Source organism: Schistocerca cancellata, chromosome 1 (genome assembly GCF_023864275.1).
Source record: "Schistocerca cancellata isolate TAMUIC-IGC-003103 chromosome 1, iqSchCanc2.1, whole genome shotgun sequence".
Classification (NCBI taxonomy): domain Eukaryota; kingdom Metazoa; phylum Arthropoda; class Insecta; order Orthoptera; family Acrididae; genus Schistocerca; species Schistocerca cancellata.
In genome coordinates this window covers 235,883,996-235,956,084 of record NC_064626.1, presented here as the reverse complement: position 1 = coordinate 235,956,084, position 72,089 = coordinate 235,883,996, and positions in this window count along the sequence as shown.

Genomic DNA, 72,089 nt, shown 5'->3' with positions numbered 1-72,089 from the left:
TAAACTTCCGCTAACACGATTGTGCGCGTTAGGTGTGCACTGCATAACTTTAGCCTTGAATGAACGTTGCTGTAAACTCGATCTGTTACTATGTGCAGGTCTGAAAGAAGATCAGACTCGTTCTCCGTTAAAGGGTTTACACTGAGTGCCTTTTCATCAATGTTCCCTGCACTTCGTAGATCTTTCGGTTGTCAGCTGTTGGTTTTTCTACGGAGAGCACAGCCGTGAAAGTCGAAGTGCAAAAACAGAGCACTATGGATCTTCTTAAATGTAGGACGTTTCCAATAGTGGCTCTTTTGTCTTGTCAAGGCAGAAAGAGGAGGGCAGAAGAGTTTGTGGCACTGTTCTAGCACCTTCAAAAAAGGCACCGCATCGAAAACCATCTTGGAGAAGCCATACGTTGAGTCTTATTACTGGTTCACAGTAGATGACATATGCCAATAAGGGCACTATACTGGTAGAACTGTAAGAGACATTTCAATGGAAACGAGACAGATGGAAAAAATTAACTGTTTATTATTTCAAAAGTAACTGCAATAATTGTTAATACATTTATTCCACTATGAGACAAGACGGTCAGTGCCTTCATAGAAAAATGTTTGCGGTTAGTTACGAAGGAAGTAGGTTACAGTACGCTTGTTCGCCCACTGCTTGAATACTGCTCAGCAGTGTGGAATCCGTACCAGATAGGGTTGATAGAAGATATAGAGAAGATCCAACGGAGAGCAGCGCGGTTCGTTACAGGATCATTTAGTAATCGCGAAAGCGTTACGGAGATGATAGATAAACTCCAGTGGAAGACTCTGCAGGAGAGACGCTCAGTAGCTCGGTACGTGCTTTTGTCAACGTTTCGAGAACATACCTTCACCGAAGAGTCAAGCAGTATATTGCTCCCTCCTACGTATATCTCGCGGAGAGACCATGAGGATAAAATCAGAGAGATTAGAGCCCACACAGAGGCATACCGACAATCCTTCTTTCCACGAACAATACGAGACTGGAGTAGAAGGGAGAACCGATAGAGATACTCAAGGTACCCTCCGCCACACACCGTCAGGTGGCTTGCGGAGTATGGATGTAGATGTAGATGTAGAACGATGATGTGCATAGGCGTGCACCTCTCCGTCCGAAGCAAATCAACGGCCAGGAATGTCTATCTTCAGAATACCAAAAATATGGAAACAGCATGGGGAGAGATTGGGAATTTATGGAGGATGTGTAAGGCCTTCCCAGCGAAAGTTCTGCAACGTAGTTGAAACAACTGCGGCAACATGAGGGCCCGCTCATTTTACTCACTTGTTTCCATCTGTATTGTTCTCATCTGATTGTCCCTTACAGAAGAAAATCTTTCACAAATAGTGAAGCATCCTGCACCATTTCTATGTATCACAAAAGCTATAATTTTTTGTGATTATTACATCATTATACCATAAAATATAATTGCTAGGATTTCTAGTAAATAAAAGTAAAATAAGAACAAGCTTTTATTCATCACTGTTCCTCATAATATCAACTACGTGGCTGTAGATCGGAGGACATATAAATTGAAATAAAACTTCGTCCTCAATCGTGATACTGCTTTTCCCATTAAATCTTTAGTGAAAGAATCCCTCTTCTTTTTTTTGACATATCTTTCATCGTCTTCCACGCAAATGTATTAAGACAATTCAACTTAATTCATTACTTTCTTTAAAAAATGTTCAGGGTGGAAAGGGTTATTGTCCTATTGGTCGAAGTAACTTTAACCTTTTTTTTCTTTACAATGTAGGACCTGCCCCCGTCTCTGTGTGCCTACTACATTCAAACCGAGCGATGTAAGATACAGGACTCACATTCGGGAGGAAGATAGTTCAAATACCTTTCCGGCCTTCCAAATTTAAGTTACCCATGGTTCTCCTAATGCCAAATGTCTGGATGAATCCTCTGAAAAGGATACGGCCGGTTTTCTTCCTTATCATTTTTGTTGTCGAACACATAATCAGCTCAGTTACGAGAAGAGATTAGCAGGAGGAGGAGATTGTGTTTAACGTTCCGTCGACAACGAGGTCATTAGCGACGGAGCACAAGCTCGGAGTAGAGAAGGACTGGAAAGGAAATCGGCCGTGCCATTACAAAGGAACCATCCCGGAATTTGCTTGAAGCGATTTAGGGAAGTCACGGAAAACCTAAATCAGAACAGCCGGACGCGGGTTTGCACCGTTCTCCTCCCGAATGCGAGTCCAGTGGGGTAACCACTGCGCCACCTCTCTCTGTCTCAGTCACGAAGTGGTGCTGCGGCTGTCAGCATTCTTAACGTTGAAGTACCGTGAACTACACATCTTTCAGTATTACAATGTAGCCCATAACATACAGGGTGGTTAACAATGTGTCACATATTCCAACAGAAGGTAGTATTGGTCGAAACTAGAAGAAAAATACCTGTAGGTGTCAGTAAACCAATGCGTTGGAGATATGGGCCGTTGAAGATCCACAGTTCACAACCTAAATTTTATTCACAGATAAGGCAGTATTGACAGGAAATAGGACAGTAAATTTGCGCAGTGCGCACTTCTGGGCAGATGCAAATGCTTGAGAAATCATGCAGGTGAGGCGCCAGGATCGCTTCACTATCAATGTACGGGCAGGCGTTGTTGATGACAGGTTCATAGGGCCATATACTTTACCAACAGGTGCTGTGTAATACCGATTTCTGCATTATGAATTACCAGCGCCATTGGAGGACGCTACCCTTGCAAAAAGAGAAAGACTGTGGTTTGTGCACGATGGGACACAACCTTTACGGAACGTTTCATGGCCGATGGCTTGGTCGAGGAGTCCGGTAGCATGGCCTTCCCGTTCGCCGGACCTGAATCCATTGGACTTCTGGCTTTAGGGACATTTAAAGACGTAGCGTACGACCAACTCATCCACAATATGCAGGCGTCACAGGAGTTTCTGAGCAATGCATGTGACGCAATAAGAACGGAGCCAAGTGTATTTGAAAGAGTTGTGATTGACTACAAAGAAGAGCTGAAAGACGCGTCAGCTGCCTATGGCGTCTGCTTCTATGTAACAGATGGGAATGAGGGAACACATTGGCCCACATCTCAACGGGTATTGGTTTCGCGGCATATAATTACAACAGCTTTTCATCTAGTTTTGACCAATACTACCTCCCGCAAAAAAGTGGCACATTTTTATACACCCTGTAACGTTGAATTTTATTTCTGTAGTTGATTCCACAATGACTAATTTCTATGCGCTACCTTTTTCTGATCTCTTGGCCCCAACACGCCTGCTACTGAACAGTCCTCTATTACTAAAAAATGGTTCAAATGGCTCTGAGCACTATGGGACTTGACATCTGAGGTCATCAGTCCCCTGTGGTGTACGAGAAGGTGTCGTCGTTGAGTGACTGTACGAGGATACCAGATGACTTGGACAGGATTTGTGATTGGTGTATAGAATGGCAGCTAACTCTACATATAGGTGAACGTAAATTAATGCAGATGAATAGGAAAAAGAATCCTGTAATGTTTGAATACTCTATTAGTAGTGTAGCGCTTGACACAGTCACGTCAATTAAATATTTGGGCGTAACATTGCAGAGCGATATGAAGTGGGACAAGCATGTAATGGCAGTTGTGGGGAAGGAGGATAGTCGTCTTCGGTTCATTGGTAGAATTTTTGGAAGATGTGGTTCATCTGTAAACGAGACCGCTTATAAAACACTAACACGACCTATTCTTGAGTACTGCTCGAGCCTTTGGGATCCCTATCAGGTCGGGTTGAGGGAGGGCATATAAGCAAGTCAGAGGCGGGCTGCTAGATTTGTTACCGGTAGGTTTGATCATCACGCGAGTGTTACGGAAATGCTTCAGGAACTCGGATGGGAGTCAACAGAGGAAAGGAGACGTTCTTTTCGTGAATCGCTACTGAGGAAATTTAGAGAACCAGCATTTGAGGCTGGCTGCAGTACAATTTTACTGCCGCCAACCTACATTTCGCGGAAAGACCACAAAGATAAGAGAGATTAGGGCTCGTACAGAGGCATATAGGCAGTCATTTTTCCCTCGTTATGTTTTGGGGGTGGAACAGGGAGAGAAGATGCTAGTTGTGGTACGAGGTACCCTCCGCCACGCACCGTATAGTGGATTGGGGAGTATGTATGTAGATGTAGTTGTAGAAGTAGACTTAGAATTACTTAAACTTAACTAAACTAAGAACATCACACACATCCATGCCCGAGGCAGGATTCGAGTCTGCGACCGTAGCAGCAGCGCGGTTCCGGACTGAAGCGCCTAGAACCGCTGGGCCACAATGGCCGGCTCTGCTACTAATAATCACCGCATTTCATCTGATCTCCTTATCTACCTCTGGAAATAGCGTCTCCCGTCACGAAACAGACAACGGCCGGGAGAGCCGTGTGCTGACCACACGCCTCTCTATATGCGCACCCAGTGACACCTGTCGCCCGTGGATGACACTGTGGTCGGTCGCTATCGTTGGGCCTTCCGACGCCTGTTCGGACGGAGCTAAGGTTTTTTTTTTAAGAACACAAAGAAAAAAATACACAAAATTATGTACAACTGCACTCTTAGATGATGAGCACTCAATGATATTTACACTCCTAGAAATTGAAATAAGAACACCGTGAATTCATTGTCCCAGGAAGGGGAAACTTTATTGACACATTGCTGGGGTCAGATACATCACATGATCACACTGACAGAACCACAGGCACATAGACACAGGCAACAGAGCATGCACAATGTCGGCACTAGTACAGTGTATATCCACCTTTCGCAGCAATGCAGGCTGCTATTCTCCCATGGAGACGATCGTAGAGATGCTGGATGTAGTCCTGTGGAACGCCTTGCCATGCCATTTCCACCTGGCGCCTCAGTTGGACCAGCGTTCGTGCTGGACGTGCAGACCGCGTGAGCCGACGCTTCATCCAGTCCCAAACATGCTCAATGGGGGACAGATCCGGAGATCTTGCTGGCCAGGGTAGTTGACTTACACCTTCTAGAGCACGTTGGGTGGCACGGGATACATGCGGACGTGCATTGTCCTGTTGGAACAGCAAGTTCCCTTGCCGGTCTAGGAATGGTAGAACGATGGGTTCGATGACGGTTTGGATGTACCGTGCACTATTCAGTGTCCCCTCGACGATCACCAGTGGTGTACGGCCAGTGTAGGAGATCGCTCCCCACACCATGATGCCGGGTGTTGGCCCTGTGTGCCTCGGTCGTATGCAGTCCTGATTGTGGCGCTCACCTGCACGGCGCCAAACACGCATACGACCATCATTGGCACCAAGGCAGAAGCGACTCTCATCGCTGAAAACGACACGTCTCCATTCGTCCCTCCATTCACGCCTGTCGCGACACCACTGGAGGCGGGCTGCACGATGTTGGGGCGTGAGCGGAAGACGGCCTAACGGTGTGCGGGACCGTAGCCCAGCTTCATGGAGACGGTTGCGAATGGTCCTCGCCGATACCCCAGGAGCAACAGTGTCCCTAATTTGCTGGGAAATGGCGGTGCGGTCCCCTACGGCACTGCGTAGGATCCTACGGTCTTGGCGTGCATCCGTGCGTCGCTGCGGTCCGGTCCCAGGTCGACGGGCACTTGCACCTTCCGCCGACCACTGGCGACAACATCGATGTACTGTGGAGACCTCACGCCCCACGTGTTGAGCAATTCGGCGGTACGTCCACCCGGCCTCCCGCATGCCCACTATACGCCCTCGCTCAAAGTCCGTCAACTGCACATACGGTTCACGTCCACGCTGTCGCGGCATGCTACCAGTGCTAAAGACTGCGATGGAGCTCCGTATGCCACGGCAAACTGGCTGACACTGACGGCGGCGGTGCACAAATGCTGCGCAGCTAGCGCCATTCGACGGCCAACACCGCGGTTCCTGGTGTGTCCGCTGTGCCGTGCGTGTGATCATTGCTTGTACAGCCCTCTCGCAGTGTCCGGAGCAAGTATGGTGGGTCTGACACACCGGTGTCAATGTGTTCTTTTTTCCATTTCCAGGAGTGTATATGCATTCTAGTCTAACATAACACTTCGTTTAAAGTATTACACTATAATTTACGCGAGATGGGGAGGCAACCGCTATTTTGCCCGTTCAGAGACACACTGATATATCGTTCAACAGGTAGTGATGATTCCTTCAGCCTCACTTCCATCTGTGCCTCAACTTTTTTGTTATTATCAGGTAAGACCTAACCACTACCGTCTCCTATGGATCCCAATAGCCAGTTCCAATTCACTGCTGCCGCGTGCCAACTAGCAGTCGACGGGATGACATTCCGATCACTCGCACCATAAACTGACGTGTCAAGTGCTTGAGAAATGTAATCTTTCTGAGTTCCTTATGAAATTAGTTCTTATAGGTTGTTTAATGTCATCTAGTTTACTTGGCTTTCTTTTGGGTCCTCTGTCCTCACTCTTGTGCTAATCTCTTTATCTCAGAGTGATACTTGCACAAACCTCACGACCTCAATTATTTGTTGAATGTTTTCCAATCTCTTTCTTACCCTATACTACTTCCTCTAGTAGCATGGAACCTATTCCCTGATGTCTTAACACGTGTCCTGTTGTGCCGTGTACGGCGTTTTGCTCTAATTTGGCAACATCCGAACTACCGATACAAAAGAGTTACATGTTTGCCCCTGTTACCGTCCTTCAAAGTAGTCACCAGCGTTGTGTAGAACTCGTTGCCAGCGATGTAGAAGGCGTAGTATACTGTTAGCAAAGCCTGTTCTGTTGATGGAGCGAAAGGAGCGGTTTACTTCCTGTCGAATCTCTGGAACAGTTCTGAAGCGAATGCCACGAAGTGGTTCATTCATCTTCGGAATCAAATCAAAGTCACAAGGACTTAAGTCCGGGGAATATGGTGGATGGGACAGTACTTCCCAGTCCCATCGACCGAACACAGCAGCCACAGCTTGCGCTGTATGCGCCCCCGCAGTATCGTGCAAAATGATGGGTGGGTTGCGCAGAAAGTGTCGCCGCTTCATTCGCAAAGCTGATCGCAGGTAATGCTCCAAAAACGGAACAGTAATACTGTGCATTAACTGTCTGCCATGGAGGAACGTAATGCGTTAGGATAACACCATCACTGTCGTACACGAGAATGACCATAACACTCACCATACTGGGGCTGTGATGCACTTTCGAGTTTCGCGGCATTCGTTGGACTGGCGTTTCAGTTTTGGCTTCGTGGCATTCAACTGTTTCAGAGTTTTGACAGGCAGTAGACCTCTCCATTCGCACCATCAACAGAAAAGGGTCTGCTAACGGTATACTACGTCTTCCACATCCCTGGTCGATCGCTAACGTTGGGCCTTCCGACGCCTGTTCGGACGGAGACTTCTTTGAAGGACAGTAACAGGTGCAAACATGTAACTCTTTCGAATCGGTTGTGAATAAATAGTTGGCACTATTTAAGTTCCAATCCTCGTATGCTGGTATTAGGCTACGACAGTGGCTATAATCATTAAAGTTGGAACAATAACAGTGCTAGTGGGTTCAAGAAGACTGTTTATGTAAATGTCTAATACTGAGCTATTTCTCGTGTAAGAGCCGATATTGTATTGTATTTCTATGGACTGACATAGACTAATGCTGGATTTTAATGGACCTGTTAATGATGAGGCAATGGCCGAGCCGGGTCCAGCCATTTATAAAAAAGGGAAGCCATCTCAGATTATGTATTACTCAGTGAGCATTAACCTCTAGTACTATAGATTCTCTTCTAAAGTGTGAAACTGTTAATTGATTGTTGACTCGTCTTGCCACGCCCGGGTTCCCGGGTTCGACTCCCGGCGGGGTCAGGGATTTTCTCTGCCTCGTGATGGTTGGGTGTTGTGTGCTATCCTTAGGTTAGTTAGGTTTAAGTAGTTCTAAGTTCTAAGGGACTGATGACCATAGATGTTAAGTCCCATAGTGCTCAGAGCCATTTGAACCAACTCGTCTTGGTATCAGTTGCTATGTTTATGTGGACCTCGTAAGTCAGTGTGAGAGAGGCAGTTCTTTTCTGTGTGCGTAAAGTAAACAAAGTTGAAATTTATTTTAGAATAAAGTTTTGGTTGATTTATTAAATTGTGAAGTTTACTCATTTAACTGAGAGTATGTTGATTCCTTTCTAAAATTTGTTTCAGAACTACAGCATTGGTTTTTAAATATTGGTTCTAAAAGTAATTGTTGTTTCATTGTTTTATTGTTTAGTAATGTTATAATAATTGTGGACCAGTCTAAAGACAAATTCTTTGCAGTCATCAGCGGCTGAAGTTTTATCCAGATTTGGTTTTTAGTAAATGTTTTAAAAAATGCAAATGTAATCCAAATTCAATCAGTTGCTCCACCCTTTCCCACTGCAGCCCAGCTGCGTACAGGTATGAGACTATCATCCAATTTCTTTTTATCACTGTTTTCCATATGTTCCTTTCTTCTCCCATTCTGTGGAGAACCTCATTATTCCTTATCTTGTCAGTACACCTACATCCTCCTACAGCACCACACCTCATACTGTTCGATTGTTCCACAGTCCACGACTCACTGTCATACAGAACTGGGCTCCAAACGTACATTCTTATAAATTTCTTCTTCAGATCAAGACTTATATATGATACTAGCAGACTTCTCTTGCCCAGGAATGCTTCTTTGCCTGTGCTGTTCTGCTTTTTATGTCCTTCTTGCTAAGCCCGTCATGTGTCAATTTACTTCTAAGGAAGTAGAATCCTTTAACTTCGTCTACTTGGTGATGACCAGTTTTGATGTTAAGTTTATCCTATTTCTGCTGCCCTCATTACTTCCGTCTCTCTTCGGTTTAATGCCGATCAATATTCGGCACTGCCGGCCGGAGTGGCCGAGCGGTTCTAGGCGCTAAAGTCTGGAATTGCGCGACCGCTACTGTCGCAGGTTCGAATCCTGCCTCGGGCATGGATGTGTGCTATGTCCTTAGGTTAGTTAGGTTTAAGTAGTTCTAAGTTCTAGGGGACTGATGACCTCAGAAGTTAAGTCCCATAGTGCTCAGAGCCATTTGAGACAATATTCGGCACTCATTAGACTGTTCATTCCATTCAGCACATCCTGTAACTCTTCTTCACTTTCATAGAGAATAACAATATCATCAAAGAATCTTATCACTGACATCCTTTCATCCACCATTGAGCCTACCATTCATTTCGTTAGTTGTTTATTTGGTGTGCAGACTGAACAATAGCAGAGAAAGAATGCATTCTTCTCTTACACCCTTTTCAATCCGAGCAATTCATTGCTGGTCTTCTATTTTCATTTTCCACTCCTGATTCTTGAGCACATTGCACATTATGTGTCTTTCCCTATAGCTTATTCGTAACTTTCTTAGAATTTGGTATGTCTTGCGCCATTTTACATTGTGCAACACTTTTACCAGGTCGACAAATCCAATGAGTGTGTCTTGATTAGGTTTTGTTTCCACTATCATTTGCAACGTCAGAACTGCTCCTCTGCTGCCTTTATCTTTTCTGGCCTTCACCTATCAAAAAGTATTTCTCGTTCTTAATTTCTGCCTCCCTCTTGCGTTCTGTATTGAAGGAACGGCCATAGGGCAGAGCCTAGGATAAAGTGACCAGACTTCGAAAATCAAAATATAGGATGCATATTAGAAGTTGAAATGAGTCGATATTTTGTGGCAACTTTTGTTAAAACTATAGGTATATAGTAGATATGTGTTAAACTACTTTGTTTATGCTACAACTATATCGATCATCGTCACATTTTCTTAAAATTCGCTCTAAAAATATGTGGTGTGTTTTGTTCTGTTTTTTAAAGTTGTTGTGGTGGTGTGTAAGTGTTATTGTAAAACGTATAAAAACGTAGAAGCAAGAATAACAGTATTATTTAAAAGAAATAAATAATTTCTGATAATTCTGTGCTGCTGAGTCCGACTATCATGAATTATTTTGTCATACCTTATCACTACAAATAAATATTGAAATGCTGTTTCATTAATTCAGTAAGTGACAGTAAAACGTATGCACCAAATAATTAATATATCACAACACAACCTCTTCCCACAACAACGCTAGTGTCGTAAATATCTTTTTTTTTTTAAGTCACTGATAAATTACTCTGAGAAAAATTAATCTTACGCACCAGCCACAAAAATTATTTCATTTACGTGCAACTAAATCCCTAGTTATTTTTATCATTTAAACACTGACCTACAGAATTTTCCCTGACAAAGACAACTCAAGCGTAACCTATTCATTTATTACCCACAATATACAAACCCAACGCAATCTGACTGCAATGCAGTGACAACATGACTTCCAACATAAAAGAATAGCCCTGAATTGCAAGAAATCCTAGCAACAATAAAAATCAAAAAAATATGAAAATAAAGAATATAAAGTTACCTCCAACTCTGTTACTTGCCTAAACTCATTTCAATCACAAACCCCATACTTTTATAAGTCACTTATCTCACAGAAAATCTTCATAACACGAACTACAGCAATTACAGCAAGCAGCAACTACAGCCAGCTAAATAAATGGATTGTAACTACTATAGATTCTGATTATGAGGAGGCATATTGTCAGCAAAAGAAAGATTTTGTTGAAGAGCAAACAATGTATTTAGAAAATATCAGCTTATTCATGCGACATACAGTTCCAAAAATTATACGCGGTGAATCACTAACTATTGCCACTTGGAATAACTCCGAAAGTATGACAGTAGCTGAAAAGTTTGCGGCACAAATGTTACTTTAGACAATGGGGGCCATAATATGACGTTGGTTTTTTTGTTGCTAGGTTGGGTCGCATCAGAGATATGAAGGTCAACTTTGGTTGGTTTTTATTTTTTTTAATAGGATGCTATAGTTTGGTACTCATTTTCTGACAGCGGCTATCGAGACGGATCCGTAAGGTCTTTGAAAGTCAACGAATGTCAAAAAGGTGGCATGAACGTCCATTTACAGAAGGTGTTCGAATTGATGACCGTTGGTATCAATGCAGTGCTGCAATCTTCTTATCATGGATTGAGTGGTATTCCTTATCACTTTGGCACTTATCGAAGCACATGCTCTGACAGTAAAATTGGATCAGATGTCAATATATGTTATAGTCATATTGATAGAAAAACCTGTTTTGTGGAATTCTGAATTAGATACAGTATATTAAGATTTGGATTTTTTATACAGTAATCCATCTGAGGCGCTGAGGACCATAAACAGCCATCAAAACATGCAATCAATAAATTATAAAATTCAACTATTAGAAGTTGAGCTCTTTGAACAGCACAGTAGTTTGTATTACTGAGCACTAGTGTAGAGACACAGAAATCCAACATGTAATATTATCATTGTATGAAAAGGCAAACTCTTACTGCAGAACTACTTCAAGGGATGGAGGGTCATGCATTTATACCAGAAAAGGAACACAGTTCAAATCAATGACCTCAGTACTGTAAGTGACGAGAAACACTTTGAAATATCAGCTATTGAATTAACAGGGCTTGATATCACCAAGAAATTAATCATTTTGTTTATGTATAGATCTCCCAGTGGTAGTGTGGACACTTTTTTCAATAATGTAACAGAAATTCTAGATAAAGTCTCAAGTACAAAGGTCAACATAATTCTCTGTGGGGACATTAATATCAACACTAACATCATAAATGATTCCAGCAGCACGTCCATAAACATCCTTCAAAGTTTTGGCATGTCCCTTTTGGTCAATGGTGCAACAAGGGTCAACACAACGACTTCATCAGTAACTGACCATGTGGCCACAAATATGGATAGGGAAAAATGTGATGTAGCTGTAAAAGATCTCGAACTATCAGACCATCTCTGTCAAATAACAACAGTAAAGTCAGGCATCTAATCATTCCCTAAACTACGAGCCTACAAACGACATCTATCAGATATCAAAATAAAAGATTTTTCAAAGGAACTAGAAAAACAAAGTTGGGATGAAGTGTATAATGAAACTAATGTGAACATGAAATTCTCTAAATTCTCCAAATTGTTTAAATTGAACTTTGAAAAGGCATTTCCAAAAGTAAGCATGTCTATATCAACATCTCACAAAAACAGATGGATAACAGCAGGTATTAAGAAGTCCTCTCAAACACTTAAATACCTCAGTTCCAAGAAACGGATTCGCAATGATCCAGAATTCTTAAATCTCTATCATAGATACAAAAATATCTATAGGAAGGTGCTGATTGGTGCAAAAAAGTAATTTAATGACAAAATAAAAAATAATGCAGAGAATAAAAGCAAAGCAGTCTGGGATGTTATAGAAAATGAAATGGGGAGAGGCAAACAAACGCAGAATAACATACTGATAAGGGAGGGGGATAAAGTAATAAATGATCCACAGCACTTAGCAAACTATGTAAACGAGCATTTTTCAAGTATTGCAGTGAAGTTACAGCAAAAATTCCCTAAAACAAATATAACACTTGTAAACAATGTTGCACTAAATACAATGATGTTACTTCCAACCCCAGAGAATGAAGTCAGTAAAACAATTCAAAAACTAAAAATTAAAAAGTCATTAGGCTTAGATGAAGTACCAATGTGTGTACTGAAACAATGCGCAGGGATTATACAAATCCCCTTAATAAATATAATAAATGAATCCTTCACATCAGGGACATTTCCAGAGCAGTTAAATCAGGCAAGAGTTGTACCTTTCCTTAAGAAAGGTGATGCAGAAGATATGGAAAATTACCGGCCCATTTTCCTGCTGTCAGCATTCTCCAAAATAATAGAAGCAATTATGAAAGACAGGTTAATGAATTACCTGAATAAATACAATCTTTTAAGAGAATCACAGTTTGGTTTCCGAAGTGGCAAAAATACGGAGTCAGCCATAGTAGAATTCCCAAAAGTTGTACTTGATGCTCTTGATAAAGATGAGTGTGTCACAGACATATTTTTGGATCTTTCTAAGGCCTTTGATACAGTCGACCACAAGATTCTATTAAATAAATTAGAAGCATTAGGAATAAGAGGAGTAGCAAATGACTGGTTTCGATCACGCATAACAGATAGGGTACAAAGAGTACATATAACACATACTTCAAATAGATCTAAACATTTAGTAAAACACTTATCAGAACCAAAGTACTTTAATATAGGTTTTCCGCAAGCTAGCATATTAGGACCAATACTGTTCCTGATATACATCAAGGACTTTCCCAGTAGTGTTACTCATGGTGAAAAATTCCTCTTCGCTGATGACAGCAATATTATAGACACTGAGAAAACAAGAGAACTCCTTGCCGAGAAAGCAAATGAAACTCTCAAGGACGTTTATGATTAGTCAATAAGTAATAAAGTAACATTGAACATAAAGAAAACTAATGCCATGAATTTCAGTTTGAAGAGGAAAAATGACAATATTAAATTAAATGTAGATGGCACCTCTATAGACAAATGCAAAATGTCTAGGTATGAATATTGATTCTCAGTTGAAGTGGTATGAACACACAAAGGTACTTCCAAACAGAATGTCATCAGCATGTTATGCCCTTAGAATCGTATCATCAGTGTGTAACATGCAGTGTCTTTTAGTTACATATTATTAATATGTACACTCAATTCTTAGCTATGGAATTCTTTTCTGGGGAACAAATGCACAAAATATGAACACAATTTTCAACCTCCAGAAAAAAGCCATAAGATTAATAACCTAAAGTGCTAGTCGGGCTCACTTTAAAGATCTGTTCAGAACACCGGAGATTTTAACTGCTCCATTTACCAGTCAGTTGTACACATCAAAAATAACATTGGTAATTACTGCACAAACAGCTCTGTCCATGACCATGCAACAAGAGATAGACTCAACTTACTTTTACCAAGAAAAAATAAACATAAAACTCAAAACAGCATTTTCTACCAAGATATAAAACTGTGCAATAAATTGCCGAAAGAGATTAAAGAAATTGCCAAAATACACTTATTTAAAAAGGCAGCTAAAAAGTGCCTGTTATGCAATACATTTTATACATTGAAGGATTACTTAGCTAAAACAGAGTAGGGGTTTGATAAAAATGTTTTACAAATAAATAATAATTATTATTATTATAAAATATCCAACATTCCACATAACACCTTCACTTTTTTCCTTTCTAGAAATACTCACCCCCAAGCTATGCACAACACAGTACTGACACCTCTTCCTCTTTCTGAGCTCAACATCTCACTCATGTCGCAGGTTCGAATCCTGCCTCGGGCATGAATGTGTGTGATGTCATTAGGTTAGTTAGGTTTAAATAGTTCTAAGTTCTAGGCGACTGATGACCTCAGATGTTAAGTCCCACAGTGCTCAGAGCCATTTGAACCATCTCCCTCATTATGAAGGGATGCAGACTCATTTTTTCAGAATAGCAGATGGGAAGTTGCGGTACAGAAAATGGCCCAGAGATCGCCAGTGTGCATGTGTGTGTGTGTGTGTGTGTGTGTGTTTGTGTGTATGTATAGTGAGTGAAGTGATATGAAACAATGTGTGTTGAAAGGTCTCTGTTGGATTCCTTTCATGTTTAATTTCTTAAATCTATTGTCATTTACGGCATAAATTCCTCTTCTAAATTTACTGTGGCGTTTCTGACTATCTGGGAGGAGACTGAGTAGTGGAACGTGTTACTTTTACACATAAACAAGAACGATCTGTCACACTACTACACTTTAAAACACAGTTTATATGTAATTCATGTCACACAGTCTCATGCGGAACCTACATCCGCTTTCTTTTATACACTGTGTATGATAAGATACTGTCATCCCCCTTCCCTTCTGTGTGAGAGGATGAATGAGCAAATGTATTTGTAGTTGCATGCTTGAGGGTAGCAGACAAGCCTGTCTGCTAGAGAACAGTAGGACCAACGTCGGAACAGGTAGCTACGCTTTCTAAAAGCAAAGAGGTTTCTATCCTTAGTATGGTCCTGACGGTCCGTTGTCATGTTGGCATAGGAAGCTGCCCCTCTGGTCACTTCCGTTTGTATTTGGGAAGCACGCTCGGTAGGAGCGCAGGTGAGTCGGTCCGTGGCGAGCGTCTGAAGTGGTAAGATCTCCGGCTAAGCGCGTGTCTGATAAGTCCGTAGGACAATGGATTTCTTAAGTTCAGCCTAACTGAAAATTTAATCACCTTTATTTCAGGTTTAGCTCTAAAATATCTAATGTTATCTTAAATTGCAGCGCAGTGTAATTCTCGTGTGAAGTTCAGATTATTCTCCGGTAGTTGCTTTGTCACTACTTTGTGAGTAAAGTGGAACCACGTGTTGATCAGTAACTCTAACTAAGATCAATCTTAAATGCGAATGTTTGTGTGATTATAACGTCTCGTCTTGACAATATTTTTCAATATAGCAACTTTTCTTTATGTTCAACCCACGTGGGGTGTACTTTGCGAGACCAGTACCACGTGCTTATATAACTGTTTGACCCGTCAGGTTAACAGTAAGACGTTAGTGACCAGTTCGAGGTTTTTCTTTTGTAAATTGCTTTTCGATCTTATTTATTTTAATCATCAAAATTATTGTGGAGTTACACTCTTTGTGTAAACCAAGTTGACCACGTGAAGCAAGTGGTGTAATCATCAAAGTAGCCCTCAGCTATTCTTTTCGCGAAGATTTCACAGAGTTAATATGAATTTAGTATACCAGTGTGTGGTAATTACATGACGAACAGGATTGTGCTACGAACGTATCTTCTTTGGGTGAAAATTTGAATCTGTTGGTAGTGGTTAACTTTCTCTTGCATACGTTTCAACGTTCTTTGTGTGTTGTTTTATGAATGCAGTGTTGTATGCAGTCTCCCGATCTTGCCTCCATATTTGATGTGTTCCGTAAGATTGCAAACTCACATTTTCACAGTCCTAAATGTTAAAATAAATTTCCAAATATAAACTGTTTTATTTCCTTTTATTTAAATTCACTTTTTTATATATATATCACCGGTTGTTGTAGGACTATTAAAAGATTATAATTAATGTTAGTCTCGTTGGGAATTTGGTAAGCTGGACTGGATACCTGGTGAAACAGTTGCACAGTAATGCAAGGTTAACTTCCCCAGACAGCTCACAGCTTTTAACCCGCTTTTATTGTCCATCAGTACCGCTTTCATCATAGCAAATTAAAGTATCAAACTTACAGTGTATAGTGTGTGCAGTGACTGATAGTGATATATGAGTGAACATTACATTCTTTAATAAGTTATTTGTAAGAAAAAGTATTGTATACCAGGAGTAAATCTAATGATTGTCTCTAACTAGAAGTCTGTAAATATATGTGTCTACAAATTAGCTTATTTTAAACTAATCTAAATTTGTAAATGCTTTGATATGTCCTATATCCTTTATAAAGAGATCTACGGATGAATAAAGCTACTACTACTACTACTACTACTACTACTACTAAAGCACATCATCGTCGATTGTGAGACTGTAGCGTTTATTCATGTTTCTGAGATCTGTTGATCTTACGGTATGTTAGGTTTATCTGTACTGTAGGCCCACATTGTACGTATATATGAACATTCACGAAAAGCTGTCTCACTGGTTTCTATGAGATTCACATAAATTTGGGATCGAAGTCTGTATGCTTTTGGCCTTTATGGCTCTCAGCGACTCATTTGTATTCTAGTCAAGGGACCTTGTTAGTACTACTTTAACTTAACCATTTCCACTAACGGCAATTATCGTTTGCAGTTGGTTGTCTACTGTGCAGGAATCTACTTTCCTGTGAAAAGTTGTTGTCTGGATACAACGAAAGAATGCCTAATTTTCAGCTCGGAAGTTAATTCGTTAAGTACTACTTGTATGAGACATCATGTATATTTGTCCGAAAAAATAAAGAAGTATGAAGATTCACATTTGCACAAAAATGCGACACGGTGAATAGTGAAAGGTTGGAATATACATGAAAAGCCAAAGAAACTGGTACACCTGCCTGCATCCCAGATATGCTTAATAGTGTTCATGTTTGTGGAGTGTAGTGACCAGCGGAAGTGTTTAAACTCAGAAGAGTGTTCCTGGAACCACTCTGTAGCAGTTTTGGACTTATGGGGAGTCGCATTGTCCTCCTGTAATTGCTCATGTCCGTAGGAATGCACAACGGACATGAATGGGTGTAGATGATCAGACAGAATGCTTACGTACGTGTCACCTGTCAGAGTCGTATGTGGATGTATCAGGGGTCCCATATCACTCCAACTGCACACGCCTCACACCATTGCAGAGCCTCCACCAGCTTGAACGGTCCCTGCTGATATTTATTTACTTATTGATTTATTTAACCTGGCAAGATTAGGGCCATCAGGTTCTCTCTTACATCTAATCAGGCATTCTACTTATTTTACATTCATATGTTTTAGCAGGCATGTTAAACTACATCTAGTACAAGTGAAAAAAAACAATTACAAAGGCATACTTGGAAAAATACATACATATTGAGTTTATATTCGTGGATGATAAGTATTGCTATAATTAGACATTATGAAAGAGACAGATTTTGGATAGGAGAGCTAGCAGCAGAGAGTAGGAGGGAGACTGATGGTGAAGGGAGGAAAAGAATAGAGACATGACGAAACATAATTAAGGAAATATAAAGCAAAAGAAGATTGCGTGGCTAATAGAGATAGACGAAGAGAAAGAAGAGAAAGGAGCAAGATAGGAGACAGTAGCTTTGCTATTTCACAGAGGAGAGGATTCTGATAGCCCAGGATTGAAATCTGAAGCAATTTGCGGAAGAGTTGCACTTCAGTCACGTTGAACAATTCTCTTCAGTCGTCGTTGGTCCCGTTCTTTTTCCGGCCGCAGAGATGTCGGAGATTTGATGTTTTACAGGATTCCTGATGTTCTCAGTACACTAGTGAAACGGTCGTGTGGGAAAATCCCCACCTCATCTCTACCTCGGAGGTACTGTGTCCCATCGCCCCTGCGCCTACCATAACACCACGTTCAGACTCACTGAAATCTTGATAACCTGTCATTGTAGCAGCAGTAACCGACGTAACAACTGCGCCAGGCACTTGTCTTGTATAGGCGTTGCCGTCCGCAGCGCCGTATTCTGCCTGTTTACGTATGTATTTGAATAAGCATGGAGGTAAGAATAGAGGGAGACGCCGTGACGTCACAGCTGTGAAGCTATGTGAAGCCGAGGGTAGCCATCTCAATCCGACCAAAACATTGCTGCTGTAAGCTTGTGTGCATAGGCTTGTCGCTCGCTTTTGGAAAGATTTTGCGCTATTATGGTGACTTGTGTGGTGTTCGGATGTACGAATCGTTCTGATTGTGATGCGAAATCGAAGGGAATAACATTTCATGTGTAAGTTGTCTCGTTAAGTGTGATTTTACAACTTCATTGTGAATGAACGTGTGCTACATCGGTACTTGTACTATAGCGTGTTTATCTCCTGTATGATTTTAGATTTCCTAAAAATGAAAGTCGGAAAGCTCTGTGGGAGAATGCCGTGAGGAGGAAGAATTGGCGTGCGTCTAAATGGAGCACTATATGTTCTCAGCATTTCCGAGAAGAGGACATAGACCGAACTTCCCTTTCAACAGTAAGGCTCCGAGAAAATGCTGTACCATCAGTTTTCCCTACACACTCAAAACATTTGCAAAAGGTATGTTAATTCAAAGAATTAAATTCTTAGTTTTCAAGTTCACGTTTCAGTATAATACGTACGTATCGTCGATAATGGAAGTGTTGAGTAACTCACTTTGTCTTCATCATGTACCAAATTAAAAGCTAACACTACATTAACTGGCGTAAAGTATAGGCCTAAACAGGACACAGCGTAGATTTGCCATTCTATGTACCGTATTTCAGTAAATATTGGTGGTAATGAACAGTGTTTCCCAGTAGTGTAACGTAACAGAAATGTCCCAGTACGTATTACAAACAAGATGTATTTATGGGGCTTTGGAGGGAGGGTATAGCTAACTTAGTTTTCAGTTTCTACTATTTAGTTTGTGATACACGTTTATTACTGAATTAACAAAATTGTATCGTTTACATTGAAGGCTAGCTATTCGTAATATTACATTAAAAACTATTTTTAATCGGAAGAAACGCGGAATTTCGCCTTTACGAGATTTTATTTTAAACAAAAACATTGAAACAACCAATCTGATGACGTTACATGCGTATATGGTGCAATTAGCGACTGTAATACACGCAGCGCTATAGCACACTGGCAATGTTTTGGTCAGAGTGTCATGGCAGCGAGCCACGCCCCCATGGCTTCAAAACGTAGTACGGCTGGGATACGTAGCGCCATCTCCCCTTATTCTTACCTCCATGGGCGTTGCCGTCCACAGCGCCGTATTCTGCCTGTTTACGTATCTCTGTATTTGAATAAGCGTGCCTATATCAGTTTCTTTGCCGCTTTAGTGTACATAAACTGTACTTAATTATGTACAATACAACTAAAGTCCACGAAAACAATTCTTTCTTTTTTCAGACAATTTATGCATATTATTATTATTATTATTATTATTATTATTGACGGTGATTGAAGTTTTGTAAATATCTTTATAAGGATAACTGTTGTACATTAGATGCTATTAATTTCATACTCTTACATGCATCCGAATTTAAAAATTTGTGAACAGCCAGAAGGTATAGTTAAGAGCCGCCACTGCCCGAATGTATTTTGTCGGAACAGCGGGACATTTAAGCTAAACAAGGGACGATCCCGCAAAATACGGGACTTCCGGTGAGGTTAGCCCAGCAGGGGCCGCGGCCACTTTGGGAGCGCGCTGCAGTCGGCGCCGTTACTCAGCCGGGCCGGCGAACTGCGCGTCATTAGCAGGGGTCGCTGATCGCTATCCGCCAGCTGCCGCGTAAACACCGACCTGCGTCAGGGCAGCCAGTGAAGCCGCAACGCACCGCACCTGGTCTGTTCTGGACTGGCAGCCGCCGCCGCCGCCGCTGTTTCCATTACCGTCGCAATCTGTCGCGGCTGCTAGCGCTCTGTGCAACCACTGTGCGTGGAACGCAGTGGCGTCGATCGACTAGAAGCTACTCTGAATCAATTAACGCGGCGCTCGTTAGCAACAGCGCTGCTTATGTTGAGGGCGTTCTCAAAGACATGAATTGATAACTTTGTTAGAGCATAGTTCAGGGGAGTCTATGTAATTATTTTTTCCTGCCATTATTTCGTTTTGTTGTTAATATTTAGTAATTAATATCAATGCATTCAAACAACACTTCTTTCTAAACAAAAATATTTCAATGTATCTGTATCTATCTTTACTATAGTAGTGCCTGTATTTTATTACTTAAACTGGACAGTCAAGTGGTAGGGTCGGTGCCGTGAAGACACTGGTGACGTAAAGGCAAGTTTCGTGATCTAGTTTTCGTGCGTGAATACACAAATTAAACATTTAGCTCAATATGTGGACCTAACCAATGTGAATTGCAGAACGACAGTGCTTAATATTGAGTAAATCGTAAACCTTGTAGCTACAAACAGGCCTGACCTTATCGACGACGTCAGAATAGAGACAGGTAATAGTGACCATGAGTCATCTAGAGCCCCAGATACACGATATTTTCGAATCGGGGAAAAAACTTGGTAGTGCCTCCCACCCCACGCCTCTCCCTCGAGCGTTTGACACAGGGCGACAAAAATTTTTAAAAAGCCGATTTTTCAAAAATATGTTCATTTTGTAGCGCACATCTTTCTGAAGAGTTTGATGTATAAAATATATATCTTTGAGGCAACGTAAGACGTGTTATTTGGTCTTAAGTGTCCCAAGTGCAGTGCCACGTCTCTCCACACGACATTCTCCTATCGCACATCACTGTATTTCCTTGTGTGGAATTCAAAAGTGCATATTTTATAATAGATGCCGTCAAATCTATATTCAGGACAGTGGAAATTAAAATTTCCTATGGTGCCTCTCCTGCTCTCTGTCAGCCGGTTTTACATGCTACCAACCACAAAAAAAACTCACAATTAATACTGGGTGGGATTAATTGTAACCGGAAGTATAAGAACTCTTCACAAAATTTGCACTCTTTAGTCCGTCCATAACTATCGCCGCACTGATTGGGATGCCTAGAGGGAATCCACTGCCTCACAAGTCGAAAGCCACCCCCTTACCTTTCACCATCCCGCTGACGTCACCCATGCCTCTTCCTTCCTCCAGAAGACCATCACTGGCGCTGTGAAGGCCCACGTTCCTACCAAATTCATCCACCCTCGCTATTTTACACTTCCTCCACAGGCCATCCTTCTTCTCCATGAATCCCATAGGCTCTACTGCTCCTTCCTCCACACCCGTGATCAGGATACACTCCTCCACCACCAGCAATTACAGTGACACATCTGAAACCTCCTCACAGCAAAGAAATGCAAGGGCTGGCGCCAGACATGAACATGCCTCAACTGTGCCTTCCCTGTCAACTCCTCCAAGTACTGGTCTACCTTCCACCGCCTTAATGGTAGTCATCCTGTCCCACACTACCACACTACCCTTTTCTCCATGACAATAGCCCCTTCTCTGACAAACTCAGTGAGGCTAACCATTTTGCTTTTCACCTCTCCGAGTTCTTCTCCATTCCTGACGATCCCCATTTTGATTACTCCCTCTTCCCCACCATTCTTGAACATACTGGTACCTCTGTCCCGCCACTCACCCCTAGTTTCCACTACTTGGATCAGTTACCCCTTAAACATAAACACTCCCATCACCACACATGACATCAAACTAGTCCTCTGCTCCAAACACAGCGCTGCCCCTGGTCACGACAGTGTCATCTGCTGCCACCTCAAGGAATCCATCCGCCCTCCTTCCTGGCTGCCCTTGCTACCCTGTACAACGTCATCCTCTCTATCGGCTTTTACCCGGACCTGTGGAAGACTTCCTGTGTAATGCTCTTCCCTAAACCCAACAAACCCCCTCTGACACATCTTCCTGTAGTCCCATCTGCCTCACTTCCATGTTCAGTAAGGTCTTCAACTCTATCCTCTCCCACTGTATTCATCACTATCTTAACGAGCACCACCTTCTTCACCTTACCCAGTGTGGCTTCCAACCCTGCTTCTCAGCCGACGACCAGCTCCTTAATCTTACCAGTCCTCTTTCCCTCCAGCTTAACTCCCGTCGCTCCACTGTCTTTGTTTCCCTTGACCTCCAGAACGCCTATGCCTGTGTCTGGCATCCTGGACTCCTCTTTTAACTCCAGCCCTCTGCTCTACCCATTAATTTCGTCAATCTCATTGTTTTCTTCCTTTACCATCGTCCTTCCTATTTCACTATTCACAATACCCATACTTTCTATCCCACGGCTGGCGTGCGCCAAGACTCCCTCCTTTCCCCTCTCCTCTACTATATACTGCCAATTTGCCCAATCCTCCCACACCTGTTCACCTCCTCCAATTTACTGATGACACCGCCTTCCTGGCCCTTTATCCTATCCTTAACCAGTCCCAATGTACCCTTCAAACCCATCTCAACCAGTTCACTGCCTGGTGCAACCAGTGGCTCCTTTGCATCAACCTTCCAAAGACCCAGGGAATCATTATAGGCTGTACCACCCACTCCTTCCAGCACCATTATTTTCAAGACCCAGGCAATCTTTATAGGCTGTACCACCCGCTCCTTCCGGCTCCATAATTTTTACGTCACCACTATCCACATACTCTGAAATACCTTGGCCTCACTCTCGACCGTCACTTCATCCGGACCCTCATCTCCTTACCATCCAACACAAAGACCGCAATGGACTCCACCTCCTGAAATTCCTGTTCAGCTGGACATGGGGACTGCATCCTTCTACCATCCTTCACACCTACAAATCCTTGATCCACCCCATCCTTTGGTATGCCAGCATCGCTTGGATTTCCGCCACTCCCAGATTCTATAAAGCCCTCCAAATTCTAGAACGCCATGTACTCTGCCTCGCCTTCAGTATCCGCCTTCTGTGCTCCATGTGGATCCTCTACAACCTCATCCCCTTCACACATCCTTTCCTCGAACACATCTTCACCCTGTACATCATCCACCAACTCGATCCCCCCACCCCTTGGTGTCTTCTATCCTTTCAACACCCAACCCATTGCCACCCCTTTATCATTGTGTCCCACCCTCTCTCCATCTCCACATCGTCCACCTCCTTTCCCAAGACAACTTCCGGCACCTACCCCTCCCAAATGATGAGCTCTGGCCTGATCTCTACCCCTCCTACCAACTCTAATCCCACCTTCCCCTCTTCACTCCTCAGAGCTCCCTCTCCTCCCCTCATCCCATCCCCTGACCAGTTTTCCTTCCTTGTACACCTCCCTTGCCTTCCCGTGCCTCCATTCTGTGTCTCCGCACTCCCTCCTGACTTGCCTTTGCTCTATATCTCCTGCCACACCCGCCACACCCGTCTCCTGCCTCTTGGTGTGCCCCCCAACCCCCTTCTTTCTTTTCCTACAACACCCTCCAGTCCCCCTCCCCCACTGCAACTTCCTCTCACCTCTTTTTCCCCCTCTCAGGCCTACCCCCTGTCTCTGGGCAGGTCTGTCCCAGCAGTTTTTATTATTTGTGTATGCTCCACTGCTTACAGTGGTTTTTTAAGTGTCTCTCATTCTGTGTGGTTTTATGCCATGGCCAACTTTTAACTCGTGCATGCGATTCCAGTGTATTTTATGTGCTCCACGATTCGCCAACTGCGTTTTTTTAACTTTATGTGAACTTTTTTTTAACTGTCCCATAATGAACATTCCCTTGTCAGCGTATATGTTAACCCCCATTGTCTCCACTCATTATGTTTTATGTCCCACTTTTCCTGCCTTTTTACGTATAGTTTCCTCTTTTTATTTAATTGCAATGTCACTCAGCTGAAGATTGGCGGCTTGTGTTGTTGCCATCCCTCCCCTGCCCATATGGGGCAGGGGAATGAAATCACGATAAAGAAAAAAAACTTTTTTATTTTCAGTATCACACCTGATGATGGGCATGTAAAAGCCCGAAACTGGTCACTGTCGAAATACTGAAAAATAAAAAAGAACTTCCAACTGAAGCAGTATTTTCAATCATTACAACTTAAGTTCAATGACTGGCATGGAGTACCTTTTGTAGCTGGCTGCAGGCAGAGACATACAATGTACAGCAATATCAAACTGAGTTACACTAGTGACACTTCGTCCTTATTCCAATTTCCCCATAATTCTTCCCTTTCTGAAATCATCCATATGTTGTACCCGGACCATGTTGTATTAAAGTACACCATGACAGTGCTCCGTATCTGCTCGCTGATTGACATATACTGTTTTTTCCTGTTCCTTCATCTCCTTCGAGTTATGTGTCCAGCACCATTTGGAGCTATAGTTACAATGACCTCACATCACGTGACGTTAAATTTTCTATGAACGATTGGGAGACCACTGGCAACATGCTCCCGCACTTTCATTTCCACTGAGTGGTTAATATGTTATGTTTCTTTATCTAGATCGTGCTTAAGTTTTCGGGCAATGTAGTTATTTCTTAATATGATTACAGTACTAAACAAATCAATTTTCGTTTCAACAGTCATTGGGCTTTTACTCTGGTGAGCTTTCATAACTGACACATTTTGATAAGCGATACGCCACTCTTTGAAAGACGCAGATAATCCAGGAAGTAATCATAAAATTTCTCATAAAATAGTTGTCGATCTGAAACTGTTTTCTGAAGGCGACTTCATGAAATACTGTTTTCAACAGCGACGAAGAATTGTAGGTTTGTGTTTCTACTTCCGCAACTGCAGTCGGTGCACCTTTCTCGAACAACTGGAAATTTAACAGACAGGCGCAACAATGAGTATAACAAGCAGTGTTGCTTTTCATTTGTCCTTGGGTAAGTCATGAGACTTGTCAGACACAGAACAGTTACTAAATTTTATTAGTACAGTCAACGAAATGCTGGCTGTTCTTGAGGATATCTTAGACCTCATCTTACTGAGGACAGCTCAAGACATGTTTGATGCCTTTGAAGCAGTTGTTGCTGTAGCCGGCCGGAATGGCCGAGCGGTTCAAGGCGCTACAGTCTGGAACCGCGCGACTGCTACGGTCGCAGGTTCGAATCCTGCCTCGGGCATGGATGTGTGTGATGTCCTTAGGTTAGTTAGGTTTAAGTAGTTCTGAGTTCTAGGGGACTGATGACCTCAGAAGTTAAGTCCCATAGTGCTCAGAGCTAGTTGTTGCTGTGTCTTGGGAATTGTTAAAATACTATAGGAATCGACAGTGCTCCAGTTATAACTGACTTAGTAAGGTGTGTCAGAACAAAATGCTGATTTTTGACCTGTTTCTCATACTTATTCATTGCATCACCCACCACAAAAATATGTGATAAAAATCGGTGGAACTAAATAACTCATTGACCTTAGTTATCAAAATTACTAATGCTACACGTAATGATGATGCTATGGTGGTGTGGATACACGTTAACAAGGTCTGTAGCTCTAGTACTAAAATGTTATGAGGCGAGTGAGGATAAAGTTCGCCAAACTGTCGGTGAGCCGTGTGGCGAGGATCGACAGGTCGCGGCACGCTCTTGGGTTTCACAGATTCTACACCTGACAGCGTCCGCCGCTAGGAGACGCATGGCGTGCAGTAAGGTCTCTCAGCGTGACGGGGGACAGAGGAGGCAGTCAGTGTGGGAAACACAAATTCGCTTGGAGAGGAGTGTCTGCCATCGCCCCGAGGCCACTTCGTCCAACTGAGTCCGGGGTTCGCTGCCCACAGCCCTCGAGGACGCTGGGCATGTGGTAAGAGAGGGCAGAATGCAGTCGGCAAAATGGAACAGTCCCGGGCTGACCGGGAGGAACCGGCAGTCCGCCTTCATCAGCAGAGGCCGGAGGTTTTCCGTCTAACAAGGGAACCTCCCCATCGCACCCCCCTCAGATTTAGTTATAAGTTGGCACAGTGGATAGACCTTGAAAAACTGAACCCAGATCAATCGAGAAAACAGGAAGAAGTTGTGTGGAACTATGAAAAATGTTATATAGCTAGAGAAGGCCGAAATGCACGCGTTAAACTCAAGCAGGCAGACGTGAGGTCTGAAACAGGATACGGAATGAATGCTATAAAGAAAAGTACGTAGCTGCTGGAATACTTAACTTTAATCCATCATTTGAATACATCGTTCTTGACGGTACGTTATCAAGAATATAAACTGTAATGGCGCCTTGCTAGGTCGTAGCCATTGACTTAGCTGAAGGCTATTCTAACTATATTCTCTGCAAATAAGCGAGGCTTCGTCAGTGTTGTCGCTAGCAAAGTCGTCTTTACAACTGGGGCGAGTGCTAGTACGTCTCTCTAGACCTGCCGTGTGGTGGCGCTTGGTCTGCAATTACTGACAGTGGCGACACTCGGGTCCGACATGTACTAATGGACCGCGGCCGATTTAAAGCTACCACCTAGCAAGTGTGGTGTCTGGCGGTGACACCACAAAAAAAAATAAGAAAAAATATACAAACTGAGTAGTCCATCCGCAAAATAAGCAACATCAAGGAAATTGTGAGCTAAAGAGTGCCGTGGTCTCGTGGTTAGCATGAGCAGCTGCGGAACGAGAGGTCCTTGGTTCAAGTCTTCCCTCGAACGAAAAGTTTAATTTTTTATTTTCAGACAATTATCAAAGTTCAGGCACTCACACATAATCATCTTCGCTCTCCAAAATTCCAGGACATGTTCAGATTTGTTTGAGCATATGCAGGATTTGACGGTCTACACACGGAAAAATTTGAAAACGTTAAAAACATATGTTTTGACAGAGCACAGGGAAAACTGTGCGACTGGGAAACTGTTGCATTCATTTGTTGCAGTTTATGTGACAAACTGTTATCTTTTCATCACTTTTTTGGGAGTAATGATCACATCCACAAGAAAACCTAAATCGGGCAAGGTAGAAGAATCTTTTTACCCATTCGCCAAGTGTACAAGTTAGGTGGGTCGACAACATATTCCTGTCATGTGACGCACATGCCGTCACCAGTGTCGTATAGAATATATCAGACGTGGTTTCCTGTGGAGGAATCGGTTGACCTATGACCTTGCGATCAAATGTTTTCGGTTCCCATTGGAGAGGCACGTCCTTTCGTCTACTAATCGCACGGTTTTGCGGTGCGGTCGCAAAACACAGACACTAAACTTATTACAGTGAACAGAGACGTCAATGAACGAACGGACAGATCATAACTTTGCGAAAATAAAGAAAGTAAAATGTTTACTCGAGAGAAGACTTGAACCAAGGACCTCTCGTATCTCAACTGCTCCCGCTAACCACGAGACCACGGCGCTCATGAGCTCGTAGTATCCTTGATGTTGCTTATCTTGCGCATGGACTACTCAGTTTGTATATTTTGCTTATTTTTTTCATAGTTCCACACAACTTCTTCCTATTTTCTCGATTGATCTGTGTTCAGTTTTTCAAGGCCTATCTACTGTGCCAACTTATAACTAAATCTGAGGGGGGTGCGATGGGGAGGTTCCCTTGTGAGTAACGCACATGCAGCCTGAGTCGGAGCGCGGCCAATAACACCAACGCCCGAAATACATTCGATACGCGGGAAGGAGATCCTGTGGGGAGCAGCTGGCAACTCACGGAGAAGGTATCCGTCGCCCGTAGGAGTACGGTCACAACACCTGTGCGAGTCTGCTACCACCGGCAAGGCCCCTGCCAAAAGACTGTACTGGGTGAGACTGTTTTTGAATTCGACTACGTTGTGTGAAATGCAATGAAATGATTACACCTAGGCATCTAGTTTTCTTGTGTGACTGACGCCCATTAACGTTCAGAATGGTGTACCATTGTCAGCTACGTTCAAGCTGCGGCCCTAAAGCCGTCGGCACACGGACCGTGCTGTCGAACGTTAACGTTGAGCGTGCCAAGTTTAACGTGCTGCCGAACGCGCAGGAACGATGCGACTTGTGCGTGCGGTACGTGGACCCCAACATGGTATACGCGATCGCAACGCTCTCTAGCGGCAGTTTGAGGGATGTTTCTAGTTCGTAAATCACACTGTTTACTCAACGGGCGCGCGTAAAATTCCCACGTTAGGTCTATCAAAACGCACATTTCCTTCATCGTCCACGAAAAGGAAAGTACCATGTTCAATCAATAAGGACACAGGATTACAAAAGTTCCATTACAAATAGTGCGGTACAAATGTGCAATACTTCTCCACATAAGATAAGCATTATTTCATCATTCCCACGTTTTAGTAAAACCCCAAGGTCAGTCTTACTTGATCACTGTTCCTACCCAGTAGCAGAATCTTTGCAACATGTGAATTACGAAACGTAAAAGAACAACGAGCAAAATATTTTTATACAAGCAGCGCAAGCTGTCCTGTAATGCAGCCAATCGAACAAAGTCACCCCTCAAAAAAAGGTGAACTTATATTTGCATAACATGAAATATTATAGCATATACTTATATTACACTAATAATAAAGTATCAGAACTAAATAAAAACGCGAATGTTAGGGAAAAAAATTGGGATTCAAATGACGCGAACCACCGTCTCAGCATAGCCTCCTTAATAGCCAGAAACGATACCCCTTACGCTAAACCAACAACAGACTGCTATTTTTTAAATATTGTGTTACGCCTTGCTTAAAAACGTTAATCGTAGATAATTATATTATTAATTGAAATTTAATTATAATAAATTGTACGATGAACAATGCGTTTTGGGTGGATCTTCAGTGTGTCGCTGCCTTCAAATAGCCTACTCTCATAATACGCAAGTTACAATAACTCTTTTGCCACGGATATGATGTTTCTCATTATTTTATTGGAACGAATCACACATCTAACAACGGGTTTTGCACTGATTCTCAATTTGCTGGTGCTCAGAAACGGCATATATACTTATAGGCTTGAAATGAATGCCAATATGGCGCCTCACAACTCTGTACTGAAGGGAGACGGGTGCGTGTGACGTAGGTGGCGATATGCCATCTCATTGGTCAACGCTCAGACGCACGCTCAGAATATCTGACGTGCCAGATACTGCTCTGCACGTTCGGAAAGACTCCCGAGCGTGCTATTCCACGCTATGACGTCAGAAACTCGGCACGCTCAGCGCTCAACGTTCGGATGCACGGTCCGTGTGCTGACGGCTTAAGTGCTGTTTGTCTAAACCAGTTTTAATTGGAAAGTTTCACAAGATGTAGTGTCTTGATCAGCGGTATAGCTCAGTCTCTCGCGGTGCAAATTTATTTACGAGTTTTGTTCTTGTTTACTCTGTTTTATAATAAGCTTCTGAGGGCTATTTAGATTGTACTGTTACTGTATCCAGTTCAACAATAGTTTGTATGTCGTTAATAATTTGTTCCGCCAATCATGTTTTGCTTGTTGGTGAGCAAACTGTTGTATATTTGGAACTGTCTCGAACGTTATTGAAATGTTATTGTTCATTCATTGAACTGGAGGGAGAGGGGGGGGGGGGGAGGACGTTACCTTGCACATTTGGCACCCGCCTACCGCCTATCATTTGATTTCTATTGTATAGTGTTATTCCAGGGAAGGTGTTGTCGATTTTCCTCTGTGTCAACTTAATATCTGGATTTTAAAAGAGGCACCATCTGATCTGCAGGCAATTCATTTACCTTCCTAAATTGTGTGCTTTATTAATTGTACGAGTTTGTCCTTTTATTCACATTTATAATGTGTGTTTTAAGATATCTTTTATGTATGTTCTAGAAGCGTCCGGTACCTGCGTTACCCCACCAGTGTGAGCTGCGACGCATCCAGACTAGTGGACGATGCCGGGGCTAAAAACCTGTCTCTAGATGTGTCACTGGGGAGCAGACTAATTGTGTTGTGCCGCGGTCAGATCTAAAGCTTTCAGGAAAAGCAAAAAAACTAGTGGAAAGAATTAAAATAATACAGCAGACAGCTTCGGCTCATGTCTACGGAATAGAAGAGATGAGGTAGCCAGTCTGCAACACACTAAACTCTCACGCCTAAAAGTTTAGGCCAAGATCCAGGCGCATCACAAAATTTTAAAAGGTTGTCCACATTCATCTCGTCATCATTTAAAATAGAGGCCAGATCCTCACCTAAATTTGCTTCTGTTTGCTTATCACAACATAAAGTGCACTTGGGTGTACCGTGACGTCAGAGACTGCGGGGCGGCGCGGGGTAGCCGCGCGGTTTGAGGCGCCTTGTCACGGTCCGTGCGGCTTCTCCGTCGGAGGTTCGAATCCTCTCTTGGGCATGGGTGTGTGTGTTGTCCATAGCGTAAGTTAGTTTAAGTTAGATTAAGTAGTGTGTTGGCTTAGGGACCGACGACTTCAGTAGCTTGGTCCCATAAGACCTTACCACAAATTTACAAATTTTTTTACAGACTGCGGGGGGGGGGGGGGGAGTGGGGGAGGGTCCTCTCGCCTCTCGCCGGAGTAAAAAGCCATGTGTTACGGGACAGTGCCCAAATTCGGAAGGCGTCAGCGCCACTTCATCCTGTCGGAGTGACCAACATGAGGAACTCCACGGCCAGATAGTTGATCTCACAACCCCCTCACTGCCAACCACTCCACCGCCCACAACTGCATGGATCTATGACGAAGTAGCCAAAAGATACCCTGCAGGGGAACGGCACAATGTGTCACGTCTAGTTTCCTGTAGGCGTCATGCACGGCTATGTCTGCTCGCTCCTTTCTCCAGATTCCCACATGTTCGCTATCCAGCAGAACGATGCCAGCTTCCCCCACGGTTGACGGAAGTTCAGTTGGTCATTTATTATGTGGATCATTTTCTCTGCTGGGTACATGTGCTGCAATGATTGTAGGGCAGTAAGGGAATCGGGGCAAATGGGAAATTGTTTGCCCTGAAGATGCTTCATCTGCTACAGTGCCTTCAGGACCACTTGGAGCTCTGTGTTAAATACAATATATTCATGGGGAAGGCGACCTCTGAAGACGTGGTTGGAAACACTGCTGAACAGCCAAGAAAGCCCTTTCTTGGGTTCAGTGTACATAACCGTAAAACTGAGATGCTTAACTAAAACGTTAAATAACAGAGATCGATACGTAAAAACTATAGCCCAATCTTTATTATAATGCGTTAAGTCTCAGCTAACTTTGGGCCACTGTAGGAGTCAAGATGCAGATCTGCTCCAGTACTTGGTGCAAAGTTTAAAGTCAGCCACACTCATCTCTGAAAGGCAATGCTTTGCACAAATCCCATAGTCACTCGTCGCTTGTTGCCGATTATAAAAAAGCCCTTCTAAACGTTTAACAATAAGAAACGCAAAAACATATTATCTATTACAGGATGTGGTTCATTGCTATTACCGCTTTCTCTTAGATTCACAGATATCTCATGTAGACTAGTCTTGCGAGGCCTCTTAGGGCTTTAGGTGTTAATACTGCCCAACAGACCACGCAAACTGCAGAGAGTCTAGGATCGAGTTTTAGGCTTCATGGAGATCCGACGAGTAGCTTAGCACCATGTGCCTGAGTGAGCCTTATACGACCGAGGTGCAACATATTCTTGAGAGGTTGCCCGGTAACAACTTACTGCCCCATCCTCGCAATCTGAGCGGTTAAGCCAAGATCCCTGTTCCCTGAGACATGAAATGGTAATCGGCGTGCTCCACAATTGTCTATGAAGCATGCCCAGAGCTTATAGTTACAGAGGACTGGCAGCAGTCAGCAGTGCCAAGGTCAGGAAACCCAGGACGACAGACAAGCTTGCACCTAGCAAGCCCCCTTGTCGCGACTGGCGATAGGCAGGACACTTGAGTTGAATCTACTTAGTCTCATGACATTGGTTTACTACAGGAAAATGTATTTTATAAAATTTCAGTGGTCGTTGGTCTGTGAATATGTGTTCGTAAGAAATGCACAGCTCGCACACTGCTCTGAACGCGGCAGGTGTATCGTGGGCACTCAGAGCTTTGTGCTGATTTGCGCGTGTCAAGCGGCCACCGACGGAAGCTTGCGGAACCTACCGGTCGTTTCCATGAAGTCGGGGTTAACGGCCGGTGCCACGACTCGCCCCTTGAGATGGCCGATGACAATAGTTTCAAGTGCTTGCTGGAACACCGCAATTTATGGCGGAAAAGTACAAGTCTTGGAATGTGGTTTGGCCCTGGGAAATTCATGTTAAGTAATGCTATGATTCGCCCATCGCCGGCTGACATCAGACAGGAATGTCTAGGACAAAGTAGGGAGGAAGGTGTGCTCTGATTGGCCCGTGACTGACGACATTCCGGGTTGGGGATTTGGTAAACGTGGCACTGACACGCTAGTGGCGTTTTGGGCCAGATTAGCGCAAACTGCCGAGTCAGAACTGGTGGAAGTTTGACGGTGGATGAGGATAAGTCGTTAGTTCGAAGCGCTTGGGGGCTGAATCCTGACGAGCGAGATTCTGATTTTCCACTTCGAGCACGGTCCTCCAACATATCACCACGGAAGATCGGTGAGAGTATACAGCAGCACGGCTCACTAGATGGGGTTTACTGTTATATAAGAAGCGTACCGTTGCCAGAGCTCCACTAAACCCGATTCGTGCCTTAGTATCGTTTGTTGTGGGATTCACTCGACCGCTGGAGTTACTAAAATTACCGCTGGGTTGTATTGGATTAATGATTTAATGTGCAGCTAGGATATGGTAGCCATCCCTTCGGTTACCTGTCCTGTTAGCTGTCATCAGCAATTAAATTTGTTTTTTCATAGAATTTTGATACAAATTGTGACATTCCTGGCTGTGGCCGCCAGTATTTTTCTTGCTAGAAGGTCGCCTTGATGCAGTTTCATACACGTGAAGTAGAGTATGGTACAAAAGTGGAGTGAGGTACAGGCAGCACAGTACGTACCATTCCCGTGGAAGAGTCCGCCAATTGTACTGAACTTGTTTCTGATTGGTCGGCACATTCGGGTGTTAGGCACCAAAACGCTTAACTTCTCTTATTAATTATTGATATACTCTTCATTGTATTGAACCCAGTCTCCAGTATGACAATCTCTCATGGTTACTCTACGAGTCTACCGTTTTTGTTTACTAAATTTCACTAGTTTTGAGAAACATAAAAGTACTGATATGACAACCGAAGTGCTTCGGACAACTTCAGGTCGCTTTGGCGCGCCTGGGAGATGAAGTCTTCGGATGCGCTAGTCACTCTGTTCCGGGCGTTCTACAGAGCCGGACATGTATCTCTGTTTCGCACGGACATGTCGTACTCTATATAGGAAGTTGTCAGGAAAGTTACCGTGTTATTAAGATAGCTATGTAGAGTATGTACAAATCAGTGTAAAACGTGATTATTTAAAATATAAACAAACAGGATACATTAATGAAAGGTGTCGCCTACCATCATTGTCAGTACTACAGATCTTCCCCTCTGCAGGTACAGAGACTAACCTAGGCAAGTGTCATCCCATAAAAAAAAGAACAAACACAAGTTCAAGTTCGTGATGAGAGCATAGCAGCCTTCGCCGAAGAAGATCCCCCGACCGACGAGCTGTCTTATGCGCTGCGGACACAACTTTAGAAGACGACAAGTTGATGGAAAGAACGGTTAGGGGCTCTTATTCAGTCTCTACAGATCTCTCCAGCTTCCAGATCTGACTTCCAACACGATAACGAATAATTTATAAAATACTTTGTAACTGGTTAATATAATAAATAATCGGTTTATATTTCATTTGCCTTTTGTTTGAAGGAGCACGTATTTCGCGTAAGTTCAGTGATTCATTCTATTGATTGAATGGTCAGTTATTTAGTAGGATTATTGCAATTTCCCACCTTATGATTCTACTTTAGGACATTTCAAGATAAAGAGTCCGCTGCATTATTTGCAGTTAACAGTGACGGACCCCGGATAGGTCCATCACTCTGATCTCTGATAGGTTTCATAGAGGGAGGGAGGAGGGTGTGGGACATGTGTGACTATCGGAAATGTCGCAAACATTAATACCACAATGCTATACGAGTGAAGTTTTGTGATCATCAGCAGTTCAAGCCATTTCTGGACCAAAACATTTTCTTGTTATTACAAACTAAACTGTGACTGCTATTTTAAATTTCCGACGACGATATTGCTGATAGAATAAATTCCGATCCGCCGGTTGCATTACACATTCGCCGACACGCCTGTCACTGCACGACGCGCCCCCTAGTGGTGAAGGCTCTTGTTGTGACGTGCTTTGTAAGATTTCCTAGCATGATTCTTTTGAGACATTACCATACGAAACCCACCAGACGTTTCAAGTTGGATATAACTGGAAAAACTGGGAGTGCAGCGAAAACTTACGCCTGATAGTACATCACATACATCTCTACTCCGCACCCCAGCTTGTGGCGTGTCACAAGGAGTAAACTTACTTTGTCTACCGCTGTGACTTCTCCCCTATCCTGTTACAATCGCAAATCATGCGCAAGAAGAACGATTCTTGGTAAGCCTCAATGCGAGCTCGAATTTCTCTGTGACGAAATGCGCTGCTCTTTTCTGGATCTTTATTTTCTTCACCAATCTTATCTCAGACAGTCCGCCCCCGGTAGCTGAGTGGTCAGCGCGACAGAATGTCAATTCTGAGGGCCCGGGTTCGATTCCCGGCTGGGTCGGAGATTTTCTCCGCTCAGGGACTGGGTGTTGTCCTGATCATCATCATTTCATCCTCATCGACGCGGAAGTCGCCGAAGTGGCGTCAGATCGAAAGACTTGCACCCTGCGAACGGTCTACCCGACGGAAGGCCCTAGTCACATGACATTTATATTCATTTATCTCACACGGATCCGAGATGAACAGGCAATATTCAGGAAGCAGTCGATCGACGCTTTTGTAAGCTAACTCATTCTTGAGTGGAATACATTCCAAGTAATCTTCCTATGAATTTCAGTCTGGCATCTGTCTTTCCTCAGACTACTTTCAGGTGATCGTTCCAATCTAAATCGCTCTGCAACGCATACTCCCACATACTTCGTGTTTGTACTTCAAGTGATTGTTCTAAAACTGAGTAGTCAGACATTAATGGGTCTTTCTGCATGTTTATGCGCAATAAGCTACATTTATTTGTATTGAAGGTCAAAAGCCACTCACCTATCAATGTACTTGTCCCACCTAGTAGATCCTTTACCCAACAAAGATTCAGATAATTTTTGTACACTATTGCTTTGGGCGCATCCAAATTCCAAACCCAAAGATGCCAAGAGCACTCACTGTTGATTACAGAATGGTGTACATCACGATCACAAAGACAAGCATTTCATCACTGTTCTATCACATAAATATTTGTGTAAGTTCGTAAGAGTGCTGACAGCCTGTTCCTATTAGGGGGAATGTAAAGAATTAATAGTAAAAATTTCAAAAAATCCATCTTACCCATGATAAATATGCTCTTCTGGAAGAGTATAAGTGTTTGAAGGTGTTCTGAGAAATTTTGCTGCGTCGGTGTTTACTCGGCTCTGGAGATTACAAGAAGACGATTCTTTTGCTCGTTACAAATTTCACTAGACTTGAAGTTGAATCACAAACGTTTTTAATGACTTTGACAAGGAATCTCAGAATAACTAAAATTACTATCGCTTACCACTATGATGAATTTCAGCTAAGCCTAGAATTTATTTAATTGGAAAGCATGTTGTTTTTGTCGTTAATCTGATGCAGCTCTCCAGTTTTGCAAAGCTACAGTAACCTATTTTTATCCTGACACCTCCATCCACTACTAATTTGACGATTTGTTGATGCATCAGAATGTAACTCATCAACTGTCTCCTTCTGTTAATGTAGTTGGGCCATAAATTTCTTTTCTCCCCCAATCGGTAAAGTACCTCTTCATTATTTATCTGGTCTACCCATCTAATATTGGTTCAAATGGCTCTAAGCACTGTGGAACTTAACATCTGAGGTCATCTCAGAACTACTTAAACCTAACTAACCTTAGCACATCACACACACCCATGCCCGAGGCAGGATTCGAACCTGTGACCATAGCAGCCGCGTAGTTCCGGACTGAAGCGCCTACAACAGCTCGACCACAGCGGTCGGCCATCCAATACTCAGCAGTCCTCTGCAGACGCACATTTCAAAAGCTTCTGTTGTCTTTTTAACTGAATAGTCCACACTAAACTTCCTTACAAGGCTACGCTCCAGACAAATATCTTCAGGAAGGAATTCCTAACGCTTAAATTTATTTCCTATGTTAACAGATTTCTCTGTTTTGATGGACAGAAAGACAAGAAAAAACTTAAAAGTAATTTGCCAATAAAGCTTAATAGGCTAAGTGTTCTATGAATAGAAATGCCTCATACATCGCAGAATTTTAATTTATTTTATGATAGTCAAACTATTTTTTTGAAAATATCGAACTCTCTTGAAAGCAGGAAGTCTCGTGCAGCTGCGAACATACCATTATAAATATTAGAAAATTATTGCCGTGAGTTAGCTATTGTAATCATTCATATGTAATGCATCACTTTTCAGTAGTATTTTGCAGATGGAGTGTGCTGTTATTACACCAGATAGTGGTCGTGACAAGATATCCTGTGAAATGTTACCAAATGCCTTCTCTGAATACTACCTAGAACAGATAGTTCAGAACCCCATTCATGATGGAAATCTGTTACAACTAATGGCAAAAAACAGACTTGATCTGGCCGAGCGGTTCTAGGCGCTACAGTCAGAAGCCGCGTGACCGCTACGGTCGCAGGTTCGAACCCTACCTCGGGCATGGATGTGTGTGATGTCCTTAGGTTAGTTAGGTTTAAGTAGTTCTAAGTTCTAGGGGACTGATGACCTCAGAAGTTAAGTCCCATAGTGCTCAGAGCCATGTGTGTGTGCCAGACTTGATCTCTTTGAGGAAGACCACGTCGAAACTGGTATCAGTGACCATGGGGTAGTTACAGCAACAATGAGTAACAAAACACAAAGAGCAGCTAGTCGAAGCAGAAAGATTTAGATGTTAAGCAAACTAGACAGGTACAATAGTTCATAACTCAGTAAAGAACTTGAAACTTTTAGCTCAGAACAGGAGCATATAGGGGAAGTATGGCTCAAGTTTAAAAGAATAGTTGACCATGCTCTGGGTAGATACGTACGCAGTTGGACAGTTTATGACAGAAAGATCCCACGTGGCACACAGTCACTGTAAAGACACTTCTACAGAAACAGAGACTATTGGTACAAAGCAAAGCATGTGGCTATAGATAGATACTGAATGAAACTAGAATGGATGTGAGGAGAGCAATACGTGAAACCTTCCGCGACTGTCGTAGCAGAATATTGGCAAATGATCTTTCACGAAATCCAAAGAAATTCTGGTCATCTGTAAGGTCTGTTGATGGGACCAAAGTTCGTCTCCAATCACTTACAAACGAGATTGGAGACTGGAACTGAACTTGAGAGCAGCAAAGCAAAAGCATAAATCCTTAACTCTGTTTTCAAAATGGTTTCTTACAAAAGAAAACCCAAGAGTATTGCCCCAGCTAACTGTCGCAGCACTGAAAAGATGAGTAAAACGGCTATTAGTGTCGGTGGCGTTGAGAAATAGCAGAAATGATTAAAATTGAAACCCAGCGCGCACTTTTCTCGCATGAGATCCTAAAAGTCATGGATCAAGGTAGTCAGGTAGATGCATTGTTTCTTGATTTCTGAGAATCGTTTGACATCACACGACACCTACGCTTATTATAAAAAGTGGTATCATATGGGGTATCAGACGAAATATGTGCCAGGATAGAAGATTTTTTAGTAGAATGGACGCAGCAGGTTATCTTGCATGGAGAGTCATCGACAGAGGTAGAAGTAACTTCGCATGTATCCCAGAGAAGTGTGTTGGGTCCATTGCTGTTCATATTGTATATTAATGATCTTGCGGACAATATCAACCTCGGTTGGTACTGTGGGGACTGCCCAGACTCCATTTCGTTGGTATGCATTTGGAGCATGTGCTAACCAACTGCATTGGCCAATTGACCTTGAATACCGTTTGCAACAGTTGCCAGCCAACTATGAACGAGTGCGTGTCAACTGTTGTTTTCAGCGGAGACAAGGCCATTGTGGGGTCAGAGCGGACCCTATAGTAAGTTGTATGGAAGCGCTGTTTCTAGCAGGAATTTGGGGACTGAATTGGGGAAGAACCTTTCTTAGTAGGCGTTTAACCTGTTAGTGTATGCATGTATTCTCTTCTATTTGACTTCTTTTCTTTCATAGAAAAATGGAGCACTTTTATAAGGAAGAAATTAGTGTAGAAGACCTACAAAGGTGGCAACGAGAAGAACCGCGATGAGCCTGAAGAGTTGCGGAATGAAGGAGAAGAGAATGCAGATATTCATGATGAGGACTGTGGGGTCATGCCCACTCGTCGCTAATAGGGTGCCTACGGAATGCAGCGTTCTCGGAATGCTTCAGAACAATTTCAAACAAATAACATTAGTAGTTTTATTTCCAGTTAGTGATAGAGGGATCCTCCATGGCATACAGCCACTGTAAAGTTTCTTCTACAGAAACAGAGACTACTGGGCAATAGGTATAAAGCAAAGCATGTGGCTATAGATAGAGAGATACTGAATGAAACTAGATTGTTATTTGGGGACTTAACTTTCTTTACAGCAATTGTCACCAGCGAGAGGCGACGTGAAAACAGAACAGTTCTTGCTTTACACAGAGTCCAAGGAACCACTTGGTACGGATCTGACAGCGTAGCACTAACCACGTTGCAGACTCGGGCCGATCTTGTGCAGCCGAGGCCAGCAGGAGCTGCTTTTATATGCAGATGTAGGGGGCGCGCCTGGTGCGGCGCGGTCCGATTCCGCGCACCACTGGCCGGCGATTCTTCACTGCCTTCTCTGGTCTTTCGTTTCGCATCTTTGTTCCGGCGTTTGTGGTTACGCCAGAGCAAGGACCAAGACGATCAATTCGGCGTCCTCCCTGATGATGAAACCTCACTCCCAGAAAGTTTTCCACCAACTCATCCTTCACCGTCCTCTAATGATGGATGTAGAACTTTCTATCTGGGAAAAGACTAATCAACTATTTGGACAGATACGACTCTATTGTCCCAATGGCATGCCAGAGTACCTGCTAGGAACATTTTTATCTATCTCCCGACCTCCCTGGAGCTGAAGGAGATGCTGAAGTTGCTGTCGCCAAGGTCGACTTATTTTCAGTGTTTATAACAGGCGCAATGGGTGAGACTAATCTCCTTTACCCCAACGAAGAAATAACACGCACGGCACCCACATATGAACCTGGACAGTCGTTCACGAGGCTCATGAATGAAACTGAAGTGAAAGTTTTGAGCCGGCTGTTGTGACCGAGCGGTTGTAGGCGCTTTAGGCTGGAACCGCGCGACCGCTACAGTCGCAGGTTCGAATCCTACCCCGGCAGGGATGTGTGTAATGTCCTTAGATTAGTTAGGTCCCACAGTGCTCAGGGCCATTTTAACCATTTTTTGAAAGTATTTATAGGTCTCTTGTTCTTCTCGGGACCGCTGAAAGATTCAAATCTAAGTCTTGATGACATGTACAGCCGGAGGATTGCCCCGCCCCACCGCCCTCACATTTTATCTGTGATTTCAAGCATGAGACTGAAATTTTTTGTTGCGAGTATTGAGTTTTGGCTCAAAAGCTACCTGCGAAGAAGCAAAACAAAACAAAAGGATAAATTTGCCCCTTTCCGAGATTTGTTGTCCACCTTTTGCGAAAACCGCCAGCGCAACTACTCGCCGTCTGAATACTTCACAACTGAAAAAAACTCTCCTCACTTTTAGAGGGCGGTGTTGTTCCAAAAACTATTTCCAACAAAACCCGACAGAAACGGTTTAAAATTTATATCTGATTTTGACGCTAGAACGTTTTATTTCTACGTTGGGATCCCATACACTGAAAAAGACATCATAGGACAAAAGAAAGATTTATTAGTACCAACCCAGTATGTGCTGCAGCTAATGGAAAACTTCCATGGCAGTCACAGTAATATCACCGACGGTAACTGGTTCTGCTCATATGAATTAGCAGAACAACTACAAAGAAAGAAACAAATACTGGAAGGAACCCTCCAGAAAAAATGAAAGAAAGAATCCGCCTTCGTTCGTCTCAGCTAAGGACACACCACAGGGCAGTTTAGGATTCCTCTTTCAGCCCGATAGAATGATGGTTGCTTTCAAAGAAACATAGAAAAAAATGTGATATTACTTTCTACCACGCATGATGAAGGCACGATAAATCCACTAGCTGGAAAACCGAAAATTGTTGAATTTTAAAACTCGTCAGAAAGGGGGTGTAGACGCTTATGACCAACTTTGCCACAGTCACTCAACTAAAAGAGCAAACGCACGTTGGCCTATGAGGTATTTTTATTGTGTCCTCGATTCCGCCACCTTAAACAGCAGTATTTTATTCAAGCTGAAAGGGGCAAAATGTACCTGTGCCAACTTCTTGAAGTCTCTGGCTCATTCACTAGCAGAGCCCCACATCAAAATACGAGAGTACAGGACAAGGTTACCTACAGTTCTCCGAGCCGACGTAAGAAGCATCCTTGATCTTGACGAAGAAGTCACGGCTCCGCCTGTTGACGTGGAGCCTCTAGAAAAACAACGAAGACGGTGTTGTTGTTGCCACAGTCAGGATGGGAAAACCAAGAATATTTGTCATCTTTGCAAAAAGCCAGTTTGTAAAACCTATGTACATACTGTCCAGGTTTGTAGATCTTGCCATGAAGTGCAAAAATAATGTATATACCGTACTTACAAGCAGTTTGTATTTTTATTATATTTTGCCATTTTATTTGCTTAGGCTAACCAGAATTTTGTAATTAGACTGGACAAGTGCGTGTTAATAAGACCACTACAGTGTAAACGGAGATTCATTCTTTAGTTGTGTCATATTTGTGTTTTGTTTCTATTTATTTTATTTTTTTTCAAATGAGCTACTAAGGGCAAAAATATTTTGTTCATTGCAGTCTTTTCACGGCTGTGACAGAGCTTTCAGTATCTTATTTTGTAGATGGGTGCGAATATTTACTGTAGCATGTATAAATCAATATTTTTATAACCGGAAGAATACATTTATGTTACTGTCTTCTATTACTGACTTTTTTTATTTCTCGTCAGCATGTCACCTTGCACCTATATACAGTAACTTCCACGCGCTGCAACGGGACGGGTCCGCTAAAACATCACGGTGTCTCATATGTCCCGTTTCTCCATTGTATCATCGTAGGGTCAATGGTAACCTCAGACGTTTCGCAGATGATGCAGTTATCTACAACGAAATACAGTCTGAACGAAGCTGTTCAAATATTCAGTCAGACCTTCATAAGATTTCAAAGTGGTCCAATGATTAGCAGCTTGCTTTAAATGTTCAAAAATGTTAATTGTACACTTCACAAAACAAAACAAAATAAACATAGTATTCTATGAATATAATATTGAGTCAAAGCTGGAATCTGTAAACTGATACAAATACTTGGGTGTAACACTTTGTAAGCATATGAAGTGGAACGGTCACATACGCTCAGACATTGGTACAACTCTAGGGAAATTCAATCAGTCTACGAAGGAGATAGTGTACAAATTACTCGTGCGACCCAGTCTACAATATTGCTCAATTGTGTGGGACGTCTATCCAGCAGGGCTTGCAGGGAATAAGAACGTATACAGAGAAGGGCAACACAAATGGTCACAACTTTGTTTGATATACAGCAGTATGTCACTGAGATTTGAAAAAACTGAACCGGAAGACTTTTGAAGACAGACGGATCCGGGGATAGTCTACTACAAAGTTTCAAGAACCGGCTTTAAATGATAACTCGAGGAACAGATTACAACACCTACATATCACTCCCATAGGCATCGTGCCGGTAAGATTAGATTAATTATAGCATGCACTTAGTCCTTTGAACAACCGTTTTCCCGCGCTCCATACGTGAATGGAACGGGAAAAAGTCCTAATAACGTACCCTGTGCCACGGACTTCAGTGGTTCGCGGAATATAGATGTCTGAATTTCTGGTTCTCTGAAGAATAACGCGACATACAGTATAGACAGATTACATTTTTAGTTTCATGCACTAACGTAAGCGTTTTGTACAGCTGTGCAAGCGAATAAGCTGAGAATTCCGTATAGAGCACTGTACTGTTGACATTTGCCGAATTATCACCACGAACTTCTTCCGTGCCCGCCGCTGAGAACCCTAACTGTCTGCTGATTTTGCCTACTGCCGCCAGAGTGCAGCACCTCACTCGCTTGTGGAGCAAGTTCTACAGCGTCCACATTTAAGAGGTGCCTTACAAAAGTCTACATGTAAGTAATCAACTAAACTTAAAGCGTAATACTCACGGTCGGATGGGAGGTACTCGACTGTATTTTTTATTTTGTACTGATCGTCATCTTGTTATTTCAACAAAATAAATGTAGTTTGGCCGAGCGGTTCTAGGCGCTACAGTCTGGAACCGCGCGACCGCTACGGTCGCAGGTTCGAATCCTGCCTCGGGCATGGATGTGTGTGATGTCCTTAGGTTAGTTAGGTTTAAGTAGTTCTAAGTTCTAGGGGACTGATGACCTCAGATGTTAAGTCCCATAGTGCTCAGAGTCATTTGAACCATTTTAAATGTAGTTTCTCTCACGTGTAAGGTGTTCACTAACCGTAAGTACTTTGGAAAGCACACCAGTAGAGCCTCTCGAGGAAGAGTTACATTTAAACGGTCCTTTGATGCCCACAGAATACACGTGTTATACATGAAGTCTTACCTGAGAATTTTGAAGCAAAAACAATTATTAGAAAACAGTGTGCACGTGAGAGATACTGTAAAAAGAATAACTTCTGGAACTTAGTGCAGTTCCGAACGATCTCTTAGGCGCATTCACATGCAGCATGTGGATACACAACTCATGTTTCTCAGGAAGAAACTAGTGAGTTTTGTTAAGCAAAGTCGCAACAATAAAATCAATTTTGAATTTTCATTTTCTGCATTATTCACTTCAAAGCTTTAAAAATAGTAATGGTGTATAGCAGGTATGTACCAGGCAACTTTTTTTTTTTTTGATAGGACGTTGTTCATCATATTTTCTTGAAAATCGTAAGGTGACAGGAACTGTCTCTCCTCCTCTTGCTTGTAATAAAACGTTTAAAAAGTGTCCATACTTGATGTTTGGTCTTCATTGACATTGTCGCCTGCATCCCACTTCTTCCTAGATTGTACTGCTGCCTAAAAATAAACACGTACAGATGTTTCTGAGAACAAAAAAAAAAAAAAAACAGGATAAAAATTGCATAACATAGATAGAATGTTTGATGTTAGGCCAAAACAATGCCTAACTTCAACCACATTTATTATAGGTTTTGTTACTGTTACAAGGGAGCCGGCTGGTGTGGCCGAGCTGTTCTAGGGGCTTCAGCCTGGAACCGCGTGACCGCTACGGTCGCAGGTTCGAATCCTGCCTCGGGCATGGATGTGTGTGATGTCCTTAGGTTAGTTAGGTTTAAGTAGTTCTAAGTTCTAGCGGACTGATGACCTCAGATGTTAAGTCTCATAGTGCTCAGAGCCATTTGAACCATTTGTTACAAGGGAAAACCAACCATTTACTGTAACAAATTAACAGGCGCCAATTGATGTATATTACTCTAAATTTATATCCTGCTAACATTAAAAAGTTCCCCAAAATTTTAACAAACTTTTGTCCAAGCCTTTTGAGGTTAGAATGGTGGCAATGTAATGTTAATCCAGCCTTAACGCTGTTTTCAGCGACTGAAGAATTTCCTAATGCGTAATCAGGATCAGCAACACTGTCATCAAAAAATGGATCACCATTGTCTGTGACATCCTCGCGAAACATCCATCTCTTTATTCGATTCCAGGATTTCGACGTCAGTGCCATATTCACACTGTGGCATGGCACTCTTTTCATCCAAAGACAAGGACATATACAGTGTACACAGCTGACAAATGCTTTCTAACAGTTCAGATGGAACTAATAGTTGCTACTACGTAGTTTAGCTGAAACCACAACAGACAATGTGATCAGCCTAATTCTCACTGCACTGAGGGCTGGCACTTTCTTTCGCCGACCCCTTCAATTGCAGTCGTGGAGCTTAGGAGGAAACGTATTTTTGAAAGTGCAGCGGTAATTTTCATTGGAGTTCTTTTCCTGTTTGTCACTCCTAGTTGACGAGGCTTTCAAACGCTGGATCAATATTCAGTTTCCAGGAGCGCTCCACTTTCCAGAATCCTTCCATGAACCTCGAGGTCTTCCATTCACCTTTCCTATTGCTACAGATTTCATGGGGGTCTTCCTATTTCAGATCGCTTCTTAGCGTTCCTACTTCCCTGATGTTTGTCCTGTCGAATGGGGTCCGCCATTTCCATGAAATGCAAAACTTATTTTGTTTAACTCTGTGATCCGTTTCAGATCCCTCAGCCGTTTTTAGATCTGTAACTTCTCTTGTATAGCTCACTCCTTTTCCTTTTTTTTCTTTATACGGAATGTGAATATTTCGGCCTCGCCTGTCGGCTAACCCAGGGGGGCGCAGAAAGCTATGCGCAGAAAGCAACGTGTTTTCTCAGTTGTGCGCATGACGTCACGGTGGAAGCAGTTGTGCCAAACAGTACACAGTTCGAATTGTGTGTGATTGTTTTTCTTGTGTTGTTTGTGTTTGAAGGAGTGTTTTGATTGAGTTCTTTCTTCTGAGGTACTCAGTCAACAGCGGAAACATTCGGAATTCGGGAGTGTTAACGGTTTTTGCTGTAATTGATATTTGATTCGGAACTGAAATAGTTAGCGATAGTGGACAGCGGGATCAACATTGTGTTCGCCAGCTCTATAGTTTATGGTTCGTCCTGTGAAATTCTTATTGGAGAATCTACAAGTGAGTGAGAAAATTAATTTTTATAATGCCAGGCTGTGCTGTAACGGGCTGTTTTTCCTACAATTGGAGCACAAAGGGAACTGACGTAATGTATCACAGTTTCCCGCGTAATGAAACATTACAAAAACTGTGGTTGTCGAAATGTTGTAGGAAAGACAGTGTAATTGTTGCGCATGCAAGAATATGTTCTCGCCATTTCGCAGAAACAGATTACTTAAGGGATTTTCAGTCTGAATTGCTTAATTTGCCCCGAAAAAGAATGCTCAAGCCAGATGCAGTTCCTTCGTGCAATTTGCCGTGCAGTAGTGCGACTGTCAATGTGTCACCCGCAACAGAAGACAGAACCAAACGGTATAAGAAACGAGAACTACATAAGAAATCTCTGGAAACTCTGGAAAAGCTGTCACCAAATAAGAAACATCATAATAAGAGCACATGTACAGACACAGATAAAGTTACTTTGATGAATACTATAGCGGCTTTAGAAAGAAGGAATGCTGTTCTTACAAACAAGTGTGTGCAACTTCGAGCTCTTAAGTAAATTCATTGCAATGCGATTAAATGAATAGTTTCTGATTTATTTGAGCCGAGGTTTCGAATTTCAAGTGTGTGTCAGTGTGGTTGTGATCTGACATTTTACCGATGTGTGAGGCATAAGCTGCGAAAGAATATAACTCATCATTTTTACTGTAATATTTTAGCAGCAGAAAAGCAGTTTAGACATCTCATTTCTGGTATAAACAAAATCTTCCGCCAAAAACTTGACGTAAACGCGCATGCCGTGTCGTCTGCTTGTGAGCGCTTGCTTCCACGCTGACGTCACTAGGCCAGCCAGTAGCAGAGCAGAGCGCTTACTGCCCAACCTTATTATTTAGTAACCTTGGGCTAACCCTGCTATAACGATACGGTTTGAAGAATTAAAACAAAAAAGCCGACACGCATAAAGATCACTCGCCCATTTTAATATCTCGTTTTTGAAGCTATAATTTCTTGCTCCTGGAAACGACTAAGTTGTCGTTGACATTAACAGTTGCCAAAAAAGTGTTAATCTAGTTACAACTACTTTATATTCTTACGAACTTATTCTCTCTGAAGTGAGGCGGAGGTACCGGTACCAAAACAATCAAGCGAGCTAAGCAAACCAATGTAGGACATTAATAACAGGACCCTAGATGGATTATTCAGGAGGGCGACGATTCAAACCCGCCTCCGGTCATCCAGATTCATGTTTTCCGTGATGTCTCTAAATCGCTTAAGGCAAATGCCGGGATGATTCCTTTAAAAGGACACGGGCGGTTTCCTTGTCTATCCGAGCTTGTGCTCCGACTCTAATGACATCGTTGTCGACGGGACGGTAGACACTAATCTCCTCCTCTCCTAATTTGGTTATCTCCAACATTTACATGGCGAGATGTAACTGGTCCAAGGAACATTTGTCCAAAAGAATGCAATACTTTATACTGGACAGAAAATGTTGCACAGATATGAAAGCAACTCTGGATGTACTACAAGGAAGCTTACTAGGACTTCTAATATTTCCAGTATAAATAAACGAGTTATCATACAGGAACAGCTGCACTCTGAGATTGTCACTTGACAATGCTATTGTGTAAACGACTGTATCTTCGTTAGGTGATCGTAAGGAAGTGCAGGAAGACTTGGACAAATTTCCCCTTAGTGTAACTAATGGCGTCTATCTTCCTTGAAAACAGTCGTCCTATCAGGAAATAATCCACAAAATGTCGCCTTTTCTCATAGCGAGCACAATCTCAACAGACAGCAATCTTTTCAGGGCAGAATCCCGCGGAGCACTGCCGACGTCGAGAGTTAGAAGCCAAATACACACGTTAAGGACCTCGTAGGCGAACCATCCATCTTCACCTACATAAGCAGTAGTCTTGACACCTCTAGGAGAAGACTTTCATTTCGCCTCACTGTCTCATTCATCATTTACATACGCATTATCTCAATGGTTCAGATAAGAGACCATCTCCACTCTTACCAGACAGTTTAGGCTATAAAATATTACAGTCATCATTACAAAATGGTTCAAATGGCTCTGAGCACTATGGCACTTAACACCTGAGATCATCAGTCCCCTAAAACTTAGAAATACGTAAACCTAACTAACCTAAGTACATCACACACATCCATGCCGGAGGCAGGATTCGAACCTGCTACCGTAGTGGTCGCGCGGTTCCGGACTGAAGCGCCTAGAACCGCTTTTTTTTATCTCATTTTGTTCGCTTTTGTTTGTTGCATCTGCTCGGGGCGGACGTCGTAAGACATCCGTTTAAGTTCGTTGTTGATCGATTAACTCAGTTTTTTTTTTTTATTACAGAGGGCAGCTAACCCTCTGACCGAACACGCTGAGCTACCGTGCCGCTCGGCCACAGTGACCGGCAGTCATCATTACAAATAACGGTCCAGATAAATATAAACCACCATCTCCAACAATCATTAAGCCATGGTAAGTCCGACTGGCGAAGCCCTGTGGGGCTTGTGTGAAATAAAATCACACATCGAGACATTTCCACAGGACCAGCTTCTTTCAGCTGCTGCGTTAATTGAATTTTGTAAGGATGCTGCTGGGGATCATATCGGACATTTAGCTGTGCTGAAATATATCCTACGTCCAGATCTTGGAAATGGCTAAGAACAGACTTCACTGGACTACAAGCTAGACAGTCACGAACGACGACATGTTTTGCACGGATCGGGCAGAAAAAGTACGTCCAGGACTCTTTAAGAAGCGTACGCATTATGTCAACGAAAGCCAAATCGGCAACCAACCGCTTCGTTATCAGAGATAACAAACAGGAGCCAACGAAGCGGTTGGTCTCGATTGAGGTTCGTTCTTATGGCGGTAACATTAAAGCGTTGGCGGTTGGTTGACGTTGCGACCCCTCCTCTTGTGCGAATGCCGGGTCGAATCTTCGCTGGTTTAGTAGCGATTTCTTCTGTCTCTAGAACGGGTGTGCATTTAAGTTTATCAAGACGGCAACAAGTCGCACTTAGTATGTTGGTCGGTTTCGTTCTTTGATTTTTTATGAGAAACTCTCGAATTTACCGTTGAGAGTTCAGTAGATGGCTGTTAAATTGAAGTGCGAAACCAGTCAATAAAACATACTGAGTGCGACCTGTGGCAGTCTTGAAAAATTTAATTTCAACAATCGCTGTTTCCCCTTAGGCAGTGCCTTCTCTCGCTAAGGCTGCGTATTTGTGTTTAAAAATACTGGCGTATGGAGTGGTATAAGAAGAGTTGATAGAGTTTTTATCGTGGTTGGGCGTGTTTATGGGCCTCTACGAACAGCGGTTATAAAAACAAGCTGAAAGGCTGGACGCTTTGAGGGAAATAACTCTGCTATTAGACAGTGATATGCACGATGTGAAAAAGAAAATTTTGTGTTTATCGGCATCTTTTCGTCGTGAACGAAAAGAGGAACAAACAAAACTGGGAGTGACTATCAACTTTCTGCTGCAGGTACAGCTCTCTTAAAAGAGGTGTTACCTTTGGAAATTTTAGGGCCTGCAGAATTCAATAACAATTCGAAATCTGTAACTTTCATTAGGGGAAACAAATGAGATATCCCATATTTCAATCCAACTTTAAAGTAGGCATAAATTTTGTCTCAGCACACTGCTCCCTACTTTTAAAAGAGAGGTCGACCACCAGTGTCGTTTCTTCTTCTATTTCTTTTTCTGATGATCAGCTCCTTGCAGTAAAATAAATGCTGCACATGTGACGACTGCTAAATCCTCTTCTTCCTTCCCAATATCGGCCGCTGAAACAGTAGTTAAAACACTAGTTTACAACAGTAACGAAACGGGAGTTATGAGAGCCAACTGTGATTCCACATGGCCGAATCTCTTGGGGCCAATCCCCTTTAGTCGGTGTGGGTGAGAAACAGAAGGCTAATGCATTGGCGACCAACGTTCGGTCGAATCCATTCTCCTTCGCTCGTTGGCCTTCGTTGACCTTGTGCTCACGCGTCTTTAATGTTCTCCATTCAACACGTTTCATTCACCTTTACGAAGTGTCTGTTTATTACCCCGCCCTAGAATTGCGCGAAAACGTCTCACGGTTGCTGCATAAATTTTTCAGTTCTGATAAAATGTTTTCACTATTAGTACACGCTGCGCCATAGTAACCTGCTCCACAGTGAGACACACAAGGAAGAAATGAGAGAAATTCAGACTCAAGGAACAATCTAAATATCTTTGGAAACCGAAATGATCCACAAAAATTTGGTGAACCGAAAAACAAAAATATGTTGTGCGATTCAAAATCTTTGACCTTTTAGTCCAAAGATCGGTAATCTACATTAGATACAGGGAGTCCCACATAAAGCCGACACGTCTCGCCTATTGATTAATCATCTCTAGTCGAAGTGCTTGTGAAGTGGCAACACAGTCTCGAAAGTTGGCTGCATTGCATTTTATCGGGAAGCTGAGTGCAGCTGTGTGTTCGTGGGACAGTTGTAGTAAGAGTACCGTTGAGTTGTTACAGAAATTAGGCAGTTTTCATTAGAACAGCGAATTGATATTGTGGAGTGTAACATAAAAACAGGGTCCATCAAGGAATTTAAGGAAATGTTGCAAGCGAAGTATCCTGATAGGAATTTCCCCAAGACTAGCACTATTCAAGATCTGTACGAGAAATGGAAAGCTGTAGGATCCGTTTAGAATGTGCAAAGGAATTGGAAACCGACCGTGAGGAACCGTGAAACTATAGACACGATTCGCATGGACATCACGAGAATTCCCCGCAAGTCGGTAAGAAGGTCTTTGCAGCAGGCTGGTTTATCTCGTACATTGTGTCGTCCTGTACTAGAAGATATGCGAATAAGAGCCTATCGTATGGGTTTGGTGCAAGAGTTGAAAAGTGAACACCAGGATAAGAGTTCATTATTGTAATTGGCTGTTAACATCAGTTGCTAACGGTTCTTTGAATCCCTAGCTTTACTTCATGTCAGATAAGGCCTGTTTTCATTGTCAGGCTATGTAAACTCCCAGAACTGCAGATACTAGTCGCAGGACAATCCACATATTTTACATGAAGAACCTCTCCACTCAAAGAAGATAGATGTTTGGTGTGTATGTTGTTCGGCATGCACATTATTGGCCTCATATTTTTCAATTACACCTTAAACAGTGACAGATGTCTAAAGATCTTTGAATCTGTCTACGCACAGACACAGAGAAACTGTATGCATTGTTTCAGCTAGATGAAGCAAACACTCACACATCCAACCAAAGTATGACCCACATCACCAATGTGTTCCCTGAAGACAGTCTTGTCGGTAGACACCTCTGGCGTCCGAGTCCCCGGACTTAACAATGTGTGATTTTTACTTATGGGGCACACTAAAAAGCAAAGCGTATTCTGACAATCCTCGCACAGTAGACGATCTTGGAGGGAACGTAACTAGAGAACGATACGGTTGTTAGAGGAGATACACCAAATAGCTGCGAATAATAAGTAATCTTTATTTACAACAGACTGTTTCGACTTAATCGCCATTTTCGAGACCCTGCAATTACAATTTTGGTGAAAACAAGTATGGATGCCAGTGTCACTCATATTAAGGCAGATGTCTTGTACTCAAGTCTAGATAGATGTGATCTCCATATTTCGTCGTCAGTGGACTATTGTGTAACTGTTACTACTTTAACAAGGTCGTATATGATGTCAAGATATTGAAATTACATGTTATGGTTCAAATGGCTCTGAGCACTATGGGACTTAACAGCTGTGGTCATTAGTCCCCTAGAACTTAGAACTACTTAAACCTAACTAACCTAAGGACATCACACACATCCATGCCCGAGGCAGGATTCGAACCTGCGACCGTAGCAGTCGCGCGGTTCCGGACTGCGCGCCTAGAACCGCGAGACCACCGCGGCCGGCGAAATTACATGTTAATTACGACGAGACAGAAGTCTGACAGTTCCACTCTTACGACGCTATACGTTTACAAATATTGTGCAAATGAACAGCGATATTATTTTATTAACTAAAATTTGTTGCTATTATCTTTGGTTGTCGCAAATGTCACTTCCTATTTATCCATTTTTGTGTTCTAAAAGTTCAATAAAGTTTTTAAGGTAGTACTTGTGTCTAAATTCTGTATGTTCGTTTAATATTTTTTGTGGGCATTTTCACGTGTACATATAAAGCTCTAATTCCTCAAGAATGTTCATTGCAAAACATTTTGATATTCTGTGCAGAATCTGTAGTGCATTTTCGATCGTATCATCAGTGTGATTTTGATTCTTCAAGTGTAGAAAGAAGCAAGACTGGTAATATTCGCTCTCTCTAGTATGTTCTTTATATCTCACATTAAAATTTCTTCCTGTTTGGCCAATGTAAAAGCTACTACAGCTGCCACATGTGATTGATTCTAAATTTGCCTGCATTATAAAATTTCGATGTTCTAGTGGTGGCGGAACGTGATTTTATTGAAAGGTTGTTATTGGCTCGAAAGGCAAGTTGGATATTTGTGGCTTTAAAAGATTCTACCAACGTAGACTGCTGGCACGTATCTCATTTTCTGTGTCGGTTATGTCTCTCGAGTTAGGTATATATAGCTTGTATTATGTTCTGCTTTCGTGTTTTACATTCTAATATAATTTTGTGGCTATGTTGGGGTCAAAATCGTTTGTGTGGGCTATATAACGAAGTGTGTTATTTTTTAGTTTCTGGCTTTTCTAATTGGAGGTTATTTGATCTGTTAATCACTGAATGGAAAAATGCTAGTTTATGATCCATTGGGTGACAGGAATCGGCATTTATAATATTGTCAGAACTGGTAGTGTTCCTATAGATATCACAGATATATTACGCTGTTGGCCCTAAAGAAGAAAGATTTTAACTAGAGAAATTAACATCACGCCTGCAGAATTACAGCGTGTTGCTGGTAACGTCATCACACTGTCAGTGATGTCTGGACGCCCATGGTCACCACTTCCAGCATTTCTTACAAACAGGTAGCTACACGTTTTTTAACATAACTGTTATTTATTCTCTTGAGGAGTGAGGAGTAACGGTTTTACACGGGAAACCCTGTATCATGAGGCGGGAGCTGGGTAAGCAAGTCGCCTGCCTCTTGCCCGAGAGCCGCGTCTGCGCGCCGAAGCCGCTGGAGGCGCAAGCCGGCTCGGCGCGGCGGCCCACGGGCCTAGTTAACAGAAAAAGCGGCCCCTCGCAACGCTGATGGCTCCGTATATCATAGCCGTGACACGCTGGAACAATAACTCAGCCGCTTTACTACCGAAATAGACAACGCGGACGGCCCCCCGAGCCTCCATGCAAAGATGCGCAGCCAACCTCGCCGCGATGAAAACCCCAGCCGCTGCGCAGCTCGCCCCGCTGTAATTACTTTCTTCCGTGCCCGCCGTAACTCCGAAATTAATTTTATGAGTTTTAATGAGCTCGCTATTCTGCCAGGACGGTCCGAATGGCACGTCCGCCGTCAAAGAGTGTCCGTATGACGAACGCCGTTTTACTGCGGACGCGCATTTCAGAGCGGCTCGGGAAAGACGAACGAAACACAAACGAGCAGGCGGCGGCGGTGAAATTTTGAAATCGCCCAACGGAAACGGCTCCGCGTCCCCATCAAAGGCCTCTCATTCACTAGTGGGTACATACGAACCGTCCTGTTCATACAAACATCGCGTCTTCCTTGTTACGTTCGTAGAGTTACGAGACAGTTGCGTTTATCAAACGAAATTCGCAAGGGGTATAAAACAGTCGTCGCATTGTGCCTCGTTATCCTAACAACTTTGTAACCCATGAATATCACACTGTGGTATCCTATTTTGGGCACGGCTAAGATGAAGTGTCCGTCCAGCCACACACAGTGTTTCGTTGTTTCAGCTCCAGAGAAAGTCGAGGTGAACAATTGAACGAGCTTATTATCAGTCACTTTTTCCTTGCTGGTCGAAGTGACCTAGTGCATTATATCTTACGGCTTTGATGTGGAGATGGTGCAGCTCCTTAGCTGATTTCTTTGCACCTATATCGCGTAATGTAACAGACTGAGGTTCACTTATTGTAATGTACGAAATGTCTGATTAGTTAACATGTAACGTAACAATTTTATTAGGCGGTTTTGTACAAGGTGTATCTTTTAAGAGTCGTCAGGCGCATTTTCTCTCGTCCTTCGGCAGATTTTCCCAATTTTGTTCTTGTAACATGTAGGTGGAATCAGCCCAAACAAATGCTGCTCATCATATCTTCCATGCAACGCCCAGCGTTGATGGAAAGCGTCGGTTTGTTTTCCGTGCCGGCCGGAGTGGCCGAGCGGTTCTAGGCGCTACAGTCTGTCACCGCGCGACCGATCTGGCCGCAGGTTCGAATCCTGCCTCGGGCATGGATGTATGTGATGTCCTTAGGTTAGTTAGGTTTAAGTAGTTCTAAGTTCTAGGGGACTGATGGCCTCAGCAGTTAAGTCCCATAGTGCTCAGAGCCATTTGAACCATTTTTTTGTTTTCCGATGCAAACAAAATTATTTTTAAAGTGGAATTTTTCGTGCTCATTCGATAGAGCTATTACATTAGTCTGGCGCGTTATTCACTACATCGATACGTACGGAAGATGTGTGTTCGGGTTGTTTTTGTGTAGTCTTTCTTAGATGCAGACACGCTACCAACATAGCAGTTGCCAAGCTGGGTGTGGGAGCGAGTCTAAAGACTACAGTCTGGCCGACACGTTAACAACAGTAACTGCCTTTCAACTGTTATGCATTTATGTGCGGGTCTTACTTACTTTCCCTCTTGCAAGTCAACCCGCTGTGCATTAAATGCAGGAAGTTCATGTGCAAAAAATGATTCAAATGGCTCTGAGCTCTATGGGACTTAACATCGGAGGTCATCAGTCCCCTAGAACTCAGAACTACTTAAACTTAACTAACCTAAGGACATCACACACATCCATGCCCGAGGCAGGATTCGAACCTGCGACCGTAGCAATCGCGCCGTTCCGGACTGTAACGCCTAGAACGCCTCGACCACCGCGGCCGGCAGTTCACGTGCAGCGGAATGTGGATTACTTATACTTCTTCCCAATAGTGCATGGAACAGAGCCGGGAACAACTGTTGTACTTTCGCAATTCGCCCTACGGTATGGAGACCGGAAAATAGGCAAGTCACCGCTCACTATGTGGCAGAAAGTAATGTCTCTTTTTCCTCTTCTGATCCGCTCACGGATGATTTTGTGTGTGTGTGTGTGTGTGTGTGTGTGTGTGTGTGTGTGTGTGTAAGAGAGTGACAGAGAGAAAGAACTCAATTTTTCCGTAGGTTGTGTGAGCTCTCTTTCCTTACCATGTTCGTACGCGTTTCATGGGAAAGGTACATTGGAGATTGCAGAATCATGAGGATCCTGCCTTGAAATTAAACTTGCGTCACAGACTTAGCATTAGCCTTCGCCTCCATTTGAAAGATTTTTTCAGAACGTCGTTTCACTTATACTGTTACGACCTGAAGTCAAACGCCTTACCATTAACCTTCGCCTCCACTTGAAAGTTATTTCCAGAACGTCGTTTTACTTATATTGTTACGGCGTAAAGTCATGCGCAGGGACGCCAGTCGCTAATGAGAAAGCAGAAAGGGCTGTGCTTGCCAATTGCACGCTGACCGACCCCTCTCCACGACAACAACGCGCCGGCAGCGACCTCTATGGAAAGAGAACATTTAATATATTTTTAATACATTTTATAATATGCATTAAATACCTAATTGCCTCCGACTGGTTGCAGCCCGCTTTTACAGCAGCATCACGATTAGGCACTTCAGGACCAGTGACTTAGGAATTGTATATGTTACAGTCAAAACCCGTTTCTAGTTAGAACACGTTCTTACTAGTTAAAACTAGTTTGTAATGAGCCACTTCGTCAAAACGCGTTTTGTCTAGTCAAAACTAGTTTTAACTGACTTTCGCTTTTGACCAGCAGTAAATTCTAATTGTAACTAAGGCTATCAGTATCAACTAGTTTCAACTAGTAAGAATGCGTTGTAACTAAACTAGACAGAACTATATACACGGTGATCAAAAAGTCAATATAAATTTGAAAACTTAATAAACCACGGAATAATGTAGATACAGAGTTTAAAATGGACACACATGCTTGGAATGAGATGGGGTTTTATTAGAACCGAAAAAAAAACAAAGTCCACAAAATGTCCGACATATGGCGCGTGGAAGATCTCTTGCGCGCGTCGTTTGGTGATGATCGTGTGCTCAGCCGCCACTTTCGTCATGCTTCGCCTCCCAGGTCCCCAGACCTCAGTCCGTGCGGTTATTGGCTTTGGAGTTACCTGAAGTCGCAAGTGTATCGTGATCGACCGACATCTCTGGGGATGCTGAAAGACAACATCCGACGCCAATGCCTTACCATAACTCCGGAGATGCTTTACAGTGCTGTTCACAACATTATTCCTCGACTACATCTGTGTTGAGGAATGATGCTGGACATATTGAGTATTTCCTGTAAAGAACATCATCTTTGCTTTGTCTTACTTTGTAATGCTAATTATTGCTATTCTGATCACATTAAGCGCCATCTGTCGTACATTTTTTGAACTTTTGTATTTTTTTTTTGTTCTAATAAAACCCCATGTCATTCCAAGCATGTGTGTCAATTTGTACCTCTCTATCTACTTTATTCCGTGATTTATTCAGTTTTCAAATTTATACCGACTTTCTGATCACCCGGTATATACTAAGATGGTATCTGTTCTTTCGGACATGTCCGAAAGAACAGATACCATCTTAGTATATAGATAGTTACGGCTCACCGGCCACTTGACCAGCTTCTTCTTCTGTGCGAATGCACAAACAGTGCCCGAACTCTTACGGGAATCGGCAACGCGCCGCGAATAATGAGTATAATGGGCGGGGGCACTACGAATGTAGTGCGGGACAATACGTTGAGAATGTGGGTTTCGCCGGAGGCGTGCCAGAGATAAATCCCTGCAGTCGTACTATGCTTTGTGTTATCGGTGGCTCAGATGGATAGAGCGTCTGCCATGTAAGCAGGAGATCCCGGGTTCGATTCCCGGTCGGGGCACACATATTCATCTGTCCCCTTTGACGTATGTCAACGCCTGTAAGCAGCTAAGGGTGTTCATTTCATTGTAAATTAGACAGAACTAGTTTTCACTAAATTTATTTAGCGGCAAATATTAAAATTAAGAGCAACTACATGTTGATTGAAATAAAAAATTATTGAAGTTGTTCTTCAGAAAGATGAATAGGGCTTGCACAAGACTGGAACGAAATATGAGAAAGTCGACAAATTGTATTGCAGGTATGTATTTATGAATTGATTTCAATAATTAAGGACAAATGTCAGACATATTCGCTACTTCATTGATTTAATGCTCTGTAAATGTTGCTACCTATTCAAGTAATTAATTAATATTTTAAGTTTTAATACTTACATTGTAATATATTTTATAATATGTATTAAATACCTAATCGCCTGTCAAACAAGCTAATTAAAAGTTCTCTTCCAGATACTAATTCGACGTGTCCAAAGAGAAATTCTTGCTGCTGGAAGAAGTGCCAGAGACAAAGCTATCATTAAGAACTGCTGCCAAGATGGCAGCCTTAGGATCAGGACAAGAATTTGTTCGCTGTGGCGCGGGATTAGCCGAGCGGTCTGTGCAGTCGCCATAGTGTAGTGGTTATGATACTAGATTGTTGCGTGGAGGGTCATGAGTTCAAAACTCACATGAACTGAAAATGGTGGCACGGTAACTCAGCGTGGTCGGTCAGAGGATTAGCTACCGTCTGTAACAAAAAAACTGAGTTAACGGATCAACAACAAACTGAAATGGGTGTCTTGCGACGTCCACACCGAGCAGATGAAACGAACGAAAACGAACAAAATGAGATTTAAAAAAAAAGCGGACTAAGGCGCTGCAGTCATGGACTGTGCGGCTGGTCCCGGCGGAGGTTCGAGTCCTCCCTCGGGCATGGGTGTGTGTGTTTGTCCTTAGGATAATTAGGTTAAGTAGTTTGTAAACTTAGGGACTGATGGCCTTAGCAGTTAAATAAGTCCCATAAGATTTCATACACATTTGAACATTTTGTTCGCTGTGTGTGTAAGAAGGCATGTATTTCAAAAAGGTGCTTTTGTAGGAAAAAAAGGAAACTTTTGTAACTCAAAATATTACGACAGTTTGCCTTGCAATAACAAATAATCAAAATTTAATTGTTAAATTTTTTGGTACATTTCTATTTTATTAAGACTGTAGCAACTTTTGTCAAATCTATGAGTAATTAATATACTTATACTGTATGATTATTTTGTTTCCACTTTCGTAACTAATACTGTTAATATGGCTCTGTAACGTTCCTTAAAATTTTCTTCAGTGTATGGTTATTTCTGTATTTCTGTAGTTAATATTAATGACTTAGATGTGTGATCAATATTCCCAAAAAACATTGCATTGCACGATACAAAAATGCTGTTTTTTATTTCAATCAACATGTAGTTGCTCTTAATTTTAATATTTACCCCTAAATAAATTTAGTGAAAATTAGTTCTGTCTAGTTTAGTTAGAAAGCGTTCTTACTAGTTGAAACTAGTTGATGCTGATAGGGTTAGTTACAACTAGAATTTACTGCTGGTCAAAAGCGAAAGTCAGTTAAAACTAGTTTTAACTAGGCAAAACACGTTTTGAAGAAGTAGCTCAGTAAAAACTCGTTTTAACTGGTAAGGACACGTTCTAACTAAAAACGGGTTTTGACTGTAACATATATACTGAAGAATTTTTTTATTTGCATGTCGCTCTTCGCTTGCGTCCCTTCTGTGTTATTGTCAAACTTAAGTAATGTCATTGTTCATTTCGTAGCGGGCCGTTGTATCCGAGCGGTTCTAGGCGCTTCAGTCCTGAACCGCGCTACTGCTACGATCGCAGGTTCGAATTTCCTGTCTCAGGCATGGCTGTGTGTGATGTCCTTAGGTTAGTTAGGTTTAAGTAGTTCTAAGTTTAGGGGACTGATGACCTCAGATGTTAGCTTGTTAGCTAGTCTTCATTCCTGATCTGCGTGAATGTCTTGCAATTGATATCTTTTTCAGCATGCTAGACAGGGAGTTCGGAAATTCCCGTTACAAACTTCCAAGACTTGTAGAGGGGAGTGAGTACATGATGTTTTGAACAGGTACCCATGTCCGGAAACACACGGTTTCCGTTCTACGAGTTTTCATATCAGATGTTTAACTCGTCCACTTCTGCTGTAGTGATGGGGAGCTCGTGAATGAGTCGTTCAAATGAACGCTTCACTCCAGTGAAGTGTGAACTAACCCCTCAATTTCAATGAACTGGTGCTTCAAACGCTTTACAGATAACACACTCCACACTTTATTCTAGTTCACTCACTCTCTTCCCCTGTCCCTAATCCCATCACATCGGCGCTACGTCACTCATTCTCCCTTCACTTCAGTCCCCCCTCTACTGCCTGTCGACGAATCGCGGTGCGTTTTTGGGAAACTATAGGTTTGCGAGTGGTTGTGGTGGTGAGGGGCGAGGGGAAGGCAGCGTCAGCTGCTTCCTGCAGTGCTGACATCATTATCCGTGACTATTTGTGCAGTTCAGTTATACTTCGCGTCTACCGGTAGCCTACCGTTGGCAGCGCTTTCGGACAAATTAATATTACAGATACAAACGAAGAGGCTGGCTGTGTGAGCACGCACAGTCAACATGAAAATAAAAGGTTTGTTAATAACACTGAAAGAGGGATTTTACCTGAAATCGTACCAATGACTACAGGTGACAGTTTACGTTTTGAATCCGGAGGGTTATATTATTCTCAACAAAAATAAAATCTACAGGAAAACTTCTGAATAATTACTTAACCGTAGATATATAGACTTTGTGACAGTGGTAAACATACTCACTCTATTTTGGATTAAATTTTAAGAGGAACATGAAATTGGACTGCATTTTGTTGGTAGCCCTAGTTTTCAGTCCATGAATACAACAAATAATGTTTCACTTGGCAGATAAAGACTTTTTTGGGCGCTTCATGAGAAAATGTCGAGCAAGGTTAAATGTAAGACCTTCTTTATATGTGACAGGCTTCTCTGTTTATCTTTCCTTTGTCCCCTTCGACCATGCTCTATTTAAGTTAGCTCAGACGCTGTAAGAGCGTAAAACGTTGCGTGCACGTTACTGCATTGTTGGCCATCTGTTGGTAAAATTATGAAGTATTACGAAGCTTTATTGTACGAGCGAGGCGAAGCGAGCGTAGCCGCGGCTGAGCGGCGAACTGGGCAATTTCGCCAGGCTTTCGTACTTCATGAATGAACTACTTCATTTGAACGCTTCACGGCAAAGAGTGAAATGAATCAAGTAGTTCACGGGAATTAACGAGTTCGACCCATCTCTATTCTGCTGAGGGAAGAGACAAGTCTAAGATTTGCTTGTCTTGGTAGACAGGATGGTGCTGTTTACTTCGTCAGACGGACAGCAGATGTCACCCAATATCTCCTTTGCTGCGAGACAGCGGAACATCTGGTGGCACGAGTTCTGCTAGGTGCACTCGAAATTCAAGAGATATCAGGTGGGACGAAGAGCATGTATCAGGACATGCTTCTTAGGTACAATGTTTTTTTTTTAAATGTGTGTGTGTAGTGTGGACGGAAGAGATCATCCTTGATGACTTATTCTTCTAGGATGGGATGTAAGGATAAAAGGAAAACACTTTATTTATTACGCATTCAGTTAGGCTTGGGCACGCAATGGGTCCTTTAGCCTGATGTCTTTGGTGATGTCTATCTCCTGTGGAGGGTGAACTGTGTCAAGGCTGTTATGTGTGACTGCTTCCTCGTGTTATGACAGATTGCCTATGGGGGGTGAAACGTTATTGACTTCGGTACGCGATACTTGTGCCATCTTGCAGGGTTTACCGTTCCTACCGATTGTAATTGTCGAACTTCGTCCCTAAGGGCATCGATCTTGTCAAAAACTCGTAGAGCCTTGTCATGGACCTTCTCTTGTATAGTGGTCTCGTGGAGTGCGGTGCGGATGTCGACGTTTCTTGTCCACCATGGAGCTCCTGTGATCCACCGATAGCAAATGTTTTGCAGCACTTGGAATTTGTTGTAGTTGGAGACGCACGTAGTTCCCCACGAGGTGGAGTCATACATCATTGTGGGTTCCACCGTTGCCTTATACAATTGGAGTTTAGTCTTAGGGTTGAGATCCTTACTCTTCAGGAACGGAATCAACGATCTGACCATCTTCTGGGCTGCCGTCTTCTTGTCGTCAATATGCTGCGTAAAGAGTAATTTTTTGTCAAGGTAGACACCGAGATACTTCACTCCCGGTGACCATGGGATAAATTGGTCAGCTATTTGGAGTCTGTCGTTCAGAACTGGTTTCCTCCGTGTGAACAGAATTGCTGCCGTCTTCGTCGGGTTGATCGTTATCTTATTTTGCAGCGCCCAGCGTTCCATTACAGCAAGTTGCCGTTGCATCCTAGCGATTAGCTGGTCCAAGTGTCGTCCAGTTGTCAGAAAGGCCGTATCGTCCGCATAAAAACTCGCCGTAACAAGGGGGACTGTTGGGATGTCATTTATATATAAGTTGAAAAGTAGAGGCGAAATGACAGAGCCCTGCGGAATTCCTGCGGAGATCAGTTTCATTTCGGAGTTTTTATCGTCGACTCGGACATACAGTTTTCTGTCCTGCAGAAAGCTGTCTATGAGTCTAATGTAACAATCTGCAATAGGGGTAGTGCGATGCAGTTTGACGATAAGGTCGGGCCGCCACACCTTATCGTAAGCTTTTTCGATGTCAAGGAAGACACCAATCGTGAAGTGCTGCTTGTTGTATCCTTCTTGTATCCGTTCGGTGATCCGTAGAAGTTGAAGTTCGGCAGATAACTTGTCCTTGAAACAGAATTGTTCGGGTCGTATAACATCATGCGCTGTAAGCGTGTCATGGAGCCTCTGCAACAGCACTCTCTCGAGCACCTTGCCAAGGGTCGGCAAGAGGCTAATGGGCCGGTAACTCTTGGGTTCTGCTGGGTCTTTACCTGGCTTGGGTATTGGAACTACTCGAGCCGTCTCCCATGCCGTAGGAAAATATCCTTGCAGAAGGCAGCTGTTGTGGATTCGGGTAAGGAGCACAGTTGGCTTCCTGGGCAACTGTTTCAAATCGGTGTTGCTTATGGAGTCGTTGCCCGGCACATTATTCCGAGTCTTCCGGATAATTTTACGGATCTCTGCTGGTGTGGTGAGTTGTGGGCGGCTCTGCACAGGCGCAGCACGAAGAGCAGTACATGCTGCTGTAACGACGGCTTCCTGTTCTTGCAGGCGGACGTCGTTCACAGGGGTCGCTGGTGTAGACATCTGTTCTTGGTAAGTCGTAGCATACAGCTCTGCCTGGGCGAGTTCGTCATAGAGGAGGCCATCTGGTCCTCTGATGGCTCGTTTAGGTGGCCGCTGGTGTCGTATGTTCTTGACTACCTGCCATTCGTTCTTGGTTCGAAGTAAGAATTCATCCATCTTATCTTCCCAGACCGGCTGTCACCACTCGGCCACTTTCCTGTGCAGTTCTCGTGTTAAGACGTGTGTTTCCCGTCGATCGATCGGGTTTCTATAGCGGAGCCAACGTCGCCTGCTCCTGTTTCTCTGTGTCTTCAGTTCTTGGAGTAGAGGCGGGAACTCGTCGAAAGCTACTACAGGGTAGACCGTGTGAGTAGTTGCCCTCCGTTTGGCAACCTTTATCTTCTGCGTCAAAGTTTGTACCGCGATGTCGATGGCTTCCGGTGTTGAAACGTCCTGCGTCGGGCAGATATTGTTGTCAAGATATGTCCGAAATTGACCCCAGTTCAGAGTTTGTGAGGTTGGGGGTGGAAGGTTGGCCGTTGCGTTTTCCACTATACTGATAACAGGTCGGTGGTCAGACGAAAGATCGTCGACGGTGCGGAGCTGGAGGTTCGTCTCAATATTTTTGATGACAGCAATATCTAGAACGTCTGCTTCTTGCCGATCGACGTAAGGAATCCGTGTGGGCTCTCGTGGGCCATGGACTGTGATGCCCAGTTCTTCTTCCATGGCAATCAAAGTTCGTCCACGAGGGTTCGTACGCCGGGAATTCCACGCGACGTGCTTGCTATTAAGGTCACCTCCTAGGAAGATTTAGGTACAATGTCTGTAACAACGTTTGACGGTCGCCACATCGAGCCGCTGTTGTAATGGATCAGTACTGTTCTGTACGTACAGTATGCTGGGTTCTTTTTTGTTTTGGAATAATGTAGAAACGTAATGTTTAATTTTTAATACAAACAAATTCGCTTAAGTGATAAATGTATGGCTCGTTATGTTTAGTTTCGTATTGTTACTTAATAGTTGTACTACGTCAAGTCTAATTCTATTCCTCAAGTAGAAGTGGATGAGTTAAACATCTGAGCTGAAAGCGTCGTAGAACGGAAACCGTACGTTTCCGGACACGGGTACCTACTCAAAATATTGTGTTCTCACTCCCTTCTCCAAGTCCTACAAGTTTGTAACGGGAATTTCCGAGCACCCTGTACACACAGTAAGACTGAAACATGAAATATACATACCCATTCTAACTTAGTGCATCGATTTAGAACAGATAGAAGGGATACGCCAAAACTTTTCCTGTGAGGTATGTTAGAATGAGCTATTTGCAGCCGTAAGCGGAATAATAACAGGAATGTAGGATCGAGTAATAGAAAGTTGTGGTTCATAGGCAGTTCTTAGATATTAAGTTTTTTCGATTATTAGTTTTCGATTAATAAACGAGACAATAAATAACAAGATTTTTTACCGGTTGGAGCACAGCGTAAGAAGGACCGTAGGCCATCCGCACGTCCGCTACCTGTTAAAACCTACGTGCCCTTACCTGGCCTGAAGTCGTTCTTACTCTGTGCTCCAACTGATGTAGCATAGTTCCCATTTACGGGTAAAAAAATTTATTTATTTTCTCGTTTATTAAACAAAAACTAATAATCGAAAATACATAATGTCTCAGAACTGCCTATATACCACAACTTTCCAGAAATGCAAGTATAGACTATTACCCTGATTTTATTTTTGCTGATGTTCATCTGATAACCTTTTTTCAAGACACTATCCATTCCGTTCAACTAATCTTCCAAGTTTTTTGCCGTCTGTCACAAAATCACGACGTCGTCAGCAAAGCAGTTCTTGAGTCTTCTCCGTGAACTTTAATTCCGCTTCTAATTTCATCTTTGTTCCCTTAAATGGTTGCTCAACGTACAGACTGAATAATGTGGGGTTTTAACTGTTTCATTCCCTTCTGAACTACTGCATCCCTTTCATTGCCTTCGAGTCTTCTAACTCCAACCTGGTTTTTGTACAAGTTGTAGGCAAACGTTCACTGCTCATATTTTATCCCTGCTAACTTCAGAATTTCAAAGAGAATATATCAGTAAACATTATCAAAAACTTTCTGTAAATCTACAAGTGCTATAAACTTAATAGATAGGGTGTTTCACAATCGTTATTCTAGAGGTTGTATGGGGGACTTGATACATATAGTTTTGACAAGGAACCCATGTCGGGAAAAGTAAGTTTGAAGATCGTATCACTTTCTAACATCCCAATTCACAGTAAGCACAAGAACAGAAAAGAGGACGCCGGCATCAGTCCCTGTTGTAACAATGACGTCACTTACCATTTTCATCCGACTTCTACAACGACTGCAAGAGTAGCGTGCGTGCAGAATAACGTGGCCAGCAGACCCGCAGCCGGCAAGGCAAGCCTGCGGAAAGTAGCAGTGGTGTGGATCGCACACAGCCGCTATAGGGGAAATGCCGAGAGCTAGAGGGGAAGTGCCGTTCTAAATTGAAGCCTGCGCTCATATTTTTTGTAAATATTAGGTGTACGATCTCCACGCCCACACTTACATGGTCACCATCCAAAAAGATCAACTCTCACTTCTGCTTCACTTAGTATCTAAACAAATTCCGCTGAAAATGCAACAGAAGCATCGACTTATTCTCCCCTGATTTGTTAACCATTTTTAGCTTTCAGAGAAGCGTCATGAGTAGCAAAGTTTTAGTACAATCTACATTTTTCTTGTTGCAATGCTGAAATTGCTAAAACATAGCGCAATTTACACAATGTCACTTCACTAGCATGTTGTGCAGTCGCAGATGGGAAGGAATTCTGAAACAGTGGTTATTAAGTGGGGAACTGAGGACAAAGAATGTAAACAGCTGATGAAGAAGCTCATCCTCAGTATAAAAATTAACGTGTAATGTCTTCACTGATGTTGTTCCAAAACCCACAGCATTTTTCGTTTGACCAGCTATCGAGGGCCCTTAGAAATTATATCATTTAAAGAAAAAGTCTGTAGTTAGTGGAATAACACCTAATATAATAAAGTTTTGCATAGTAACAGTATGGCAAAATACTATCCTTGAGCCATGCTGACCCCAGCTTATGTCTTGCTTTAAAACTTGGCTGTTATTCCACGTTTGTTTTCCCTGCAGTTATTGGGGTTATGGCGTGGTTCTTCATCTTTCTACGTGTGGCAGCTGCGGTGTGTATCGATATTTGCACCGTACACCATCTTTGGTCTGGTGTTTATAGTTCCGGTTTGGCAGAGTGCAAGCAAGTCTCTGCGCGGTGCAGTCGGCCAGGCCCACTGGCGGCCTCTGTGCAGTGTCGGGAGCGTGTGGGGGCTCACCGACCCAGGACATGAAAGTTGAGTGGTGATTTAATTACCGAAGTCACGTCTGTTCACGTTGTCCCCTTGGTTGGTGGTTCGTTGTTGGCGGTATTCCTGGGAGCAACAGCGAGTGTTCGAGATGGTGAAGATTTAGCCACCGTGTGGTGGAATTAACTATATTCGTCGGTTTTAAATTCAAGTGCACCAGCGGAATTTTCTGCTTTGTGACCATTAGTGTCCCGCTTACCTGCCCTGGTCGCTGATGTACATTTCGGCAGTGTCCTTTCCTCACCTGTTGTCGCTGTCCAACATGGTTTTTGATAGCTTAATGTATTTTTGGTTGTGGATGGCTATGTCTATAACGTTTTGGCTTTGGAATTCTCGTATACTGTCGGTGGTTAGCAAGTCGTCCTCTAGATGGGTCCTTGACTGTCTCTTGGTTGTGTTGCCGATGGATAGAGTATAGTTTGGCCGACTTCTTGTCTCACCTAAGCGAACGATAAGATTTCAAAGACAGACCGAGCCCCCCTGGAAACTTCTGGGCGCCGTTGCCTATACGGCCTTTCTTATTGGCGTTTAATTGTGAATTTTTAATGGCTCATAGCCGATGGTTGGGATTTGTATGCTTGTAATTGTTTTTAAAATCAAAGGCCTTCAGCCGTTTTAAAAGTAAGTTTTCTAAATTGGGCAAGTCTTACCTTTTGGAAATTCATTGTAGTTGTATTCTTAAAATAATGGGCCTTCAGCAGCTTTAAAATTTTGAATTCTTACTTAACAAGTATTACATCACTTCGGCTTATATACCATTTAAGGTTAAAAGCTTTGGGCCTTTTGCCTTGGAAAATTGGTTGTAGGTTTCTTTTTTTTTTCAAAAAAAAAAAAAAAAGCCTTCAGCCGTTTTGGAGTAAGGTTTCTTATTGGTCATAAAGCTTGGGCCTTCTCCCTATTGAAAGGTTGTTGTAGTTATGTTGTTTTAAATTTATCGGCCTTCAGTCGCTTTTAGAAACTTAATCTGACTAATCAATTCTTACGTCGCTTGCCCTTAAATACTATTTAAGATTAAAGCCTAGAGCCTTCTGTCTAAAAGAAAAAAATTTTAAAAAAATGTTGTTGTTGTGGTCTTCAGTCCTGACATTGGTTTGATGCAGCTCTCCATGTTATTCTATCCCGTGCAAGTTTCTTCATCTCTCAGTATCTATTGCAACCTAAATCCTTCTGTCTCTGTTTGGTGTATACATCTCTTGGTCTCCCCCTACGATTTTTACCCTCCACGCTGCCCTCCAATACCAAATTGGTGATCCCTTGATGCCCCAGAACACGTCCTACCAACCGATCCCTTCGTCTAGTCACGTTGTACCATAAACTTCTCTTCTCCCCAATCCTATTCAGTACTTCCTCATTAGTTATGTGATCTACCCATCTAATCTTCAGCATTCTTCTGTAGCACCACATTTCAAAAGCTTCTATTCTCTTCTTGTCCAAACTATTTATCGTCCATGTTTCACTTCCATACACGGCTACACTCCATACAAATACTTTCAGAAACGACTGCCTGACACTTAAATCTATACTCGACGTTAACAAATTTCTCTTCTTCAGAAATGCTTTCCTTGCCATTGCCAGTCTACATTTTATATCCTCTCTACTTCGACCACTATCAGTTATTTTGCTCCCCAAATAACAAAACTCATTTACTACTTTAAGTGTCTCATTTCCTAATCTAATTCCCTCAGCATCACCCGACTTAATTTGACTACATTCCATTATCCTCGTTTTGCTTTTGTTGATGTTCATTTTATACCCTCCTTTCAAGACACTGTCCATTCCGTTCAGCTGCTCTTCCAAGTCCTTTGCTGTCTCTGACAAAATTACAATGTCATCGGCGAACCTCAAAGTTTTTATTTCTTCTCCCTGGATTTTAATACCTACTCCGAATTTTTCTTTTGATTCCTTCACTGCTTGCTCAATATAGAGATTGAATAACATCGGGGAGAGGCTACAACCCAGTCTCACTCCCTTCCCAACCACTGCTTCCCTTTCATGCCCCTCGATTCTTATAACTGCCATCTGGTTTCTGTACAAATTGTAAATAGCTTTCCGCTCCCTGTATTTTACCCCTGACACCTTCATAATTTGAAAGAGAGTATTCCAGTCAACTTTGTCAAAAGCTTTCTCTAAGTCTACAAATGCGAGAAACGTAGGTTTGCCTTTCCTTAATCTAGCTTCTAAGATAAGTCGTAGGGTCAGTATTGCCTCACGTGTTCCGATATTTATACGGAATCCAAACTGATCTTCCCCGAGGTCGGCTTCTACTAGTTTTTCCATTCGTCTGTAAAGAATTCGTATTAGTATTTTGCAGCCGTGACTTATTACACTGATAGTTCGGTAATTTTCACATCTGTCAACACCTGCTTTCTTTGGAATTGGAATTATTATATTCTTCTTGAAGTCTGAGGGTATTTCGCCTTCCTCATACATTTTGCTCACCAGATGGTAGAGTTTTGTCAGAACTGGCTCTCCCAAGGCTGTCAGTAGTTCTAATAGAATGTTGTCTACTCCCGGGGCCTTGTTTCGACTCAGGTCTTTCAGTGCTCTGTCAAAATCTTCACGCAGTATCGTATCTCCCATTTCATCTTCATCTACATCCTCTTCCATTTCCATAATATTGTCCTCAAGTACATTGCCCTTGTATAGACCCTCTATATACTCCTTCCACGTTTCTGCTTTCCCTTCTTTGCTTAGAACTGGGTTTCCATCTGAGCTATTGATGTTCATACAAGTGGTTCTCTTACCTCCAAAGGTCTCTTCCTGTAGGCAGTATCTATCTTACCCCTAGTGAGATAAGCCTCTACATCCTTACATTTGTCCTCTAGCCATCCCTGCTTAGCCATTTTGCACTTCCTGTCGATCTCATTTTCGAGGCGTTTTATGAAACATCCCCTTAGAAAAATTGTATACGAGACTGTGCTTAACCTGACACACAATATTTTTAGCGCAACGCAATCTGACTTTCAAAAATCCCTACAAAAGAATAGCCCTGACTAACATTAACCAATACCTTTCACAAATCACTTACCTCACCAAAAATCTTCGTTACTCGAACTACTGCAAAACAGCGAGCGCCACTACTGCCAGCTAAATAAAAGATTCAACCTACGGAAGGCACTAACTACTGATAGGCATAGTTAGCGAATGAAAGATTTTAATAGAGAACAAACAACGTATTTATTTTAATAGTGTTGAAAAACCATAATATACATGTTCATGACATCCAGTCTTACAAATTTCCAAACTCCGCCATCTCTCTCCCCACATCCACCACTGCTGGCGGCTCACCTCCAACTGCGCAATGCTACGCGCTGTTCACGTCCAGCTGCCCAACACTACAATGGCAGACAACAATGCAAACTAGCCACAGACTGCACACAGCACAGCCAGTGATTTTCATACAGAGAGCGCTACGTGGCGGCGGCGTTACCAATATAAGAACCTAGAGAGCCTACTTACAGTTTGTATTCCTTTTTGCCTGGTTCATTTACTGCATTTTTATATTTTCTCCTTTCATCAATTAAATTCAATATTTCTTCTGTTACCCAAGGATTTCTACTAGCCCTCGTCTTTTTACCTACTTGATCCTCTGCTGCATTCACTACTTCATCCCTCAAAGCTACCCATTCTTCTTCTACTGTATTTCTTTCCCCCATTCCTCTCAATTGTTCCCTTATGCTCTCCCTGAGACTCTGTACAAACCTCTGGTTTAGTCAGTTTATCCAGGTCCCATCTCCTTAAATTACCACCTTTTTGTAGTTTCTTCAGTTTTAATCTACAGTTCATAACCAACAGATTGTGGTCAGAGTCCACATCTGCCCCTGGAAATATCTTATAATTTAAAACCTGGTTCCTAAATCTCTGTCTCACCATTATATAATCTATCTGAAGCCTGTCAGTACCTCCAGGCTTCTTCCATGTATACAGCCTTCTTTCATGATTCTTGAACCAAGTGTTAGCTATGATTAAGTTATGCTCTGTGCAAAATTCTACCAGGCTGCTTCCTCTTTCATTTCTTAGCCCCAATCCATATTCACCTACGTTTCTTTCTCTCCCTTTTCCTACTGACGAATTCCAGTCACCCATGACTATTAAATTTTCGTCTCCCTTCACTATCTGAATAATTTTTTATTTCATCATACATTTCTTCAATTTCTTCGTCATCTGCAGAGCTAGTCGGCATATAAACTTGTACTACTGTAGTAGATGTGGGCTTCGTATCTATCTTGTCCACAATAATGCGTTCACTATGCTGTTTGTAGTAGCTTACCCGAATTCCTATTTTCCTATTCATTATTAACCCTACGCCTGCATTACCCCTATTTCATTTTGTGTTTATAACCCTGTAGTCACCTGACCAGAAGTCTTGTTCCTCCTGCCACCGAACGTCACTAATTCCCACTATTATTAACTTTAACCTATCCATTTCCCTTTTTAAATTTTCTAACCTACTTGCCCGATTAAGGGATCTGACATTCCAAGCTCCGATCCGTAGAACGCCAGTTTTCTTTCTCCTGATAACGACGTCCTCGTGAGTAGTCCCCGCCCGGAGATCCGAATGGGGGACTATTTTACCCAAGAGGACGCCATCATCATTTAACCATACAGTAAATCTGCATGCCCTCGGGAAAAATTACGGCCGTAGTTTCCCCTTGCTTTCAGCCGTTCGCAGTACCAGCACAACAAGGCCGTTTTGGTTAGTGTTACAAGGCCAGATCAGTCAATCATCCAGACTGTTGCTCCTGCAACTACTGAAAAGGATGCTGCCCCTCTTCAGGAACCACACGTTTGTCTGGCCTCTCAACAGATACCCCTCCGTTGTGGTTGCACCTACGGTACGGCTATCTGTATCGCTGAGACTCGCAAGCCTCCCCTCCAACGTCAAGGTCCATGGTTCATGGGGGGGGGGTATATATATAATAAAAAAACAAATATTTATAGCAGTTGTCTTTAATTCATGGGCCTTCAGCCGCTTTAGAATTAAAGACGTTTTCCGTCGATAGTCAAGCTTAGAAGTTGCACTGTAATGTTTGGGCAAGTAAATAAAGTGTTATGTTTGGAATGTAACTAACAGCCGCTCATTCTGTCCCCCTTCCATAATTCCTGCTACTTGTCCTGTCCTGCGGGTTTAGCAGGGCGTTTCAGTCCTCTTTGAGTGCTATCATTTGCTAAAATCTCGTTTCGATATCTCAGACCGTTTGAGATATGAAGAATATTTCATTTAGCCTTTTTCGCAATTGTAAAAGAGTTATTTACGTAAGACCAATTTTCTCGAGATTGGTAACAGATAGACCTGCATCCAAGCACAAAGAAAAACTCAGTGTGTTAGCTAAGTTTCATACACAGCAACATATTATGTAATATGTACTATGTGCAAAATCATAGCGACTTGTATTTTCATTGCAAACTTTTTCGAATTTCGCGCAGTGTCTTCAGCAGCGGAATGTAAACAGCTGCAGGCGGAAAACTAGCATCCCCGAGCCCAATGCAACTCTGTGAATGATCATATGGATTTACTGACCAGAGGGCCCCGTCTGGGGATGTTCGGTCTCGTGGTGCAAGTTATGGCTACACTATACAACAGGAAACGCTGTTGAAAAATACTTTCCAACTGAATGGAGATAAGAGTCAGTGTCCTATGCAAATTGCACCCTATGTGTTGCGTCCTATGTATTCCCTCCTCTGTGTTACCAATGACTGCACGTCCCTGTGGGTACTGAATGTATGAGAGGCCTAGTTGTTCTGAGGTGTGGGGTTGATCTGTTATTCTGTGCGACGGATTAATCTGAGATGTACCCTTTACCCTGTGGCTCCTGCAAGATGCAATTTCCACCCCCACATTACTACAGAAGTCAGACAGACGCTCCTAACGTTCTAAAGAGAAATGCCTGAAAAACTTTCAACAATAAATATCTTCTGGAGTTGTCTGCTGTAAGGAAATGACACAAAACTGCACAAAATTTCTTACGTAACTAGTGGGATACTTGGGTACTGGAGTAGTGTAGTTAGTGTAAGAAAAACATGAAACTAACGAAAATTATTATTTATTTTGCAAAAATTCTGAGAAATCGCAATGGCACTTTCAATTATGAACTGGACAAGTGATTTCCAGGTTCTTTTCGAATTGTGAAGTTACCTCTTAAGAATAGGATTCGCTAATGAAATTTCTATAAAAAGTTTAAGATGGTTGTTGACTTGGCAGAATGGCTGAGAGGCGCACCTACTCAACTTGAATAATTATCCTTTAGAATGTTGCTAGGTACGGTCGAGGCAGTCGCGTGTGAAATGCAGTGAAGTGTACTGTTGTGGAGGAAATATGGGGCTCGCAATAGCTGTAGCGCACAATACCGTAAGCTGCGATGACTGCTGTCTGCGCTGCTTGCTGCTGACAAATAAGAACTCGTTCTATCTGCATTGACCTTCGCCAATCACTCTCCCTATGCCTTGATGAAGTCAAGGATTCCTATTCGCCCTTAGTCTAACTATTGGCGTGGTACACCAGTCAGATAACCAGTCCACCACGATGCCACTCAAAGTTCGCTCACAGGCGTTTAACTATATTTCTGTCCGTTCACACCACACAATAAGTGTGTCGGCCAACACAGTGAACAACGACTCAATATAGAGTAGCACTTTGATTCACTCTCGACAGAGGTGCTCTCCCAGTGAAGTACTGAGGAGAGACTTGTTCCTCGCTCCAAGAGCGACAATGGAACCTATAAAAGAAATAAATTAATTAAAATAAAATATAAATATTAATTATTGTATATGTATGATAGTGATTGGTTGTAATTAATATTTGCTTATCTGGAACGTGGACGTTTAATTATTTGGTATCAGACGCTTGACAATGGCTCTTTTGTAAATGCAATGTTTTCGTAGTTGACCGTGAAATAAGACTCAAATAATCGGACTTCGTATTTAAATCGTTTCCAAAGACTGCTGCGGTAGGTGCGGACTCAAAATCTAAATCTCAATATTAGAATAATTTGCCAGCCATGTCAATACGTCGTCCAGAGGTGACTGTCTACTAAACATAAAAAAGTTTACACAGTTAGTTAAATCAGATATATTCAACGAATAAGCCTACAGTTAAATAATTCTACTTACTTTCATAAATAAAAAATTCTTTACAGAATTGAGTGCCTAGTAAGGTTGCAACTCGCAGTGTTCTTATCTAACACCACATATGGCGGTGTGCCAGCTAATAAAATATATGTGCTTCCTGCACCAGCTATTCTACTCGACCTACTTCTTCTTAATGAAACATAAGAGTGTCATAATTGTATTTTGTTTTATCAGAGGCATAGCGCTGCAGTTCTGTGCCATAGGCTTTATTTATTTGTCAGAGATTAATTATTTAAGATTTCGCGTTTCTGAGGAAACTCACGCACGGCATGCAAATGTGCCTTTATAAACGGTGCCTCTCCATGCCAGACGTGAAGGGGTAGATCTTTCGGTGTCTTCCATTATTCCTTCAGCTCAAGGCGTCAGAAATATCGTCTGCCAATCAGCATTGCTCTTCTAAAACGGGAGAATGACGTTTCGTTTAAGGCGACCAATCCGGAAACCTGTAGCAT